This window comes from Arachis stenosperma, chromosome 4 (assembly GCF_014773155.1).
Source record: "Arachis stenosperma cultivar V10309 chromosome 4, arast.V10309.gnm1.PFL2, whole genome shotgun sequence".
Taxonomy (NCBI): Eukaryota; Viridiplantae; Streptophyta; class Magnoliopsida; order Fabales; family Fabaceae; genus Arachis; species Arachis stenosperma.
In genome coordinates, this window is record NC_080380.1 from 9,533,295 (window position 1) to 9,605,383 (window position 72,089).

The 72,089-nt window shown below is 33.3% G+C and overlaps 4 protein-coding genes across 7 annotated transcripts in view; 2 read left to right on the forward strand and 2 right to left on the reverse strand.

Moving 5' to 3' along the window:
• The first annotated feature begins 11,413 nt into the window (after positions 1-11,413).
• Positions 11,414-13,025, forward strand: LOC130973128 (E3 ubiquitin-protein ligase BOI-like). Its single transcript, XM_057897542.1, has 3 exons — positions 11,414-11,634; positions 11,722-12,115; positions 12,304-13,025. Exons 1-3 carry the CDS (start codon positions 11,576-11,578, stop codon positions 12,895-12,897), a joined length of 1,047 nt encoding a protein of 348 aa, XP_057753525.1. The 5' UTR covers positions 11,414-11,575; the 3' UTR covers positions 12,898-13,025.
• A 14,127-nt stretch (positions 13,026-27,152) lies between these two features.
• On the reverse strand, positions 27,153-29,711 carry LOC130973450 (O-fucosyltransferase 23-like). 4 transcript variants are annotated; one of them, XM_057897975.1, is made up of 2 exons: positions 29,578-29,711; positions 27,153-29,028 (listed from the first exon to the last, which is right to left on the reverse strand). In XM_057897975.1, exon 2 carries the CDS (start codon positions 28,861-28,863, stop codon positions 27,547-27,549), a length of 1,317 nt encoding a protein of 438 aa, XP_057753958.1. In that variant the 5' UTR covers positions 28,864-29,028; positions 29,578-29,711; the 3' UTR covers positions 27,153-27,546. The 4 variants fall into 4 exon arrangements, with proteins under 4 accessions (XP_057753958.1, XP_057753957.1, XP_057753960.1 ...); XM_057897974.1 differs by having other exon boundaries at positions 29,502-29,711; XM_057897977.1 differs by lacking the exon at positions 29,578-29,711 and adding an exon at positions 29,367-29,488.
• Positions 29,712-68,705: 38,994 nt separating this feature from the next.
• Positions 68,706-69,943, forward strand: LOC130972991 (60S ribosomal protein L9). Its single transcript, XM_057897353.1, has 3 exons — positions 68,706-69,150; positions 69,411-69,533; positions 69,641-69,943. Exons 1-3 carry the CDS (start codon positions 68,779-68,781, stop codon positions 69,722-69,724), a joined length of 579 nt encoding a protein of 192 aa, XP_057753336.1. The 5' UTR covers positions 68,706-68,778; the 3' UTR covers positions 69,725-69,943.
• Positions 69,944-70,897: 954 nt separating this feature from the next.
• The window catches only part of LOC130974564 (protein argonaute 2-like), a 7,422-nt gene continuing 6,230 nt past the window's right edge, over positions 70,898-72,089 (reverse strand). The window contains exon 6 of the mRNA XM_057899435.1: positions 70,898-71,898. The gene's annotated coding sequence lies outside the window, so the exon portion shown is untranslated. The remainder of the gene's footprint in view (positions 71,899-72,089) is intronic.

A 72,089-nucleotide genomic window follows, 5' to 3' on the forward strand; every position in this document is an offset into this window, starting at 1 on the left:
TAGCTCAGGCTCGGAGAAACGCAACAAGGATGACGTGAACAGGAATGAGGGTACCATTGATGCAGAGTAGTTGAGAAATGCTGAAGCTGTGTCGGCACAGTTGGCTATTGGTGACAGAATGAACGCAGGTAAAGCTGGTGTTGAGGATGTTGAGGGCTCGACAATGAGGGGCTATGGAGATGATGAAGAGGATGTCGATATGCTCGGGAGGATTGAGGAGGCGAGCGATGAAGGGGATGATGTTGGGAACACTAGTACTGAAAGTGAGAACGAGGCTGGTAGTGAAGCTGAAAATAGGACGAGGGCAGATGAGCATGTGGATCATGAAATTGATGTTGTTATTAAATGTAGAGGTTCGACGGTGGGCAGAGAGAGTTTAGTGCAGGGTGGGGATGAAATTAGGGAGACTATAATGGAGGGAGTAGGTGATGAAAATATGATGGCAGAACGGGTGACAATCAGAGTTTAAAAGTGGAGGAGCAAATGATAGAAAATAAAAGGATATAGAAATTAGCAGTGGAATGTGGTGCAATGTTATACAATTAAGAAGATGATATTATGGCGATCCTCCAAGCTCAGAATGAAGACAATGCAAAAAAAAAAAAAGATTGGCAAAACAAAAAGCGAAAGCAAGATTATACAAACCCAAGAATAAAAAAAAGGTGTGTAATAACCTTTTAAAGTGATTTTTAATTCATGGAATGTTAAGGAGTTGAAGGGGGATGAAAAGTTGAGAATGATAAAAGACTTAAAGATGAATAATAGACTGAATATGTTAGGTTTGATTGAGATTAAAATGCATGTTGTGACGAGATTTGATGTAGCAAGACTTTGGGGGTGCGATAGTGTGGGATGGAAATATGTTGCGTCTGATGTTGCATCGGGTGGGTAGTTGTTAATGTGAGATGAAATTATGTTTAAGATGAATAATTATTATGAAGGAGAGAGATGGTTATGTGTTGAAGGGGTTTTATTAAATAATAATTTCAAATGAACTTTCTTCTTAGTTTATGGCGCTTAAACTATAAATTAAAAACTTGTTGTGTGGGAAGAGTTAAGCTATATTGCTGGATTATTCTAGGTTCTTTGTTGTTTCATGGGGGACTTTAATGAGATTGTCCAGGTGGAGGAAAGAAAATGTACGGGTAGCTTAACAGTAGTTGCTGAAGAATTCAAGAATTGGATACAAGACATACACTGAGTGAATATGTCACTTAATGACCGTAAGTATACATGATTTAAAGGCTGTTCATGTAGTCGGATTAATAGAGTGATGGTTAATTTGAAATGGATTGAGGAGTTTTCAAAGTCTCGATTAAGAGGAGAATCAAGGAGTTTGTCAGATCACTGTCTGATGGTAGTGGAAGATACAAAGATGAGAGGAGGCCCAAGACCATTCAGAAGCCTTGACTCATAGTTTACTCATGAAGATTTTCTAATAATGGCTAAAGAGGAATGAAAGGATTTAGGAGAAGTAGATTTCACAAATAAATTAAAGGCTTTGACAGTTCCATTGGTAAGATGGCACAAAGAAAATTGTGGTGATATGGATAAAAAAAATATAAAGTTTGAGGAAGAGATAAAAAAGATAGATGACATGGTAAACAGTGGGGCGTATGATGAAATAGTGGAGGCAAAAAAGAAGGCGTTGGTGACTTGCTGTGACAGATGGCATGTTAGAAAAGAGATGCACTAGAAACAGATATCGCGATCTCGGCATGCGAAGGATATGGACCAAAACACTAAATACTTCCACCAAATAACTTCTTCAAGGAGGAGGAATAATAGGATTAATGATCTGGTAATTAATGGAAGATTAGTTAGAAATTCAACTAGAATAAAGATTGCTATTAGAAAATTTTATAAGCAATTGTATCATCCAGAGGAGTCTCCTAGGATTTCAGGGATGGAATGGTGGCTATGATATCTGAAGAGGATTCTATGGTGTTAGAGGTATTACCGTCCGTTGAAGAGATTAGAGAGGCAGTGTGGGACTGTGAATCATCTAAAGTACCAGGTAGTGATAGGTACAACATGGACTTTATTAAGAAATGTTGGGATGAGATTGGGACTGGCAGCTGTGACTGCTTTCTTTCAGACATCCAGGCTACTTAAAAACTCTAATATCACATGGGTTGCGTTGGCACCCAAGTTCATTGGGACCAAGAAAATAAAAAACTTTCACCCTATTAGTATGGTTGGATGTGTATATAAGGTGATTTTGAAGGTGCTAGTTAGGAGGATGAGAGCAGTGATGCTAGGACTGGTTGAGGAGACCCAAAGTGTATTCGTCAAGGATCGTAAAATATATGATGGGACATTTATAGCATGTGAAACTGTGTATTGGCTTAGATTAAGGAAAAAGAAACCAGCAATAATCAAGCTAGATTTTTAAAAGACATATGATAGAGTCAAGTGGAGTTTTGTGGACATTATTTTGCAGAAAATGAGGTTTTGACAAAGATGAAAAGAGTGGGTTATAGAGTGTGTTGGCACAACTTCTATGTCTGTATTGATAAATGGTTCACCAACAAAGCAGGTTATGATGAAAAGAGGTTTGAAACAAGGTGATCCACTATCTCCTTTTTTGTTTGTACTTGTTGTTGACGTCCTACATAGAATGGTCGGAGAGGCAGTTAGAAACATACGTATATCCCTTTTATTGATTAGGAGAGAAAATATAGAATTGTCGCACCTTCAATTCGCAGATGACACTATGTTGTTTTGTCTTCCAAAGGAGGAGTCTATTAAGAACTACAAGACACATCTATGTTGCTTTGAGTTGATGTCGTCGGGGCTAAGTATTAATTTTGACAAATTCAGTTTGATCCCAATCAATTGTGACCAACAGTGAGTGCGACGTATGTGCAACTTGTTGGAGTGGAAGAAAACTACTCTTCCAGTCAGATACCTTGAAATTCCTCTAGGAGCTAACCCAAAGTTGGTCAAGACTTGGAAGCCAATAATAGACAAAGTGAAAAAATTGGTGCTAATTAAAGCTGTTTTAAATAGTTTGCCGATATATTATTTAAGCTTATATAAGATGCGAAAGGCTGTTGCTGAGAAGTTGATTTCATTATAAAGAAATTTTTTTGTGGAGTAACAAGGATGGTAAGAATGGCATGGCTTTGGTTAGATAGAAAGTGGTTCAGGCTCTGAAAAAGCTAGGTGGTATAGGAGTCGGAGATGTGATGGTCCGTAATATAACACTTTTGTTTAAGTGGTGGTGGAGTTTTTCAAAAGAGGAATGTCCGTTGTGGAAAAAGGTGGTATGCTCTTATAATAATCTCAATCCTAACGAGCTATTATCCATCTAGGCATTACTTACTAGAGGAGGTCCATGAAAAGATGTATGTCAGATACATATTAAGGAGCAACATGTAAGAGACAAGATGATAAGTGGGTTATCCATAAAAGTCAGTGATGGTAGAAGAACTCAATCTTGGAAAGATGTCTGGCTATATTGTGGTCATCTAAAGAATAGGTTTTCAAGGTTGTTTTCGGTTTTAATCCAAAAAGAATCTGTCATAGAGGTCTGTGGGTTCTGCGATGGGTTAGAGTGGATTTGGAACTTCCAATCGAGGTGTGAGGTATTCCAATGGAAATTTGAACTTGTGAATCATTTACGTGACACGTTGAGGCTGGTCAAACTAACGGCTGACAGAGAAGATAGGCATGTGTAGAAATTTGATAGATATGATATTTTTTTTCACTAACTCATTTGTGCAGGTGTTGTAAGAGGAAACGCTCCCAGGGAACGTATCAAGTTATAGTTTCACCAAGACTATTTGAAAAAGCTTAGTTCCTTCAAAAGTGGAGCTGTTTGTTTAGTTTGACTTGATAGGTAGGGTGAATATAAAAGAAAGATTATGTCAACTTGGGATAGTTGATCATGAGGATAATATGTGTGCTCTATGTAATAAGGATGTTAAAATGTTCATCACTTATTTCTTGGATGTGAATTTACTTATCAGGTGTGGTGCGCATGGTTATCTCATTTTGACAAGAAATAGCCCTTTGCCGGTACTGTGAAAGAACATTTTTAAAGCTGGACAGGTACAACTATTAGGAAGGAGGAGCAAGAAATGGTTCATTTGGTTCTTTGTGATAGTTTAAAACGTTTGGATGGAAAAGAATAGGAAGCTATTTTAGAATAATAAAAAAAGGTGTAGAAGATATTATTAATATGTCTTTTCTTAGGTACTAGGAGGAAATTGTAAAAATTTTTTTTGTTATTGATGGCAATACTGAAAATGACAACAGGATATATTTTTGTTTTGTAAATTGTTAAGTGGTTATCATTAGTGTTGGTTTGTTTTTGTTTCATCACTCCAAATTTGTGTTGAACTCCTTTATTTAAAAAAATTAATTAATAAAAAAATAATATAATATACTTTTTTTTCTTTTGATATATAGGATTGGATCCAGATATGCAATACTAATATTATATATTTATTGTTATGTATAGGTGGATTGATTATGATAATTATAAGTCGGTGAATTCAATGGCGGGCTCAAAACATTTAGAAAAATATAATAAAATTTAGTATAGATATAATTTTTTTGTTTTTTACAATACTCAATAAGTTAAGAATTAATCTATCGTAAATTTAAATTCTATTTAAGAATATGTAATTGGCCAATAAATTATTATACATACAAAATAAAATTTAATATCCCAACACTTAATTAAACAAACGACTAAACTGATCAATCGATCAACCCAAATTAGTTTAGATATATTTAAAATTTTAAATAAAAATAATTATCTATATGTATTGACAAAAATTAAAAACATACACAAAATTACTTATTATAGTATTTATAATAATAAAAAGATAATTTCGCACATATGTTATAATATTTAAAATAATGAAAAATAATTTATAATATTTTTTTTTATTTTTAACATAACAAATATTATTTTTTATATATATTCTTAAATAATTATTATACTTTTTATTATCTCGTATTTAATTGTAAAGGTTATTTATTAATTATAATTTTTACAGTATAAATAAATTTTTTAACCAAAATAATTATTATAATTAAGATTATGTTAATGATGAATATTAATACATAGGTAATATATTTTTTATCTTAAATAACCCTTTTAAAAATCACTAATAATTTAAATTATATTTTATTAAAAAACTAAAGTTTAATTTAATTATCAACTAATTAACTAATATAATAAAATTAACTATTGCTATTTTTTAAGTTTATTTTTTATTTTTATACTAAATTAAATTTAGCAATATAATTATTATATATGCTAAGTTTAAGAAAATATTTTTTAATATAAAATATAAAAAAATTATTTATATTTTATTTTGAGGGCGAACAAAATATATAATAAAACATAAATATATATATACATCTATATATAAGTATTAATATTTTTTAATTTTGTGGGGTAGATGCCCCTTTTAATTTTATGTCTGTCTTTAGGCGAATTATAGATATTAATATCCGCAAAAAATTTAATTAAATACGATTCAAATATTCTGTCGTAAGTTGCGCAGATCGAATTTTTTTTATATATGTCTGTAAATTTTTAAATATTTTTAAAATTGTGAAGGAAAGAGCAACGAAATCTAAGAAATAAAATTTATAGAATAAAATATTTGGTGCAAAATAACAAATAACAATTTTAGATAAAAAAAAAAAGAATAAAAGAGTGTGGTCATGACAAATAATAATTTTAAGTGAAGTGAATGAGAAAGAACTAATATAAATGAATGGTGAATGAGGACTCTGATGAATGAGGTGAGACTAAAAAAATAAAATGATATATGTGGTTAATATGATAAAATTGTTTGGAAGCAAAATGAAGTTTGGCAAACATAATAATTAGAGTGCTCAATAATATATAAAAAACTTAATACATGTTTTTGTCATGTAATTTTAATTCTTATTTATATGAGGATCGGTTATTATATTTTGGTTGTTGGTTTTTTAAATAATTTTAGTGTGGTGTGTTTTTTGATTAATTTGTGATTTTTTTTATAATAATGCTGAAAAGTGATGATTCATAGGTCAAATCTTTTTTCTCCAGTTTTGGATTGAGTATTTACAAACGATTTAAAAAGAAAAACTGTGTTCTGATAAAGATTCATTCTTTTTTAATGGCTTAAAATGTCAAACTAATATTGTACACTTGTAAATTAATTTAGGTTGGTCGAAAAATTAGTTTACTTGTCTGCTTAAATAAGTATTGAGGTTTTGAATCCCGCATTATACATGCAGTAACCTTTTGACCAGCGATAAATCCTTAAATAGAGTTTAAATTCGCGACAAATTAGTTTTTAACCTTCTAACCTTTGAGAGAGTAAATCAAGTTTTATTTATTTGTCAGCAATTTAGTTTTGTAGCCCTAATTTTATTAATTTAATTCCCCAAGTTTAGGTTTTGATGATCTATGCCAAATATAATACCACTAAATGATAAAAAATTATAAATTTTATTGTTTAGCAGGTAGTAGTAGTAGCAGCAGCAGCTAATATAATTTTAGGCAATTGCTCAATAACCTTTATTATTTAGAGAGCAAATTATTTTTTTATAATGTGACATTGCATGAGACATCAAATTATATACACATTTAAGATATAAGATAATAATTAAGTAAAGAACAATTTTAGGTGATTCAATTCAAATAGAAAATAGTAGTTACTTTAAAATAAGTAATAATTACCTTAGTAATTGAAAATTACACACATTATATATATGACACATGAGAGGTAGCTAGCTAGTAGTTAGGGAGAAGATATTCCCACACTCTTTTATTTAATTTTTATGGTCTTTCCTTAAAAATACCATTTTTTTAAATGTAAACTCTACTAGATATAATTTTTTAATATATTTTCTATTTGCCGCTTTAATTTTTTTTTATATTATTGTGAAGTCATTGATTTACTATATTACTATACGAATATACATTTAATATTATTAGTAATAAAAATAATTTTGTAATGATTTAATTATTTCAACTTCTCAAGTAAAATATTAATTAATATTGTGTATTTATAAAACTAATTAAAGAATTTAATATATGCTACATGGTCAAATTATTTTGATAACTAAATTCAATTAAGTTGGGTCAATAACTTATTTGTAAAAAAATCAATTAGAAAAAAAAAGACGCATAAGAATAAAAAAATATTAATTAAATTTGATTACAAAAATCATTTGTTCAACTAAGAACATATTATGTAGAAAAATAATTTTTTTTGAAAACTAATAATAATTTGTTTTAAATATAATCTTTTGTATTAATTAGATTAAATATAAATTTAATTAGTATATTTTGTATTAATATTCAAACAATAATTTACAACATTATATATATTGTTTACTGTTTTTATAATAGTACAAACTACAAAATCCACCTTTTGGTCTATGAAAGATTTGTTACCAATTTAGTTGAGTCGACTAAATCTTAATGATCTTATTAAATTTAAGTTTTGAATAATCCAATCTTTCAATCTGCTAATGGAGTAATTGTTATATATATTCTTAAAGTATCAATGTTAAGAGATAATAACTAAATTCTAAAGTTTCACAATCATACATACTTATTTAGAAGTTATAAATTCGAATCTCATTCTTAACTTAATATATATATATATATATATATATATATATATATATATATAAATAATACAAGAAATAGATTTATTATTTAAAGAATTGCTTATGCAATTTTAGGTATAGGATTCTAAAATTAACTTAGATATTGCAAATAAAGATGATCAAGTTCTGCTTATCACATCTAATTTAAGTGTTTTAATTAGTGACCAACACAACAATAATCCAATTATGCAAAGCTCTAATGTTTGAATATATGAATCTTAAATTAAATTATTTGGTCAAAGATATGTAATATTCATTTAGTATGCTCTAGCTATACATTCTTTCTTTTTCTTTTGTCGCGAATAAAATTTATTTAAAAAATTATAAATGAATATATAAAGACTAAAGAGTAATTTAAATATAATTTTAAAATTTTAATATTACATATATACAGAAAATTAGCCACGTATTAATTTAGATATTTTTTAAAAGTTTAGTTAATATATATGTATTTTTAAAAAATATATTATTATTAGTAGAAATTTTATTTTTTATTAAATATAAAATAAATATATTAAAATTTTATATTTTTATATTTTCAATTAAAATTTTCTCAATTTATAGTTTTAATATGTATTTTTAGGATATATAATAGATAAATCTTTCTTTTAATACTTAGTCAACAAAAGTATTTCTATACTAAATTTTAAGAATTTTAATTTTGACGCACTAATAGTATAAAATTTTTTACATATTTAAATTATATTCATTTTTTTGGTTGATCATTTATATTGTCAATATAAAAATATTTTTTTTGTGGTATGATATTACACAATTAAATTTATGTATAAAACTATTTTACACTTTCAGTACATTAAAATTAAATTCAAATTTTAAACTCTACATTTTAAATATTAAATTTTAATAATATAAAAATAAAATATTAATTCAAAATATTGACTAATATTAATAAAAAATATTAATCTTTAATTTTTTAAAAAAAAATAGAATTAACAAATAAAAGTAAAAGTTGTTTATCCCAAAAAAGTTATTAACACTTATTTTAAAATTTAGACATATTAATTGCAAATTAAAGTAACGCAAGAGCACATTTAATTTGTCAAATTTAATTGACCGTATTACGAACGAGTAACTTCTTATTTATGTCTTAATTAAAAAAAAACATTTTCATTTATGTTTGACAACAGATCAAATTAATATATCACATATATTTTTTTTATTTTTTATCTGCGGGTTTGAATTGAAAATGTACACATATTTCGTTCCATTTTCAAATTTTATTTCACAATAACGTAACATTTGTGGTAAATATATTTAACTATTCAAGAACGTTGATTACAACATATATAAGAGCAGAATCTATTACTAATTTACATGATAACATGAAAAGAAAGATTTGTTGATGATAAAAATTTATAGAAATTACATCTTATTAATTTCTTAAATTATATCTTGTTGGATAGATACTGGAGATGGCAGTAGATATTCAAATTCACGATATTTATGTAAAAATAATTCATTAAATACAGAAATTTTTTTTTTATCCGTGGAGATGTGGTGATTGGATAAAAGTCTATCAGCGGATAAATATTAGATTGGGATAGTATTATGGTACCTAAATCGTGGAAACAACCGAGGCAAGAAATATTTAAGTTAATTTATATTTATTATAATAAAAATATTATTTATACACTAAAATGTCACTATTTAATATATTTATGTATATATATATATATAATTTAATTTATTTTTATTATGTATTTATATTTTAATATATATTTTATATTAATAACTGATTTTAATGATTAATTTTAATATACACGTAACATCATTATTACTATAATTGCTTAAAAACAAAATCTCAAAAGTGTGTAATTATATCTTATAATTTATTCTTATTTTCTACTATATTTATAAAACTTCTCCCAAAGACCAAAATTAATTGTGCTCGTAATATTAAGATACTTATTTTCATTTTCAAACTATAAAAAAATATAATCCAAATATTTCCTATTTTACTGCCTCACAAAATCACTACTCAAATCCTATTGCATAATAATAATAATAATAATAATAATAATAATAATAATAATAATTTTTTATTATTATTATTATTATTATTATTATTATTATTATTATTATTATTATTATTAGTTTTATTATATATTTAAATATTTTTGTTAATTAAATTCAATCAAATTAGCTTAAAGTCAACAAAAATTATTCATATAAATCTGTGTGAATCACATACTTAATTCTTCTTCTTTTTTCATATTTTTTTTTGCATTATTTTCGTTCGTCTTCCTTTTTCTATTGATATTGTTGTTACTGCATATTTTTTCTATTTCTTTTTTTCTTTCTTTTCCTCATATATTATTACAGTTTTTTTTTGTTTTTTTATTATTTTTGTTCTTTTTTTTGTTATTTTCATTTCTTTTTTTAAGGACGTTACTTCTTATATTAGACTTAAATAAACATATATGTATTATATTACAATCTTATTTAGTTAATAAATGTAGATTTATACTTATTAGGTTGAATTTTGTTAAAAACAAAAATAGTACACGAATTTATTTAAAGTGACACCAGAATTTAAATACAATAATATAAAATGTAAAAAGTAAATTACATACTAAAAGATCACATTGATTCTATAAAATAAAATAAGATAGGATTGAAATTACTTAAAATTGACACCAAAAATTCAGTAACACGACACAAAAAATATTAATTCTTTCTAAAAAAATTACACAATTCAATGAATTGAATACTTATCTCATATATAAAACAACACATAAAATTCTAAAAAATAATATCGAAATATTTTTACTCTAACATCGACATTTATAACTAAATGATGTGATAGAATTAAGAATTTATTTTATAAATATTTGAGTTGCAGATTTACAAATTTTAATTAAAAAAATAAGTAAAAAAATATGCAGATAATGTAACGAAATTTAGCAAAATAAATGCAAAAATTCAATAGATAATGAACAATAACATTTACGTATAAGAAAAAGACGATATACTTAACTAATATATAAAATAACATATAAATTTTTAAAAAATAATACCAAAATATTTTTATTTTAATACTAAAATTTCCAATTAAATGATACGATATTATTTCATTTACTTTTCATTATATTATTTTTTCCTTGTTAAGTATTTTGTGATGATAAATTAACGTGGAATAAAATTACTCTCTCTTCATGACGATAAGATTGTGCATCCAGATTTGCTCCTAATGCAAAAAGGCAATAAAAACACGAGATTAGTGTGAGGAAGCTGTCAAAACAAAAATGGGAAATAAATAAATGGTAATTTTTCTTACCCTTTTTCTTAGTTACGAATACCCGGAAGAATTATATATTATGCAATAGCATTCTTAATTTGGTGTCTATATGATGCACATTCATTGATCTGCTCCATTATAAAAAAGAACACAATAAAAAAAGTATAAAGTAAAAAGAAAAAGAATAAATGGCCGAGAGTCTCAAACGAGCAAAATTGGAAGAAACGTCATTGAGAATCCCATCTCATATGAAAACCAAAATCTGACAAAACCCATGTTTACTTTTCTCAAATTTGGGTAATTGAATTAAATTTTTTCAATAAAAATTGAATGCCTTGACAAAAGAATTGAATTAATATAAATATAGATTTGATTAAAATAAAAAAAGTCCATATTTTTGATATCCTATAATCCTCCATAAAATTATGCTGAAAACTTTCCTGTCTAGAAGAGTTGCGTTTGACTTTGTGCCTCTCTTTATAACGCCCACACATAAACACAAAAAGCCAAAAAAGAGCCAAAGATAAAACCTTGAAATCATCTCACCCACTCTCTCTATCTCTCATTCATTCATTCATTCATTCTTACATTTCTAAGCCCACATCTATTGCATGCTCTTTGCTTCATCCCCTTCTTATTCTTCTCCTTCAAACCACCACCACAACAACATCAATCACCATAACTATGGCTGTTGATGCCACTTACATGAATAATCTCTTGCCTTCTCAGTTACTTGTTAACAGGTAGATTCATTTTTTTTATTATTGATTTTTTTTCCCACTTATTTTAGACTGTGTTACAAATTATGCTGATATTTAAATTTTTTACAGGGAAATAATCAGACCTAATATTCAACAACAGCAGCAGAACCAGGTCTTGAATAATAATTCAGCTATGTACAATAATGCTCCTCAGATGAATTCAGCTTTGGTTCCAAGCAACAATCAACAACAATCTGTGATGCAATTCTTCTACCAATCCAACAACAATGTCTGCGATCCAAATAACAAAACAGATAGTGGCCTCACTTTCCATCAAAACAATAACAACATGGTTTCTCTCCAAAGGAAGCGTTCCAGAGACTTATTCATATCCGAATTATTCACAGAACAACAACACAAGAAACAACAACAACAACAACCACCACCCTTCATCAACCAAGATGTTCTCTTCCAATTTCAGAACCAAACTCAATCCGAAATCGACCGTGTACTCGCCCATCATGTATGTAATTAAATTCTCTTTTTTGAAACTTCCCATGAACACCCTTTTGGAAAAGGAAACTGTTGACGTCTCTAACTCTTTAAGGGGTCATAAATTTTCAAACTTTTCTTCAAAAAAATCACGGGTTTAATTTTCTCTCTTCTGGGTCGTCATTAATTAATGTTTTTTTTTTTTTTTTGGTTGTGCAGACAGAGAAGGTGAGAATGGAGATGGAAGAACAGAAGATTCGGCAATCTCGGCTTATCCTAAGCCTGTTACAAGAAACAATGGCGAAGAAGCTGAAAGAAAAAGACGAAGAGATTCAGAGAATGGAGAAACTGAACATGGCGCTTCAAGAGAGAGTTAAGAGCCTCTGCGTAGAGAACCAAGTATGGAAGGAACTCGCTCACACAAACGAGACAACAGCCAATTATCTCCGAACAAACCTCGAACAGATCCTCGCACATGTCGGCACCGGCGCCGGCACCGACGACCACCGTCACGGCGGCGCCGATGACGACGCAGAGTCATGCTGTGGGAGCAATGATGATATTCTTAACAAGAACGAAAAAAAGTGTGGTTCGGCGGAGGAGGAGACGGCGGCGACGGCGGCGGTTGGCGGCGGCGGAGGAGGAGGAGAAGGGGTTAGTAGGATGTGTAAGAGTTGTGGGGTTCGAGAATCAATAGTGCTGTTACTGCCATGTAGGCATTTGTGTCTTTGCACAATGTGTGGGTCCAGTGTTCGGAATTGCCCTGTTTGTGACTCTGGCATGGATGCTAGTGTTCATGTTAATCTCTCTTAGATTTTCTTAATCTTGTTTTTATTACATTCAAATTAGGATTAGATAGTTTAAAACTAGACATCAATAGTTTTTTTTTTTTTTTTTGTGGGGTTAATAGACAGTTTTAGAGAAGTAAATCAAGGAAAAATGAAAATATATAAAAAAAATAAATCTAAAATTCTTTTGTTTGTATATATATCTCCTCCCTCTCTTTTTTTTTTTTTAATATAATGTGGGGTGTTGAATGTTGATGCCATGCGCGGAAAAAACATTTGCTAAGGAGAGAAAAGGTAAGTTATAGTATTTTTCACAAAATATTATCTATGCTGAAATGAAATTAAATAGTAAATATTTAATATTCAGTTATAATTATGTGTATTCAACTTCAATTCTGCAAACATACTAGATGAATATTATTAGCGGTGAAGCTCTAGGTGATAGGGTAAATTTTGTTTTGTTGTGGTAATTTTTTTTTTGTAATTTAAAAGTTTAAGTAAATCCAATATTAACGTGTGTCTGTTAATTCTAAATTGTTTACTATAGTATTTATTGAATTTAATTATTCTGTGTTTTGATAACATATTTTAATAGTATATTATTTTAATAGTATAATAATAATTATTTTTAATTTTCATATTCAATATATTTTTAATGTAAACAATGAATAAAATATTTTTGTGGAATATGTCTTTAGAATATATGTTAGTAAGAATTTTTTTTTTGTGTTGGAATCACTATGATAATATTTGATAACTCTTAAGCAACATTTTAGGAGAAAAAATAGTGCTATTAATTGTTTTGTCTTTTGCAAAATTTTATGGAATTTTATAAAATTGATGTATTGAATTTAACAAAATTCTGAATTATAATTGTAATATATGTATATAGGAATGTGTGTTAAGATGAAGAAAAACAGGAGGAAAACAACTCTTAAACAGTGAATGGTGGTTGGAAAAATAAAAATAAGAAGAAAATTTCTAAGTATTTAGTATTGAAAATTTGAAATAAGAAACAAAGTGATTTAGTTGTTAACGATTGGCGGTGTTGGGAATCAAGATGCATGAATGAATGAAAAGAGTAAAGACATTGAACTTATTATTCAATGGCTGCTATATGCTGGATTTTTTATGTGAATATGGCCATCCATAATAATAAGTAGGAGTGGTCACCATGGATGGGTTTGATACTTAGATATTAGGGATTTAGGATTTTTGATTGGGTGAGTTTTTAATAAAATAATTTTTAATTATTTTTTTTAAAATATAAATTATAATTTTTAAAAATAAAAAAATATTTTTTATTTTTTATTAATTTAATAATATCCAAATCAACACTTAATTTGTGATGAGTTTATTAGACAATTACTTATCACTTTGTGAGTTACAAAAAACATAATATTTAAATATTAAAATGGAGTATGAATAAAAACGTATATGAAAACGCCTCTGATGACTACTTTCCTTTGAAATTTTGGAGTGACTCAAAAAAGTCTTAAAAGTTGAGACATACCTAAAATCCTGATTTATAAAGTGATGATATAATAAAGCCAACACAGTGAAAAAGATAAGTTCCTGTTGGTTGTGGAGGCTAGCGAGTATGCCATCATACCATAAGCAATTTCCCACAGGGATAAATTAAATTAAATTAAATTAAATTAAATATGATTTCACTTTTTTTATTTGGCCATGTCAAATCGGCATCATTGTTTCTTGTACCACAGACCCTGCACCATTCTAGGAATGCGATGCTTCCTGCCCTCTTGCTTAACCTTACTTTTTTGTTTGCTTTTATCTCTCAATTTTTTTTTGTTTTTATTCTTATTACCGACTACTCCTTTTAATTACCACTTCCTTTTTCCTTTCTATAATTCTCTTGTCTTGTCCCCACCCCAAAAGTTGTGCATTGCTTGCACCACCATGCCAATAATAACAATCTTTTATTTTATTCTCCCATTACATGTTTTTTCAATGCATAATTGGCCCTTATTGAGGGTTAAATTAATTGATTGTTTAATTACGCGGTATAATTACATTTTTATATATACTCTATAGCATATTAATTAGCATTCCTTTAATTCTTTTATGAGAAATTTTGTACGCTAATAATTTTTAATATTTTTAATTAATATAAATATTAAATTATTTTTAATAAATAAATTTTATTAATTTATGTGTGTAAATTATAAAAAATATAAATAAAAATTATATATTTTTTATTTTTTGTGTACAAAAAAATTATGAGAAAAATTTTTAAAAAGTTTCTGATAATTATCTCGAAAGAAAACGAGGTCTTTGACAAAAAAATATCCAACTCGGCTCCTAAACTTTACTTTTATGGGACTGATTACTTCCTGTGCCAAAAAAGTCAATATTATTTTTTTGCACAGGACTAATCAATCCCAAAAAAATGACCAAAAATCGGATTGAGTATTTTTTTTGTCAAGAATCTCCTAGTCCTTTCGAGATAATTTTCAGAGACCAAATTAAGTATTCACTCAATATTTATAACTATAAATACAAATTATTGCTGACTAATTAAATACTGATAAAAAAAATAATATTTGTTAATAATATAATATTATTTTTTTATAGGTTAAATGAATATATGTTGAATATAATTAATATAATATCTATTGGTTAATTATTATTGATTATGCTAATTTATTTTAAAATGAATAATAATTAAGAATAAAGTAAAGATTATTTTATTATATTTGAATTTTTTAAAAAGTCGTCAAACATAACCAATAATAATTTGGCAAAATCTTTATTGCAGATTTATATACTACTTTTGTGTGTTGGGCATTGATGATCGAATCTATTACTAGCTTATATAGAAAGATATATTGGTGGATAGATCCAAAAAACATTTTACTATATCAGGATTGAAATAGAAAAATATTTTAATTCAAAAAATAGTTCTCTTTTTGCGCAACGTGTTTGACATCTTAATTAGTCATACATGCAATATTTTCTAAAAATCTTGAACTGTTAATAAGTTTCTTTATTTGTAACAAAAATTTATTACCTTGTAATTAATACCAAGTTATTGACTAAAATAAATAAGACGAATTTATTGACTAGAAAATGACTTCATGATTAAAAAAATTCATTAATGAATTTTTTAAAAATTACTACTGCTTTATACAATCATATTAGTATTTATTAGGAAATAATTAAAAATACATGTTGAATTTTCTAAAATAATCATCTAGAATACACTATTATTATATTATTTATAAACTATATTGATTAATAATTTTTCTAAGTATAGTTATTAAAAAATTATGATAAGCCTAAGAGATTTGATACTATATATATGTAATAATACGTAGAGGAAAAGATATATAATTAAATGCGAAAACATATTGGGTCAAACAATAATGAAGATAAGAATGAAAATTCATATATATACAAATAAACTAATTAATTTTATGGATATATTTAATTTTTCAAAATATTAAATTAATCTTACTAAATATAAATTAAATTATAGCAAATTAGATGCGTACACACAACATAGACATACCAAATTAAATTTGTTTTGGCTTTTCATAAATTTCTTAACTAATACATATTATTTAACTAAAATGACTCTTGAAAATATTTTGTAAGTCAAATAGAAGTTTATTATTTGCCATTATTTTTAAATATTATTATTAATTTAGCTTTTATATATCAATGGTGTCATTTCAAACTATAAACAGCAATAAAATGCAAGCGCACTCCATTTTTGACAAGATATTTTTCCTTTTGTTTTTTATTTTATTTCCCTGAATAAGAATAAAATAGCCTTTGATACTGATACCATTCCCACTAGCTAGCTTATCTTTTATTTTGTCAAAACTTTTATTATTGCTGTTACTATTATTATTTAAAAATAATTTTATACGTATATTTAATTACATAATATTTATATCAATAAAAAAATTATTTTTTATATTAATTATGTAAATAATTCTCTTAAAAATAAAATAAAATAAAATAATTATATAAAATATTTTATATTATTAAAGTATTAAAATTAAATTATTATTCTTGTATGTGGGTTGAGTGACCCACATAAATAATTATTTGATAATCCAAAGAGGCACATAGAGAGACATCTTTTTCAGTCTTTTCCTAACTTTATCTTTTATCTTTTCCCAATAACACAAAATCTTGTCTTGTGACTTGTCTGTCACAAAAAAGAAAAAGGAAAGTATAATTTTAGCTGTACTTCTCTTCTTATTTTGGGATGGAATGATTGAAATCTTCACATATCCTCTCCTCATTCTAACCCTTTTCTTCTTTTCTGTTCAATTCAATTACTTTTAATTTTATTTTTTTTTTTCCTTTTCATCCCAAGTCCACCACCATCTTTATGCTTTTAGAATGAAACCTATTCTTGTGCAATAAATAAAGGACTGTTATTATTCATGAATAATCCTCCAATAATTCATTGAGATAGATTCCTATTCAATCTTCTCAATAAGTGCTAAATCTTAAGGATTCAATATTTTATTTAGCAGCCACAAAACATTGTTTATAGGTGTTAATAAGGAGAAGGATATATAGAAGTTAGGTGGGATTCAAATCAGGCTTTATTAAGGTGTAGATTGTGAAGTGCATGTGTCAATAAAAGGAGGGATTATTTTAATTTTATATATAAATTTTTATTATTAATTTAAATATTTTTAAAAAATTAATTTTATAACAAGGTGAATATATAATTGGAGTCAACACAAAGATAAAATTAATGATTAAATCATCATCTTAAATGCCTAATAAATAAGAAAATGAATATTGTTATTCTAGCATTGTCAATAAACTTTTAATTTAAAAAATATTTAATTGTAATATTGTATTTATTTATTATCACAATTAAATTAAAATAGTTAGGATTGAAATAATTAATATCACATTGATATTAAAATTAATAATTATTTTAAAATATTAACAACATCATGACATATAAAGTGCGGTTTAGAATTCAATAAATACTCACTACAATAGAAATGGTAATTTGCGACGATTTATTTAAAAATTTGCGACAGTTTTAAACCCATATATTATTACATATTTATGATATAATATAACATAAATTAAAAAAAAAGTCGAATAATTAGAACAAACAATGCAAGAATTTTATCAAAAAATTTCTCTCAACGGGTAAAAAATAAATAAATAAAATGAAAAAGTTTCTCCTAAACTGCAAAAAAAATTAACAATTTACAAGAAGTTTTAAACCCATATTTTTCACATTTCATTTACGGTACATTACACAAAAATTATATAAAACCATATAAAAATTAAATTAACTATATTTAATCCATTGATTCAGATTATTCCAATATATGAATAAATTTTAGGCTCCACTAGTTGTAAAGATACCGTAATAGTTATATAGAGGCTTAAAATTGACAATACAATAATAATTGGCGTTATAGTGAAAACTGAAAAGACGTTTTTTCCCAATAAAGAGATGGTATATTTGTCAACTTTGTATGCATTGCTAGATAGGATGCTTCCAATTAGGTGTTAGGGAAAATTATTGCTCATGCCACTATTGTTTAGTAGTGTGTGTCCAATCCAATAATATAATTTAAATTAAATGTAGTATAGTAGGGTAAAGAGGCACATTTATCTATCTATCTATAGATAGTGTTGTTGGGCATTAACGTCAGCATGTGCCATGTAGTTGAACACCACTGACACATCAGAATCACATTTCACACACTCTCACTAACACTGACAACAATTTCATCACTCCCACTATTATTTGATACCCTACTATTATTTATTTATTTATTTATTTATTATTACGTACTCCTCTTATTTTAAAACACCACACACACTCCAATTCTGCGACAAACTACGCTACAAAACAGCATCACATTCACATACATCATAATTGATCAGAGAGAAGAATTGTGTTAATCCAATAATTAATTAAATAATACTAGAAAATTAATAAAACAACGGAATCTGAATGCATGCCCGGATTCATAGAACAAGCTACATACAATGAATCTAAGAAGAAGCCTTATCATGATTCAATCTTGAGAAAATGTTAAAGAAAAAATTCACTACTTTACATAAAATTATTAACCATGAAAGGTGCTTTTCTACAATTTTGCATGCATGATTTGCATTCTAGTGGTAGCCATAAATTATTATAGGGTACTAATAATAATGTTTAGCATTATTATGATTTGATTTGATGTGTGCTTAGCATAATTTTGGGAGTTAGAGCGATTAGTTGAACATATACTACATGTGGCAACTGGCAAGGCCTCGTACGTAATAATAATAATAATAATAATAATAATAATAATAATAATAATAATAATAATAAGGTAGAGTCTATAACGATTATTATTATTATTATATAATTTTAAAAAGATATTAAATGAATAAATTATTTTTATAATTAAATTTAATAAATTTTTCTTCTTCTTATACAATTTGTTTTTTTCTTTCTCTATCTTTCTTCAACTAAAATTTTTTATGATTGTTCCTTAAACTATTAAACTAACTAAATTTAATTTGATTATCAAAATAATTTGATCGTATATTATTATTCTTTCATTAACATTTAAAAATATTATTTAAATTAAAGTAATATTTTATATATTTAAAATATTTTTTAAAATAAAAATAAAAATAAAAAGTATTATGAAAATATAAAATATAAAATTATTAATTTTAATAATATTTTTTAAGTGTTGTCAAAGTTATATGGAACCGTATTAATATCTTTCATGTCATATATCTTAATAATAATAATAATAATAATAATAATAATAATAATAATAATAATAATGCAGTTCTTTTGAGGATAGATAAGGATTGGGTTCAATTTACCATCTTAGGTATTAAAATCTTAGATGATTATTATATAAGTAATTAATAAGAGAGATATGCACGGCGCACATGTTGAACATTCACCTAAATATCATTTTCAAGTCAGAAAAAGCTCTTATTGTTATTAATTGAAATTTTGTTACTTTACACAATTGCAGACTCTATAAATAAACCTACATTAATTGCTAAGTATGCTCCCAACAAGAAAAGTGGATGCAAAATAAGTAATAGTATTAAATAACTATACTGCTATACACCAAAAATTAACTAATAAATCAATTATTTATATAAATTAAAATACATATAAAAATATAAAATAAATTAAATAATATATATTTAAATATAAATATATAGTGATTAATTTAGAGTTATTTTTAGTGTGTAAGTAACATCTTGTATTAAATAATTGAAGGCTAAAGCACACATTAATCAAGTACATAAAAATAAAAAGTGAGCACTAAAATCTTTGGGGTGGACCAATATATGCCATCCTATAATAAATAGCTTTGTCCTTAATTGGTGACACTCTGCTAAACATGGTATAGTGTCATCTAACCACCGCTGACCAAATGAAGAGGTGGGACCCATTTTGGAGAAAAGCAAAAAAAAAAAAAAAGGATCTGAGAGGGTTTAATGAAGTAGTTGGGCTTTGTGATACGAGGTCGGGCCCAAAATCTATCTGATGTATCCATTGTTTCAAAAGTGTCGTTATCGACCATGACCCAAAAACAATATATGCCATATTGCCATTTATGACTACAATTTCGTTACATTATCAACGAGAGTCTAATTAAATTAACAGCAAATTAATAAATATTTTTAAATTTTATATTAATTAATTATTATTAATTAGTAATTATTTAATTTTTTAAAATTGATTCGTCTTGAATTGTTTACTTATATTTTTTTCATTATTAACAATAATAATAATAAAAGGTAATTATAGGCGCTTTTTTTCTATATATGAAAGTAAAAGTAGTAGTATATTTTAACATTGTAATTTTTGATATTTTTTAAAAGTGTGAAAGATACATAAATAGGAGGGTTCAATTTTTATATTTTAAATTTTTCATTTTTTTAACAAAAATTTCTCGGTCCGATTTCTATACTCTCACAAATCTTTCGGTCCGATTTCTGTATCTTCACAAATCGAACGGTCCGATTTCTATACTTCTCATAAATCGAATAGTCCAATTTTTGTTTATCTAATTAAACGATTCTACGTTTAAAAATAATATCCTATCAACCCACATTTTAAAAAAATACCGTTGCTACTCCAATATCAAAAACAAAATCTGGTAATTATACTACTGGTGAGTGTTGACCAGAAGAAACTGTTATTCATAGCAGTGTAGTACACTGTTGACCGAAAAGTAAAATTATTTCAGAAAAAAATATATATTATACTGCTGATTAAAATGCAAATGAATTCACTTGGTCGTCCTTTTTTGTTTCAAAAACAAATGTCAAATATTGTCATTATTTAAGTTCCTTAATTAAGAAGTATTATTTATTTGATGAATACTGAGGCATATACAATATAATTATTCATGTGTTTTTTGTTAAAATTTTTATTTATTGTAATTAATGACTTTAAACGTAAATTGGATACTCATTCAACTACTATCAACCTCTTTTCTCTATGTATCGATATGATTTCAATTTTAATTTTATGTATGAAAAAAAGGAGCAATTTTTTATAATTTTTTTGCTTTATCATTAACATGAGATGAATTTAAATTTGGTTCATCATAAATATTTATTTACGGGAAATTTCGCACTGTGAATTGAATTGAATATGTAGCAACAAGTTAATTAATGATTTAAAAAAGAAAATGCAGAAATTATATTCGGGCATGATTGAAAAATAACGTGATTGAATAATTGAGCATAGTGGGTGGAATGGAGCCAGTAGTCCTATTTTTTTGGTTTACTATTCACACGTGCCCTATTCAATGTTTATGTGTGTGTACTAGTAACTGCAAACTTTTCAAGTAACTTACAATTTCTCGAAAACATTATTGGAAACAAAGAATTAAATATACACCAGTGCATTATTAATTAAATAAAACGAAAATAATAGCATGGTGGGGTGTTATTGAATTGAATGCACCAACTCATGATGCTTATTATGAAAAAAAAGAGGGTGGGAATTGAATAGTGAGAAAGTAACGTGAAATGGCAACATCTGAGGACCACGCATGGCATTGGAAGTTGGAACAGTGCATGCATGGACCAGAAAGGCAGAAACAACCAACAAAAAAAAACAAAAACAAAAATAATAATAATAATAAAAGGAAAGTGAAGATTATTGATTATATATAGCCCTAGCACAAAGGGTACCTTGGTATAGTAGATTGTGTCAGTGGGTTATCAAAGTAGTTAAGTTCGGGTAATTTAAAAAAAAAAAAAAATTCACATCGCTAAAGTCTATGCCATGTGCAAGTGTCACACCCTCATATATTATATTGTTGCACAAATAAAAAATTGAGTAAAATATATTTTTTAATTTTTAAAAATATTTTTAATATTTAATTTTTTATTTTAAATATATTTTAATTATACCTCTTAATTAAAATTAATATTATCAACAAACATATTATTGATGTAATAACTATGGTATAATAATCTTTAACCGAAATATTAGTGACACATTAATAATAGAATTATCACATTTTATGTTACTAACTCGAGGTTATAATTAAATTTAGAAGTATGATTATTCTTCAAATAATATTTTATGAAAATGTTATAAAATAATACATATTGATCTGTACGTTATAACTCTTCCAGCTCAACAAAAAATCGTACTGAAGATTTGTAAGAGATGAGATATATTTTGGAGTTATTGCCGTACAAGAACACATATTATAACTAAATGTGTATACAGATAAAAAAAACCTATAATAATATTATATGAAAACTAAACTGTGAATAATAATATGTTACTAATTATAACATAAAAGTTTGGAATGTGGACAAAAAAAATTGTAGGGCCAAGGTTACCTAGAGGGAGAAGAAGGTTATTAAATATTGATTGTGTTTTGGAATTTATAAAGAGAAAGGGAGGTAGGGGAAAGACAGGAGCATATGATGATGAGTTATGAGTAGTGTATATATATATATACATTGTTATTGTTTTGAAATGTGTAGCATAGTATATAGTAGTGGGGTTGGTTTCTGTGACCCTTCTCATAAAAACACTGTCCCTCCCTAATTCCACATAACAACACTTTTTTCCTTTGTCCCCACTCTCCACCACCCTCTCAATTTCCACAATGCCCCACCAACTGATGAAATTGCTTCTCCTCTTCTTTCCCTTTCCTTCATGATTATTCATTAATGCCACTCCCATGTGTTTACAATTATTTTTTCTAAAAATATATTACTACTACAAGTTTATATATATTTCTATGTGGTGATGATGAGAGGTAGAAAGTCTAAGCAAACTTTATTTAGTCTTCTATAATAATGTTTTGGTATTTAGTATTATTCTTTCTAATCTCTATGCATTTCCACCCTCTCTTTTGTTTATTAAAAAGTTAATTTTTTGAGAATTTTAAACCAATTTTTTTATAAACTTGTCTTTGGAGATGAACTTGTTTCCATGTAATATATAGAAGTGTGTTCTTTATTATATGTCTCAAATTTATCAAAGATAAGCTTTTGAGAACTTTGTGAGCTAATTTTTAGGGTAGAATTAGAGTAATTCAATTTGAATTCTATATGATATCTGTTCTGGAACTTATTTAGAATCGGATAGTTGGATTCGAAAGAAAGGCCCAAATGAATAAGGAAGGAGGTCTCCGACTTGGTTTACGCCGCGGGCCGTTCCTCCGAGTTGATTTGTATGTGTGTTGGTGAATGGGAGAGTAGTACCTGTAATGACACTCCGATGTCTAAGTCAGCAAGGGGTTAAGCAGGTTTAGAATATATTGGAACTTAGGTTTACTTGAGTGTGTCAGTGTATTAATAGGTGATGATTTAATAATCACCGTTGGTGTAGTTCCACTTCTAAAGGTGGATAACCGTTCCTTTATCTTAAAGTTGTTGAGATATCTCTTCTAAAAATGGGTAAAAAATTTTAGGAGGCAGTTACTTATTTGAATAAATGTTATCTGCCAGTATATGTCGAATCTAACCTCTTTCAAGAAGTCGGATAAATAGTAAAAGCCATTTTTTGGATTGAGCCTTTTTCACTGACTTGGGCTTAGACTATAATATTGGGCCAGAGCATTAATAATATCAAAGTCAATTCTTTAGAGTTTATATAATCATTCTTAAGCATGAAGAGGTGTATTACAATAATTTACAAGTTTTCAGTGGTTCACATCTATATATCCCAAGTCACGTTTGTTACTGTGACACAATCTAATAAATAAATAGTTTGAATTTGTTGAAAGATTATTAGGGTGATGGATTTCACGTGTAAGTTAAGGGAGAAAATGTTACAATAAAAAAAGGAGTGATTGAATAGTTGACCTTGTCAAACACTCATGATGAAAATTTTCAAAGCGTGGAGTATGTAGCAATCTATCTTGATTGCAAAAGCTACAAAGTTGGGTCATATTCTATATCTCTATTGTTTAGATCCACTTCCTTTTACCATTGTTATTATTATTAATTAAGACGCGGCTTCAACGTTACGAACACTTTAGTTTGTTCCAAGATTAACCATGCACATGCATGTCACCATGTGCCATTAATTTGCCCCTTTCTTTTTATGTTACTACTTCTATCTATAGTGTGAATCCACTTACTTTAAACAACTCCACAATTTGAATTCTTTTGGATCACACGAACAATTTTTTTTTCTATTATTTTTTAAAAAGGATATAGCAGCCCTCGTACTAGAGTTTTCAGTGGATTAGGTATAGTTGACACTTGACCCATCACCTATAATACTCCTAATTATAATTAATATTCCTAAAAGGTCATTAATTTATCAAAAGAAATATATCATGAATAAAAATTAAGTGGAATCAGACGTATAAGATTACAATATTTTCTTCTTCTTTTTTCTTTTAATTCCAAATATTTTTCAAGATTTATTTTTGGTAAAGGGCCAGTCTTTCTTTTTATTGGGCCATTAAGTATTAACACGGTCAGATTTATATCCGCAAGTTTTGGTCATCAACGCAGCCAGGCTTAGATAATAGTGTAAGGCCCAAATTGTTATAAGCCCATTCATAAGGCCCATAATATTCTGGGTAATCAGGCGTACTGTTTTGGGACTTATGAAGGAGAAAAAATATCCCAGCCCATGACCCAAAAAAAATCCTAGGCGTGAAATTTAGTCAAAGGCTGCGGAGGCGGCGGCAGGTGGCGTGGCCATGGGGGATGGCGGCGAGTAATGTTGTGATGAAGCGTGGTGGTCTGAGCGTGAGTAGTGATAGTAATAAAATTGGTTTGAATTTGAAAGAGATAAGTGGAGTGGATGAATAGAGGTTCCATGACACACGCATCCTTGTCTTGTGTTTAAAAAAAGGCATAAATTTTGGGCATAGAGTATTATTACCGAAAAAGTCATAGCGTGTTTTAAGGGCAATGGAAGCAATCATGCTGCCTCGCGCATGCAATTGTATGATCTAACTTCCAAAAATATCACTTTCATTCAAGACACTCATAGCTTCTTAGTTACCGTTCCTTCACCAAAATATAAAAATAACTGAATATACATAAGGATGCATTATACCAAACAACCCTAGAGATCTCAACAATCATCCAAATGCTTTAATCAGACACATTCATAATTGTACATCTAGAAATTCGAGGTTATTTTTTGTACATATTTATAGAGAAGGTAACAATTATGCAGAATAGTTTAAAACTAGAATCTGGTCTCTATTTTTGGATACTCCTCTTAAAAACATAGTTAGCATCTTAGCTGATGAACAAGGAGTTACCTTGCCCTAGACTAGTTCGAATTTAAGTTTTATCTTTTCGGGATTTAGCCCCGTTTTAATACCAAAATAAAAAAGAGTATGCATACGGAGACTCTACTGTCTAAAGAAAAAGAAAAAATTTTAAGTGTACCAAAAACATCAGAAACATTATTTTAATCGTTGATTTTAATTAATATATTTTGATTACATGAGCAAGGAGAAATGAATGCCAAAATGTTAGGTAAACAATTACAAATCTAAGAGAAATCTCTTTTTTGATATAATTATCACATTCACATGTCATTGTCTAGTATTTTCCAATCTAATAAGTTAAAGATTAATATGCTTGCAGATCTGAACTTAACTGCCAAATTATCTCTAGTTAATTCTATGATATCTTTTATTTGGTGTCCAACTTAATTTTTATAATAAATTTATTAACTATTGTATTTTTAAATTAAATATTAATTATTTAACATTTTTTAACAATTAGACACGTAACTTTTAGATAATATAACAAACACCTATCTCTCATACATGATTGTACTTAGTTGAAACTTTTTAAAGGTGTGGTAGGTTCAGGTAAAAAGAAATGAAAATTTTCATCCATATCCTAAGTGTAGATATGCTTTCATAGTCTCACTTTAGTAGCACAATAACTCAAGAATATAATATTATTTATAGTGACACGAATGTTCCAACACCAACCCTAGTTAAGTCTAAGATGATAAGCATGAGTTGTAATGTAATGTATATAAATAATTCAAATTTGGAGATTATCACTATGAGAAGGGCATATATATGACAAGTGTAGGCCAATTTTTTTATATGAAAAAAAATATATGTATTTTGTTAAAAATGAGATTATTAGGAGTAATTACTAAATACAGGTGGATAGATTTTACAGGTAAAGAGTCAACATGTAGGGTTCGTGTTGATACATGTCAAGCTACAACAACACATCCCCTACGTGTTGTATCGGCGTTTTCTGCGCATCCACAATATTGTAATAACTTCAAATATCAATATTCAATCAAAACACTATCTTCATCTCTATATTAAAAATAATTATGACAAGTGTATGTGTATGAGGAAATTTTTAGGAAATAAAAATATGATGAGTGATGCATTAATTCATGATTGCATGTATCCAGAAAATAGTTTCCAAAGAAGGAATTGGCAGAGGAGTGTCCCTCACAGCATTATGGAAGTGAACTTCTATTGTAATGCAAGGAGAACAAAAGAGGGCCCCACTTCTTTTGTGCCCTCAAATGTACAACAAATAGACAAGACCAAGACCTGCAGACAGGTGCAGGTGTCTTCTCTCCGCCTTTTCATATTCTCACATGTGAACCCAACCAAACAACAACTATATAACAAGAAAAATGTCACAAGTACATATAGCATGCACATATTACATACATTCAATATGAAAAAAAAGCATCTTAATACAAAAACAAGTTACTAAATCAACTATTATCTAACAGTAAATAGAGTATAAATTGGCACAATATGTATGTTTTTATATAAACAAATATGACAATTCTAAAAATTATAAAAATAAACAAAATTGCCCTCTTCAAGAGACTTTGATTGTTATCAATGAGTTGATATATGCAAAAATAAATTGTGTTACTTACCTAACTTAATCTAAATATTGAGGCCAAATCAAAATCTAATATGATGATATGGGTGTGTACAAAAGTCACAAAACTAGATGTTCAAAAAACATTCCTCAATGGACATTAAAAGTATGATGATTTACATAAAGAGAAACCATACCTCAATGTAAACAACTATATCCCATTGTTGTAAGTTGTAACCTCTTAACCATTCTTTCTTTCTTCTTGATGTGAGCTAATCAAACTCCACAAGAACAAGGGCCTCTAATCTACTCTAAGAATTCTGAACATTTGCAACAGAAATTGTACACAACACTATCAACAAGAAATGTGGTTGGTGCCATAGCTGATTGCTTGAAGACTTGAATCAGACATATTTGTATTCCATTTCATAGGTCCATTTGATTCTTCTCCGGATGGTATATTGTAAGCATAAGAAGGCCATCTTGCATCATTTCCACACATGCTTGTGGCTCCAATTTTCATCATCTTCTGTGTTCTTTCAAGAACTATAAGGCTTGAAAATGTGGAGAAACTGTTTCCAACAAAGATATCAGCCCTCAAACACACTTCATAGTCGATTGCAGATTGAATTAGATATGGATACTTCTTATAAATTCCATCAACACCAAGCTTCTTCTTCTCAAAGGGAAGAATGCCTTCTCCCCAATGTTCTAATATGGAAGAATCATTAAGGAGCTTATCGGCTACCGCGAGATAAACAACGACCGGAGCCTTCAAATCGGCAATGTTCCTAACTCTTTCCATTATCTCTTCCCTGCTACTGCATATTTGGTTTGTGTTCAATCTCTGCTCTAATTTCTTGCAATGAATCATCCAATCAATTTCTATCCTCATGTGGACGGCAACATATGGCATGGGCCGAAATGAAGAACTCTCAGAAGCATTAATGCCTTCCCTTGCCTCTCTTCCAACTTCTCTAATCCTAGACACAACTCTATCTGCTTCTTCAGAAATCTCATCTACCAAATGCAAGCATTCGAAAACCTTTGCATAATCCTTCACAGGCCAATGATCATGCCACAAAAAGGGATTCTTCCCAACAATCCGAATTACCTCGTGGTCATCGATCGAGCCCTGGCTATGCTCCCTCAATTGTGATAAATCTCTTTCCAATGTCCACTTCCTTCCACTTCCTTTCTGCATTTCAAGGACTTTTGTTACATTTAACACATCCGAGTACTGGCCTAATTGAACAAAACCGCTACAAATTGTGTTAAACGCATCGAATTGGAACACTTTGTCAAAGGAAATCGGCTTTAAGAGGTCAATTTCTTTGTAAAACAAAGAGGCACTAAGGCTAGGCATCAAAAGAGTTCTATTCAGCATTCTAGCAGTAAGACAAGCCCTTGCAAATGCAATCTTCTGGTTGTTCAATCCCCACACAATCTGAGGAACTTCCAAGAACTTGTTTTTCCTAATTCCAAACTCAGAACCCAACAATGGCGGATGGTTGTTGCGGATATACACAATGTTGGTCCATTCAATCCCATCAAAACTAGGGAAGGAAGGAAAGAGAAGTAATCTAAGAATCAAAACAGTAACAAACAAAACCATGCATTTGCAAGTAACTGAATTTGCAGTACCACCAAAGAACTTCAACAACACTTCCATGTAAGACTCAACTTTCTCCCATGCAAAAGCACCAACAACTTTGTCTTGAAAATTCAGAACTCAGTACAATAGCATCACTAACAAAAGGAACAAACGTCAATGCAGAAAATCCATGCATGCACATAATAAGCAGAGCAAGATCCAATTTTGAAAATCTCCCACAACCTGAAAGAGTGATGCAGAAGGAGTAATGAGAAAAGAAAGTGACAAAACAAATTATACAAAAATTCATCAGAATCAGCTCACAAACTATGTAATTGTAATGTAAAAGATTAGATTTTTATATTCATGGCGATACCTTCAATGTTCAAAACCTTGTGTCACTGTAATTACTTTCAAAAAAAGAAAAAGGGAGAAAGAAAAGTAGAACAATTCAGAATACAGCGAAGTAATGTGACACATGTGAATCTATATATCTATGACAAAAACACCATCATGTCATATCCCTATCAGAACCCAGAATTCTAAGCAGTTAGTGGAAGAAACAAACAAGATATACTAACAATAAGAACGTGTCCAATGGCTAACGCTATGAACACGACGATAGAAACAACAAAGAAGATTTATTGAGGATTCTGTTTTGTAGCAGAGTCATAATAGCGTTTGCATGTTGACTTTTTCTTTTCTTTCCATTCTACCTTATTAAAAGGATTATGAGAGAAACCCAGAAAAGGAAGAGGGAGAATGAGTTATGATCGTTGAAAAAGGAAGCACCTTGTTACAAAGAAGAGGAAGAGTGAAGATGGGGTTAGAGAAAAAGAATGGATAATAGGGAACAGAGGAGAGGGACCAAAAAAAGGGTATCACAGAAGAAGGAATTGAAAGAGATGAATAAAGCTTTCGGCGTTTCATGGAATATACGAAAATATTATATTATTAAAATGAGTATAAACTCTTTTTGGGGTTTTGAAAGAATAAAAAACAAAACTTTAACAAATAAATAAATAAATAAATAAAAGAATGAGAATAAGAACAAAATGACAAGAGAGATTTGCGCAGCAGGTTCGGAGAGAAATGGCTTTGTTGCACTCTAAATATTAAATAATATTGGAAAAAAAATTCTCAAAACCTAAAATACCAGTCAAATAATGTTATACATACAAGTTTTTTTGGCTTACAAGTTGGTCCAAATCCAACAAAAAGCACGCACACTACACTCCTTTACAATCGAGCGTACACACACGCGCCTTACTCAACCGTTTCGTTTTTCCAAAGCGCGCTCATTATGACAGACTTTTCCTCTTCTTCCTCAATCAATACCCAAACCGTCGAGATTCAAGCCACATTTGAAACCAACTACAATTCTGAAGAAACCTTCCAACTCCTCGCGAAAAATAGAAGAAATCAAGAAGAAAACATACAAATTTTCATAAAAAAAACCCAAAAAGAACGAACAAACATTATTCAAGGTACTGTTTTACTGTTTTTTTAGGTTTTCACATTTCTGTTTTTAATTTCGTAATCGAAGCCTTATATCGTCCGTATTTCTCTCTCTGTTTCACTGTTCTTGGTTTAGATCTCGTATTACTGTTCTGATGAAACTGTTCTTCGTTTACGCTATTTTACGTACTTCTAGTGAATGCTTTAATGTGTGTTTTGATCTGTTTTAGTATATGTTTTATGCATGTTTACATGTTTTTTAAGTAGGTCTGTATACATATAAACTGTGTATACAATTTCAGGTTAAATGATTTTTGGGTGTATATGACGGATTTTTGGGTGTATATGTCGGAATTGGAATGCAACTGGTGCTTCTAGTGGCATTTTGAACTTAAATATCTTTCTGAACTCATATAATGTCATGTAATCCAAAAAAAATGTAGAGGTGTATGGGACTGATATATATATTAGGAGTATTGAAATCTAATTGGTACTGTTCTAATTGTGCTTTGACATTGTAGTGTCATTTTATGCATGTTTGGTTGAGTTGAATATGATTTTGAACTCATTTAATTTTGTTTAATTGAAAAAACAAAATGTGTATAGGACTGGATTTGAGTGTATGTGGCTGATATTTAGGTATATATGACTGATATTTGGGTGTATTTGACTGATATTTGGGTGTATGTCTCTGATACTTGGGTGTATTTTTTATCTATTGACAGTATCTCTTTTTCATTGCAGTAAAAATGGCAACCAAGAACCAAGGTGAAAAAAATACAATGTAAGCACATATATATGTCTTAAAACAAGTCAATTTTTTCTAATACAAATATGTTATTTAAATGACTCTAATTTTGCTTTTTTTTTTTTTTTACAGCAAACCAAAGATTTGAAGTATGCCGCCAGATTATTGAGTGAAAAATTTAAAAATATGAGCGAGGCAAAGAAATCAATTGTTCGGAAATTAGGTTTTGGTGGACTCATGCACATCCCACCAATGAGGGTGCCTCACAAACTATTAAAGGAGTTGGCTAACTTCTTTAAATTGGGCAAAAACATACTCGAAACAAGCTATGGTTCCTTTAAAATTAAACCCAGCACTAGGGACTGTCTTTGGCCTCAATGCATCAGGTAACTGATTACAGAAAATCTTTATACTTCCATTCTTTGTAATATCTTATTCTGATATCATGTAATCAAGAAATAAATTTAGGTGTATATGGATGATATTTGGGTGTATATGAGTGATATTTGGGTGTATTTCAAGTGATTTGGAGTGTAAATTTTTTTTTAGGAGATATATTTCCTGATAAAGTGAGCTATAAGAAACTTTCTGAAGATAACAAACTGATTTTCAGAAGGTTCCAGGGGAAGACTCTAAAGAATCTGGCTGATAACATGATGAGTATTGGTGTTGAAAACGAACAAGATCGCCTGATGTTCAAGAAGATTTTCATCCTCTATATTCAGATGGCGTTCTTGTTACCAACAACAATAAACAAAATCTTTCCTGTGCACCTAGCTCCAATTTTTAAGATGGACAAAATAACCGAGGATAACTGGAGAGCCCATGTGCTGAATTTCATCATCAAAGGCATAACTGATTACCGTCTGAAAAAGAAAAAATTAATGACGGCTGCCTCTTTGCCTTGATGATAATTTATTTCCATCTGACAAAAAATAAAGACAAGAAAGGAGAAGAAAATCCTGGACTGCCCTGGTTTAGCAACTGGAATAGAGAGTAGTTGGTTGCAAGGATGAGAGCAGAAATAGATGGACATATGGTAAGTGAACATAATACCTTCTCTAATTTAGGTGTATTTTATTTATGTAGATGCTATAAATTAATATTTCTACTGTTTCAAGGCACCGTAAAAAAGGCAAAAAAAATTTGAAACAAATGAAAGAAAAAGAAAAGAAAAAAAAACAAAAAAAGGCAAGTTTATCATCTGAAAGTGATACATCTGAAACTGAAGTTGATTCCTCCTCTGAGTTTGAGTCTGAAGAAGACTCAGAGGAACCAAAAAGGAAACAACCCACCACAACGACCAAAAAGTAAGTAATATTTTTGGGTGTATTTTGTCACTCTTAGGATGTTTTTTACTAATGATTGTTTGCCTTCCAGAATAGAATTCAGAAAAAGGAAGCAGATTCTGGAGGATTCCAATTCAGAAACTAAATCGAATGATGAGTAAGATTCTGAAATTATTGTCGCTTTCTTTTTCGTTTATTTTCAAAATTTGATGTATTAACAGAGTGTTTCTCATCAACTTTTAGAAGTGAAAAATCATCACCAATAAAAAAACGAAAAAGAAAGAAAAAAATTCAACCTACACCCAAAAAGTAAGCACTGCTTTGTATAGTATTTTATCATCAATTTTATTTTATTTTTTTGATTCATACTTTTTTTTATTTCCAGGGCGCAATCCAAAAAGAGAAAGTACATTGTTGAGGATTCGTCTCCTGAACAAATTCAATCCTATGATGGGTAAGATATTTTGTAAAGCTATATTACCATTTATCATCAAAATTATATTTAGTAACATGTTCTTTTATGTATGTACTGTTAGATCTGAACTTGGAACTAAAGTATTAAAAGAATTCTTAAGAGAATCAAAAAAGAAGAAAACCAATAAAAAAAGCTGATGCATAGGGGTTTGTTATATTTGGGTGTATATTACCGATTTTAAGGTGTTTTGGTTGCTGATAATTGTTTTTAGTTTCCCAGGAAGAAGGGAGCTCCGCTGCGATCGACAGAAGGTCACTATGACTCATCCGAAACGTAAGAACCTTTATTTGATAAAATCTTATTATCCTGATTTAACTGTATGGTATTTTTACTGAATGATGTTTATTCTATGCTTAGAATGTCAAAAGTGAACTTAGGAAGTGAGAATGATCCTTTGTCTCAAGAACAAACAGATCAAAGCAGCATAAAAAAAATGGCTGATAGCATGTAATTTCTGTTTTTAATACCGATTGCTTTTATCTTTTTTTACATTCTACTTCTAATTCTGTATATATTTTTTTTAGAAAAAAAAGCCCTTTAATGTTTTATTCAAGAAAAAAAAGGCAGGAAAAAAAAGCAAAAATTGCAACTATGTAAGTTCTAAAAAAAAAGCCTATGTTTCTTTGTAATGCTTCAGGTGTATTTTGACTTTATTTGGGTGTATTTCAGGTTGAGTCTGGTAGAAGAATCAGCCAATGACCTAGCTCAACAGAACATAATGGTTGTGTGGATGGAGACATATTCACAATCTGAAGCGCTTTCAATGTGAGTTTTACAACTAAATTTCAACCTTATAATCATGAATTTTAACGGGCTTTCTTAGCTTTTTATTTTTGTCTTGTTTAGATTTCTAATTCAAGTTTATGTCCCTATGTCCAAGACAACCCCTGTGCCAGCAATTGAACCATCCCCCGCAAAGTCTCCGAGAGAGAAAATTAGTGAAGAAAGAACAAAAAGGTAAGGAATAATATTCGGGTGTATTTGGTTATTATTTGGGTGTATATTATCCTTATTTGGGTGTATATTTTCCTTATTTGGGGGTTTGGGTGTATTTGATTATTATTTAGGTGTATATTTTCTTTATTTAGGTATCTTCAAAATTGATCTGTAACTGATTTTTTATAATATGATTCGTTTTATCTAACCCTGCAACACTCCACAAACCCTGAAACCTGATGAAAGCACACCCACGGTTCCACCAGCTCCTTCTAAAACGTAAATTTAGCACAATACAATTTGGTTTTCAATATCATTCGTCTATTCTTATTCTTATAGTACGTTATATGTCAACACGCAGTAATCCATCCCCATAAGACACTGTTGCATTGATGATGATGGCCCGGACAGCATCTTACATACCTAAACAAGGTCCGATGCCATCATTCAGCCTTGGCTTGACTGATTCAAGCCAAGAAGAAGCACTGACGCAAGAGGGAAAGGGGCAACCAGGAGCTCAGAAGGCAAAAAGTCCTGAAACACCAAAACTAATTGAACAATTAGAGGAACTGGTGGGAAAAATTGTAAATAGTGGGGTGAAGACAGCATTAGATTATGCAGAGGGTAAAAGTCTATCGATTGAAAAGCAGTGTGCCGAAGAAATTTTTGAAAAGTTTGAAACTCCTGTAAAGAGCAAGGAGATATCGACTAAAATAAAAGAGAAATGCTACGTCTGGGCCACACGTGTGAAGACATATGGAGATAGAAGCACTAATGAATATGATCCAGTGTGCACCCTCAATGTCCAAGATCGATTCATTTTTTTCAAAAGTCCACTTTGCATCTCTGGAAGCTGCTACACATATAGAAGCTGAGGTAATATTAGAATAACATTAATGATTTTATCATGAAATGTAACTGCAATATTGATCATGTAAATTAATTTGTATTTTTTTTCTAGATTGTCACTGCCATGTGCCTGATCCTAAACCAATAAAACATTAAAAAATTTCAAGAAGAAATATACTCTTTCCCTCCTGATATTGTGGCAAGGTGTACTTCAATGAAATTTTAGTGTATTTCTGTAATCTTTTGGGTGTATTATATATTTCATTTGGTGTTTTACGAATGTTGCAGAACATGGCCATTGGAAATCATCCAGATGGCGAATTCTTACAGCCTAAAACCAAAAAGCCATTTAAGGTCGGAGACTACCCAATGTTTATACCATTTTTGGACCTCAATAAATTAGCATCACATCGATGTGTAAGTTTTCGTTTTTAAAACGTCTTATCACAATTCTTTGATTATTTGCCAATTAAACTAAAACACTGCTCAATGTGGACATGCTTCATATTTTTGCACCTGTATGCTATTCAAGCATTGGTGGATATGGGTAGCTGACGTAAGAAAGAAAAAATTTTATATACTTGATCCGTATCACAAGGAGTGTCCCTCCAAAGCCAGAATGAAGCTAAATATATTTGTTGTAAGTTGTTTCTGTTTTTTGTATTTTAATATTTAGGTGTATTTCTGTTCAAAATAAGGTGTAGTTTGTGATCCTTTGGGTGTATTCCTTTATTAAATTTGTTCTTATATTTTTCTTTGTTTTTTGTTTTTAGGGATATGTAATTTTGAGAATGAGGGTATATGCTGGGGCACCTCTCAGAAAAATGGATCAGGATATTAAACCACCATACATTAACATCTCAGGCCAAAAAACAAGGTATAAATCTTCACTCTAAAAATTAATCTTTCTTATATTAATTTGCTAATTTATTTTATGTTTTTCAGCTATGATTGTGCTATTTATGTAATGAAATGCCTTGAAATAATTCAACCTGAAAACATTAAAAAGAGAAAATATGAATGGGACAATTAGACTTGGGCAATTGTGTTTAAAACTATATAACTCTCTATTACTTTACTAAATTAACATAGTTGATTAAAAAGAATATTCTTTTAAACTGTAGGAGGAGGTGGACCACTTTAGAGTTGAAGTTGCTTCCCGGATTCTATTTCATGAAATGAATCAAGACAGAGATGAAGCCATTAGAGGAAGTGAAGCAGTAAGATTGTCCAAGCCATCCTCACTGTTGTTGAGTCCATATTGTTAGATAGATTCATATGATATTGACGATGATTAATCTAAGTGTTATATATTCTTGGAATAGTTTGAACACTTGTTGTAAAATTTTGCGAATGTAATCCAGTTTTATTATAAATTTTTAATTCCATAATTAAACTGTCTCTGCTGTATTCAAAAGGTCAAAATTATAAGTTCTAACAAAATGAAGGAAAACAACACCAAACTTACTATACACTCAAAAAATTGAATTTTATACCCAAAAAATTTCACTATACACCTAAAATTCTATTCCCTGATGCTGGATCCCTAAACCGTAAACCCTAAAACCTAAACCCTAAACCATAAAATCCTAAACCCTAAACCTCTAACCAGTAAACCCTTAAACCCTAAAATCCTAAACCCCTGAACCCTAAACCCTAAACCTCTAACCACTAAACCCCCTAAACTCCAAAATCCTAAATCCTAAACCCCTAAACCATAAAACCCTAAACCTTCAACCCCTAAATCCTAAACTCCTAAATCCTAAAACTCTAAACCCTAGACCTTAAACCATAAAAACCAAACAAAACTCTAATTTCTAACATAAACAGCAGCATCTGAAAAATTTAAAAAATTTGATTTTTACACCCAAAAAATTGAATTTTACACCAAATATTTTCATTATACACCCAAAATCCTATACTCTGATGCTGGATCCCTAAAACCCTAAACCCTAAACCCTAAAACCCTAAACCCAAAATCTTAAATCTCTAAACCCTAAAATTCTAAACCATAAATCCTAAACCCTAAACTATAAACCCTAAACCCTAAACCTCTAACTACTAAACCCTAAAACCCGAAACCCTAAACCTTAAACCATAAAAACTAAACAAAACACTAATTTCTAACATACATAGCAACATCTGAAAAATATAAAAAAAAATTGATTTTTACACCCAAAAAATTGAATTTTATACCCAAATATTTTCATTATACTCCTAAAATTCTATCCCCCTACTGCTGGATCCCTAAAACCTTAAAATCCTAAACCCTAAACCCCTACATCCTAAACCCTAAACCCTAAAACCTTACACCCTAAACCCTAAACACTAAAACCCTAAACCATAAATCCTAAACCTCTAAACCCTAAAACCCTAAACCCCTAAACCCTAAACCCTAAACCCTAAACCTTAAACCATAAAAACTAAATAAAACAATAATTTCTAACATAAACAGTAGCATCTGAAAAATATAAATGTAAAATGTCAAACACAAGAAAATTTAAAAATACACCCAAAAAACTTAGCGTTACACCAATATCCTGTAACTATACACCCAAAAAACTATCCCCTGCTATTGGTTTCTTGAACTGATAATTCATAACATGTCCGTGATATTGGCTGGAATTTGGTTGCACCACTAATGCAGCATAAAAAAGGTTTAACTGAAAATAATAAACTCACATATTAGCAAAAACTATTAACAAGAAAATTAAACTCAATCATCACCTATTTAAAGAACATCATTTTTTTACCTCGTTTAGGGCTTTCGTTTTCTTCTTCTTTGAGGTATTTGCAATCTGTTTGTCCAACTTTGAATCTAGCCTATTTTTTAGACATCCTCTTATTCGAACCCTTGGAGGACTTTAAAGCTCGTTAATGGATTTCAAGTTGGCATCTTTGTGAGATAACGAACATGTCCTCTTCCTTTTGGCTTTCAGTTCTTCTATCTTAACCATGACGTTATCGTAGGCACGGTGTAGAATAGCAGTCAGCTCCTCAGATTCTGATGCAAATTTGCATATATTTTGCAAACGAAACACCAATTCGTCAAACCTCTTGCTTCTTGGCTCCAACAGTGGCTCGTCGTGGCTGCTCTTGATGTGTGTGTGTGTCGTTTCTTTACCTTCATGCTCCATCGTTCCAAAATATATCTCGGTGACACTTGGGTTACTCGTTCAAAGCTTAACACACTTAGGACATGACTACACAATATCCCTCTTGACTCGAATAATAAGTACTGGCATTTCACTTGTGCTGCTATTGAGTCATAAGTAACCGCAAACTTGTTGAATATTGAGCTAGACACTTATTCTCCAACTTCGTATACTGAATAGCCTAGAGCGGAGTTCGTTAATCTTGTGATGCAATTCGTCTTCCCTCTGAATTGTGCTTGGACTTCCCTAAACTTTTGGTGAGTGTACACATGTTGAAACTGAGCTTCTATGGAAGATTTTATTGCACACGGTATGACGGTGTGAAAATCTGCAGCATCGGATTCTCTCTCTCTTTGCTCCCTGCTTCCGAGGTAATTATCGTATTGTTTGACAAATTGTATAAGTGAGCTGTTTCGGGTAATGAACTTGTAAAAAAATGAATGCATGCTCTTGTTCCTTTGTGTGCTTCTCATCCCGGGCCAGAAGTAGTGATCTAGATAAATTGAAACCCATATATGACGGTCTTCGTAAAGATCTGCAAAATACACCCAAATTAGACTATATTACACCAAAAAACATGCAATTTACACCTCTGTGGCAGATTTTAAACATCATTACCTGAAAGCCACTTGTTGTCCACAAGACCATACTTCAGCAGAAAATCATTCCAATTCCTATCAAATGAGTCTTTGGTATGAGAGTTCCAAACAACTTGGCTCCTTTCTTGTTCAATTTCTGTGTGTCCCTTGTAGCCATTTAATTTGCTTGGAATCTTCTTCGTGATGTGCCAAATACACCAACAGTGAATTATTGTATGCATACAAGCCTCTATAGCCCTTTTCATTGACGCACATTGATCGGTGAGAATCCCTTTCGGAGCATTTTCTCCCATGCAATGAAGCCAACATTGAAATAACCATTTGAATGATTCAATATCTTCGTTTTTCATCAAAGCGTATCCAAGAAATGTTGACTAACTGTGGTGATTCACCCCGACAAAAGAACCATAAACCAAATTATACTTGAAACAAATTGCAAAAAATAGAATTAAAATCATTACATACACCCAAATAATGATTTTATACATACAAAAACATCCAATATACACCTCTGCAGCAGATTCATAAAACAACATTAATTTAGCATCATAAACAAGAACAGCATATTACCTATTTGTATTGTAGGTGGTGTCGAATGAAATAACATCTTCGAAATACTCAAAGGCAGCTCTGCTCCTTGCATTGACCCAACAAGCCAGTTTAATCGACTGATCGTCCTCGAGTTCGAGCTCAAAAAAGAAATTCTGATTCTTCTCTTTCATTCTTAATAAGTATTTCCCAAATTCTTTTGCATCTTCTTGTTCCGAAACATTTCGCACTTCTCTCGTGATGTAATTCGTCATGTCTTTTTCGATAAAATTTAACTCGCAGTGACCACCGGCTGCCGCAACGAATGATTGGTAAGTTTTGCTTGGTCTGATACCGGCTTCTTTGTTATCCTCTATTGTATGACGAACGGATATGCTTAGTTCCCTGTGCTGTTTGAGCATCTCTGCTTTAGTTGGAAAGCAAGGATGTGAATGATGCACCAACATCCTTCAATGTGTGTATATAAATTCTTGCAGGACAATTTAAACCAGCTATGGGATTTGTCTTCTCGGTCGGAGATATTTTAGATTTTTATTTTCCCTCTCTGCTACATGTAATCAATTGATTCTTAATTTCGTTTCCCTTCTTATTTATGCTTTGAACTCTTGTAGAAAAACCTACAGCCTTCGCATAGTCCTTGTAAAATTTTGCAGCATCTTTAAGGGTGTTAAAAGTCATTCCAAACTTGGGAACAAATTGGTCATCAACAACACAGAGGGGCTGCAAAATACACTATGTTAAAAATAAGGATATACTATAGAGTTTCTGCACGTCATAAAAAAATAACAATTCAACTAAAATACATCCAAATATTTCTGATCTACACCCGAACGAAACAACTCAACTAAAATAATAAGAAAAGTCATAAACTATAAATACACCCAAACTTTTCTAAAATACACCCAAATAATTCTGATCTACACCTGAACGTCTGGTATATAATGCACAAAATTACTCAAAACTACTACATTAGATTCAATTCACAGTCAATGTTCACGCATTAATTTCTCAGTAAATGTTCACGCATTATTCAACTAGAAAATCATAAACGACTAACAGCATCAAATTCAGATTCAATAATTAACTGAAACTAAATCACACCTCAGGAACTTCATTCGATTCAAATTTAAAATCCACTTTGCCCTGGTTCAGCTGACAATCTGAAGTTGAATCATCCATTATCTTCAAAACGATTTCAAAGCTTGATTTCAGAAACATGAAAATTGAGGAAAAAAAAGCAAAGAAACGGAGAGAGAAACGCACGTAAATGACAAAGGAGAAACCAATGAGAAACGCACATAAACAATGAATGAAAAGGCAAAGAGAAACGCATGAACGAGATCGAACAAAGAAGGCAAGAAATTCAAAAAAGAAAATGAAATTCTTTGAAAAAAGAAAGTTATATATTTGCGCGTTAATTGATTTAAAAGTCTATTAAGGAGGCGCGTGAAACACACATGCCACAAGAGGCGTGTTTGAGGGTAGAGGACTTATAACACTTGTAAGTGTTAATCGCTTGTATGCTAAAAGTATTCCTATTTATTATATTTAAATCTTATTTTATTAATTTAAAATAAATAAAATATCACCTTTTTTTTATTTGAATAATATTGTCTCTCTACATTGTGTCCACTTTATGGCTAATCACCAATTCATCCTAAATATAATAAACAAAGGAATCAATTTTATTCTTATCTATTCTTTTTTTGGTGTAAAAGGAGGGTCAGGGACCCAACAACAGGAAAAAACACTCAAATGGTACCTCTTAGCCAAAGGCAACCATGAAAATCAGAAAACAGAAAGTGAAGAGAATAAGGTGGTGGTGCATAAAAAATGTGCAGTCCGTTGGGGAGATCTTGGCCCTTCTTGGCTAGGCAATCAGCAACAGTGTTTGCTTCTCTAAAAATGTGATTCCACTTAATAGAGGGGATACGTCCTGCAAGGATATTGATATCTTTGATCAAGGTCGCGCAAGGATGAGAATCAAGACATCTGTTTCTGACAAAATTAAGAGCCATCTTAGAGTCTGATTCGATGATGACATGACGAATATCATTTGCCATTGCTATTTGAAGGCCTTTGATGACGGCCCATAATTCTGCATGCATTATGGAGCAGTTACCAAGGTTACATGAAAAACCTTTTAAGAATCTACCCCACTGGTCTCTAAAAACTCCGCCACAAGCGGCGTTATTATTGTGCGAGTAAAATGAGCCATCAACATTGATTTTTATAATACTCTTCGACGGTGGTATCCACCGGATGAGGTGATCTGACCTATTAGCCTGCTCCTTGATAAGATTCTTTCTCAAGCAATTTAATACTTCAGTTGTCCGTTTGTGAATAGAAATAGCAACCGCACATGGAGCAGAAATTTTTCCTTCGAAAACCAGCTTATTTCTATCATACCATAGGGCTGAAATTCCCATTCCAAAAGTGCATGGCCAGTTCCCTCTTTGAATCAGATTAAGCAAAATCCACTTCCGCAAATCTGTGTTGAAAAACTCACCCAAACGATTTTGAGGAACTAGGGAAAACCATACATTTCTAGCAAATTGGCAGTCCCGAAGGACGTGAATGGTAGATTCCTTCTCAGCATTACATCTCGGATAGTTAGCAATGTTTGTCATGTGTCTTCTGGCTCTTGTAGCATTAGTACGAATAGCCTTGTTAGTTACTAACCAGGGAAGGTACCGAATCCTTTAAGGACCATTCCACTTCCAAACCTTCTTAAAGACCTGAACCGGCATTGAAGGATTACGGTCCAGGGAGTTATAGGATGATCTGAGGTTGAAGGTTCCATCACTTGAGAGGTTCCAAGCCAATTGGTCATCATCTTTCCATGGTGAGAGAGGTGCCATTGCGATGATTTTCTCACTAACTCCTCTGGCAGCCAAGTCCTTAGCTTATTTACATCCCAGTCCCCTGAAACCAACAAGAAGTCATTTAGTGATATATTAGAATTATTTGTTTCACTTATCTGCAGAGCATACTGATTGATACAGCCAGCTAGTGGCACCCAATTGTGTTCCCAAAAATTTATTTTAGAATTGTTTCCAACTCTCCAAATAGAGTTCCACTCCACATCTTACCAGGCCGACTGGATTCCTCTCCAAATATTGGAGTCAATATTTTTTCTTCCCAACAACGGGAATAATATCATTCCCACATTACTTAGACCGTAGAACTCTAGCCCATAAATAGTCTTTCTTTGTTGTTAGACCCCATCCCATCTTCATCATAAAAGCATGGTTGAGGTCCTTAGCATGCCGGATACCTAAACCTCCAGAGTTTTTTGGTTTATTGACCTTCCTTCAACTCAAGAGATGAGTCTTTTTCACTTCACCTGTTTCGCCCCAAAGGAATTTCTTACAGTTTAAATCAATTAAGTTACAAGTAGATGAAGGAAGCAAAGCAGTTTGCATAGTATAACTAGGTAAAGAAGTTAGAACAGATTTCACCAGAGTATCTCTGCCGGCGAGGGAAAGAGTTCTGGCTTTCCAACCATTTAGCCTAGCCTCCAGATTATTAATGATCAATTTGTATGTGCTATCGGTCACCTTTGAGTGTAGCAAAGGAACCCCAAGATATTTACCCAAGTCATTTGTTCTACTAAACTGTAGTACCTCACTAACACCTTCCCTTATATTATGGTTGATATTGTTGGAAAATAAAAAACACGAGTCTTCTCATTATTGACTCTTTGACCTGAACTGTTGCAAAAGACTTCCAGAACTTTCTTAATATATAACGTCTGCTTGTTCCATGCTTGCTTCTGCAAAAAGAATCATGTCGTCGGCAAAGCACAAATGGAATAATTTAAGCCCATCTCTACTGAGATTAATCGGATTCTACACTTCCATATCAACAGCCACACTAATGAGTTGGGAAAGCCTCTCAATGCACAACATGAAGATGTACGGAGATAACGGATCTCCTTGGCGAATACCTTTAGAAGGTGAAAATTCATCAAGGGCTTCTCCATTTCAAAACATTCTCATACGAGCAGTGGAGATGCATGCATAAACCAAGCTAATAAAATGATCAGGCATACCAATATCCTTGAGAGTATCTTCAATGAAGCTCCATTTTAGTCTACTGTAAGCTTTCTCCAAGTCAATTTTGATCGCCATCCATCCCTTTTTACCTTGTTTTTCATGGAATGGATAACCTCCTATGTGATAACAATGTTATCGAAGCTTTGTCTTCCAGGGACGAAACTGCATTGAGTAAGTTGCGTCAACTTACCCATGATGCCTCTGAGTCTTCTGGCTAGGATCTTGGTAATAACTTTGTAAGAGACATTGCACAAGCTGATGGGACGCATATGCTTTAGGTTCGTTACAGGTTCCACTTTAGGTATGAGGGTAATAAGTGTTTCATTAATATCTTTTACCTCTTGTGGATTCTGAAAGATTTTATGAACAAGCTGACACAAATCTGTACCAATGAAATCCCACTTATTCTGGTAGAAAATTTTTTGCATCCCATCTTTTTTCGGTGTTTAAGGGCCCCAATACTAAAGAGAGAATCTTTAATTTCATCAGTAGAGATGTTCCTATCAAAATTCTCTAGCTCTTCATTGCTCAACATAGGAAAGGCTTTTTGCTCAGAACAAAGGGAATGTCAGCCATATCATCAGTGTATAAGTTTTTAAAAAAAGAGGTAGCCATGTCTTTTAAAGCTGAGCTTTTCGTAATCCAAATCCCGTTATCATCTTGTAGAAACTTAATCCCGTTTTTTCTTTTACGTGCCATAGTAGTGCTGTGAAAAAACTTGGTGTTCCGATCTTCGAATTCTAAAAATTACAAATTTTTCCTTTAAAAAATATGATTTTTATTAACCCTGTTTAAACTTTTTTTTTTCATATTTATTATCATAAAACTTTTTAGTTTTAGTACACTTACAACATAACAATATTTTACATAGTCGATGAATTTTAAAATGCCTAGTATAACAGAAATATTTAAAAAGACAAAGTTTGAGTTAATAGTCAAATTCGTTTCTGAAAGATTACTCATTTTTTAAATTAGTTATCAAATGATTTTTTTAGTTATATTAATCCTTGAAAGATAAAACGTAAGTCAAATTAGTCATTTTATTAGTTAGATGATGACGTGTCATAAGATGATTGGTTGACGTATCAGGTCAGTGACACCTAACACGCTATGTGTCACTTAACATATAAAAAAGTTGTTTATAATCAAAATAGTCTTTGAAAATCCAAACGTAAGTCATTTTCATCCCTAAAATTTTAAAAATTAATCAAATTAGTCCTTATGTAAATTTCTTTTATTTTTTCTTCATAATATTAAATTTAAAATATTTTTTCACAGTATTAATTTTAATATTATTTTTTTGACCTTAATAAACAAAATTCTTTTTATACAAAATAATAAATTTTAATAATAATTTTTTTATAGTATTAATTTTAATATTATTTTTAGACCTTAATAAATTGTGTATAAAGAGAATTTTGTTTAATAAGATCTAAAAAATAATGTTAAAATTAGTACTATAAAAAAAATTTAAATTAATATTATGAAAAAAATAAAAAAAATATAAAGACTAATTTGATTAATTTTTAAAATTTTAGAGATGAAAATGATTTATATTTAGACTTTCAAGGATTATTTTAATTATAAATAAATTTTTTATCACTTAACATGCTAGGTGTCACTGACCTAATACGTCAATTAATTATCTTGTGACACATGATATTAACCTATTACGTCATTATCTAACTAATAAAAGAATCAATTTAATTTATGTTTTATTTTTAGAAGATTAATATATTTAAAAAAATTATTTAAGAACTAATTTAAACAAAATCAATTGCCTATTACCTCCTGATTTCGTGCGGAACTTGGGTTTTGGAAATTGAACTATGACGAAAATATTTTTAAGAAAGAAGAACAGAGTGGATTTTGGTTGTGTTTTCGCAGTGAAAATAGCAATTAGATTCATGGCAAGTCTAGTAAAGTGTCTGGCATGAGTGTCGTTGGTACCGAAATTTAGATAATTTAATATGGGCTATTGATGAATTCAAAAGTTAGTGTCCTAGAAAATGGATCGTCTAATTTCTTTTATAATTAAAAGGAGTAAAAATATAATTTTTTATCATTAATTTTATAAATAAAATTAAAAATAAATATAAAAAAATAATGAACTGAATGAATAATTAAAGATCACACTTTATGTTTTTAATTTTTTTTAATAATTAAAAAGATCTATTTCTATGTCAACCATATTATGAAAATGAATTTTTTTAATTTTTTTAATAATTAAAAAAATAAAATATAATTTCTTATTATTAATTTATAAATAAAAAAAAATATAAAAAAATAATAAAAAATTAAAAATCGCATTTATTTTTTCAATTTTTTTAACAACAGACAGAATCTATTCTCCATATTATCCCTGAAATGGACTTTATGAATACGTTTCTTTTTTAGTCACCAAAATTTTTCTATTTACCATGAAAAAAAATCTACTTTAAAAGATTTTTGTTATCCCTATCTACTAAGGCGGCTCCGCCATTGTTTAAAAAGTCTTGCTTTTTTTTTTAGCCTTTTTTTTTTCTTAAATACAAACGTGATTCTATGCTTTAAATTTTTATTTATTTAAAATAAGAAATTATAACTTTTACGGTTATTAGTAATGTTAAAAAAGTGATTCAAAATTTTTTTTTTTGTCAATTTTATTCTTTAATTTTATGCGATGTATATTGTTCTCTTTGTTTTTAATGAAATTTTTGGTACTTTATATTTATACAAATTTTTAATCATTTTTACTAATACATTTTTTTTGTGAAACTTTTTTTTGTTATTTTTTATTTGATTTTTGTATAATTTTATCGTGAATTCTTGAATTAAAATGTATTTTGTTTAAAAATATATAATTAAAAACATAATTAATTTTTCGATCACATTTTTTTACGATAAATATTTTGTTAATTTTAACATTTTTTACATAAAAAATCTAATTATAAAATTAAAAACAACATATAAATTTAATTAAAAAATAAAGACTTAATTAAAAATTTAGAATAACTATAAAAAAATATCATTTACTTAACTAAATTATATGAACACAAAAACTATTAAATTATCCTAAAAGCAAATTATCTGTCATTTTATCCTCTCACCTTTAATATAAATCGTGAAATCTATAAATGTTTTAAACGAAAACATAAAACCAGCAAAGAACCATAAATTTACTGGCTTTTAAACAAATATAAAATCATTTTAAATGGCACTATTTACGAGACATGATATAAATCCAAAACTCACCGTTTAGAAACGTAAGGAATCAAAACATTTAATGGTATAAATTGGCTGGAGTGAAAAGATGACTGATAGTTTCATAGCAATTATTCATTGTAAGGGAGAAATTAAAGAAATTAGATAATCTATCGATTCATTATTAATTAAAGAAAAATTCTTGGGCTAGAAATTTTTAGTGTTTTTTATTATTATTTAATTAATATAAATATTAAATTATTATTTTATTAATTTATGTATATAAATTTAAAAAATGAGTGTAAATTATATTAATTTATAACTGTAAATAAAAATGTTCTCAATGCTTTTTTGGAGTGCTAATAGAGATAATATTAATATTACAATCATACATTAAATTAATATATTAAAAATTATAATTTATAATAATAAAATATAGTAAGTTAATTTTAGTTAAAATATTTTTTATGTATTATTTTAAGTAATAACTGAAATATTAGTTTTAGTTAAAAATTTGGATGAAGTATTAACAAATTTGGATGGAATATTAACAAGTAAATTATTCTGTTAATATTGTTGCCTTTCATCGAGTTTCGATTTCTTACGTTTCTAAATCGTGGATATTATCTTGAAGGAAATATCATATTCTCATAAATGCTGACAATTAAAATGATTTTATACTGCGGTATTTTTAACTCACTAAATCGTAATAATTTAACTCACTAAATCGATTTTTAAAGATCTTAAAACTCAATAAAAATCAACGATTTATGCTACAATCATTGTTTTACTTTTTTTTTTTGTTTAAAATTAAAGCCAATAAATCGTGAGTTCTTTGCTAGTTTTATTTTTGTTTAAAATATTTATAAATCCCATGATTTATATTAGAGATGAGAGGACAGAATAACAGAAAATGTATGTTTAATTTAGAACAATTTGATAATTTTAGTGTTTATATAATTTTGATAAGTATTATTCATATAAAAATCAACAGAATAATTATATCTTTGTATAAGGTGGTATTCCATATTTGTATCCGTGCTTCACACGACAAAGTATAATTACCAGACTTTTGGATTAAATAACTTTTGATATTTTTTAGTTTTATTTATATTAAAATAAAATAATATTATCCTTGTTTTTAATTAAATATGAACGAAGGATATATATCTTTTACGTCCTAAAATTTTTAATATAATTTAGTATAGAAAAATGATGTTATGTATAAATATAAGAACACGATAATGATAAACAAACCATAATAATATTATCATTGTGAATAAATAAATAATTTAAATTCAATAAAATTAAATAGAAAAATAAAAAATTATGATATTGTAAATTTTTTTTAAAGGAAGTGTATCTTGCTTCACTTCCAAAAGAGCTTCTTCCAGAAATACGAAGAACAATGGCCATCTACCAGAAGGATATTCCAACAATAACCTTCGGAGAGATTTATCAATTGGCCCTAGCAGCTCTTGACAAGCTCTGCAACCAGCAAGACTTGTTCAAACAGCTAGCCAAGAATTCCCTCAAATTAAAGGGAGCATGCAACAAGTCTTATCTGCAGATCAAATGCAAGGATAAAGACTCATGTGATTGCCACACAAAAAAGAAGCATCACTTCAGAAGGACCAGACGGTCAGATTTTGATCAAAGCCATTTCAGCAGAAGAAGAAAGTTCAAAGGAAAGAACGGTTCTTCAGAAAAAAGACTTTCAAGGACAAGCGAACCAACAAATGTTTCTTTGTGGACAAGCTGGGCACTTTGCCAAGAAATGTCCCAACAAGAAGCAGACGAGCAAAAGAGAAATCAAGATGCTTCAATCTTTACAAGACGCTGTCTTAACCCGAGATGATGAAGATCTTGAATCAATCCTTGAAGAACAGTCAGAAGCAGATGAGTACACGAAGTACATGCTTCATGATCCTGAAGATAGTTCTTCTGATGATGACTACAGACCAATCCACTGTATGACACCTGCTCCGCCTCAACAGTGGATGTCAGAAAAAGGATGTCTAGGAAGCTTAGGTTCCAAAAGAATTGACGGAATCCAACGACCCCACTTCAAACTCAAACTTTTGGCGTCCAAATATGATGTGCCAAAAAAGGTCGTAGCACTGCTTGATACAGGATCTTCTGCAACTGTTGTCCGGCCCAATCTGTTACCTGATGAGCTTTGGGCTCCTCATGACAAAACTTACATAACAGCCAGCCAAGGAAGATTTATTATTGATCATATTTCTAGAGGAAATATTGGGCTACAAATATTTCCTGAAATGGTGATTTGGCTGAAGGTTCTGGGAAGCTACCTCCCTGAGAAGGATGTACTGTTTGGTTTTGATGCATATTACCAAACGCAGGGAATGTCAATATGGCCTGAAGGACTGAAATTCAAAAAGAAGTTCTTGCCATTTCTTGAAAACAGAGGCATCTATGAAATTAGCAAGGCTCCTTCAGACTATGAAGCTATTCAGAACAGGTTACTAAAAGCTTGTTGTGACAGCCATGACAAGTTTGACCACCCTCTTCCTTTATGGAAGAATCAAGATTTCTTCATTCAATTGCCCTTCAAGAAGAATGAAGACATCAACCCTACCAAGGCAACCATTCAGGAATGAATCCTGAAGATCTGAAGTTAGCAAAGGAAGAATGTGCTTCGTTACTGAAGCAAGGTTTAATTGAACCAACAACTTCCAACTGGGCATGCCAAGCATTCTATGTGGAAAAAAAGGTCTGAACAGGTTAGAGGAAAGAAGAGATTGGTGATTGATTACAAACCCTTAAACCTCTTCTTGCAAGATGATAAGTTTCCATACCACGGATTGACGCCATAACTCCTCGGCTTAGTCAAGCTAAACTTTTCAGTAAGTTTGATCTCAAAGCAGGATTTTGGCAATTGGGTATCCACCCCAAAGAAAGATACAAAACGGGCTTTTGCATACCTGATGCACAGTACCAATGGACTGTCATGCCATTTGGACTGAAGGTAGCCCCATCATTATTCCAAAAAACTATGATCAGAATCTTTGAGCCCATACTCCACTCAGCTCATCTACATAGATGACATCCTACTGTTCTCAAAGGACGGCCCAACTCATCAGGCCCTTCTGATCCAGTTTACTGAAATCGTGGAAAAATATGGAATAATGCTATCTGAAAAGAAAAGCCTTATTGGTCAGGCCCAAATTAATTTTTGGGAATGACTTTCAATAATGGTTTCTTCCAACCTGGAGAGCATATCTCAAAAGAACTGTTAAGCTTTCCTGATGACACCTGACAGCAAAGCAGGTTCAACAGTTCTTAGGCATCATCAATTACATCCGTGACTTTCTTCCGGATGTGACGAGACACACAAGCCAGTTGTCAAAGCTACTAAAAAGCAACCCCCACTTGGTGCCTGAACAGACAACAGCTGTCAAGCACCTGAAAGAAGTAGCACAGAAACCCCCACCATTGAAGATTCCTAGCAATGGACAACGCATCCTGCAAACTGATGCTAGTGATAACTACTGGGGAGCTGTTCTCCTTGAAGAGATTGATGGAACAAGACACTACTGTGCGCATGCTAGCGGACAGTTCAAGGAGTCAGAAAAACACTACCATGCTACATACAAGGAGATCCTCGCAGTCAAAAGAGGAATCGAAAAGTTCAGCTTTCACTTGAGTGCATATCATTTCATTGTGGAAATGGACAATACGTCCTTTCCATCCATGCTGGATACCAAGGAAGATACTACCAACTCACAACTTCTGAGATGGAAAGATTGGTTTCACGCTATAAATTCACAGTAAAACACATCAAGGGAAACCACAACACCATAGCTGATTACCTTTCCAGACCAACCAAAGAACTTCCGCCCAAAGTTCTTCACATCCTAGCCATGAATAGAGCTTCACCACCAACCTTCCCTCTTCCAGACTGCCCTCAAGACCACAAGTTCTACAGAAGAGAACCTGGACCATTTCCTTTTTCCCTTCGACCTAGGACTGCTGCTGAGGTCAAGACCCTAGCTGAAGAATGCCTGTTTTACTGGTTACACAGGCTCCTTCTTGTTACTCAAATCACAGCAAAACCTCAACACTTTCACCCGAAAACACCTTATCATATCATACCCATCATCAAGGTGAAATTCCTGAAGAAATGCTGTGGTTCATGTGGGCGCTCACTGTTCAGTATGATTGCGCCATCATAGTTCCTGGAATTGCTATGTACAGACTTCTCTGTGACAAAAGCTTCTCAGGAACAAATCTTGAGAAATTTCTCAAGATGTTTGCACCTATTCCATTCTGGAGAGGAAAACTCTTCAGTGCACTAACAGACCATGACGTTTGGAACCTCCTGATAAGCTGAGATACAGGTTTTATTATGCCTTTGTCTTAAGAAGGCTATTTGCTTATCGCAATGAGATCCTATACACCAGAAACAACTTCAACATTGTTGGTTATTCAAAGATATGGCCAACAGATGAGAAACACTGTCTCAACAATCTGGCCAAACATCTCACCTTCCACAACAATCCTAACGTTGAAGTACTCACAGAAGCCATTGAAGGACTCTCACTTTCAACAGAAGAAGAAGCTTCTTCCTCCAGGACTGTACAGGAAGAATTAAGAGAATTTCAAGTTAATTTTCTTGCTTCATCTGTGATCTATCCTACACCACCACTCAACCAGGATGAACACCCATGGGATTCCTCTTGGAGATCAAGTCACCTATGGCTATGGAAGTATTGAAGATGATACTGAAGATCAATACACAGAAGGACCACATAACCTTGTGGATGACATTGATGAACATGAGCCCATATGAAATACAGTCCGTGAAGAATGGGACCCAACAACAATCATAATGTCCAAAAGCAATTATGGTATTTTGTCTTTTATAATCATGTAAATATGGTGTGACATAAAGTAAGTTTGTCCTTTTGTAATCATCAAAGGGAGTGATGTGAGATAAAGTTGTCATATTGTAACCAGAGATAGGATTCCTTCTTATCTCTTAGTAGTGCGGTCCACGTGTCTGTATCTTAGTAGCTTGCTTAAAGTTGTTTGTCTCTTTGTAATGATGGATAAGATTCTTTCTTATCCTCCACTACCCAAGAGCCTCTATATATAGAGGGCTCTGCCATTGTAAAACGCAGAACTTAATCTTTCAATATAACCATTGTAAGATATTCACCATGAATACTCTCTAAATCTCTCTCTCTCTGAAATCTTGAGTCTCCAATATGCTTATCTTTGCTTACTAGTTTCACGTATGCTCTAGGCTTACCTCAGTCTTGAGGATCCTGCCTATCAGAAATGAAACTGATCCGATCCATGAGAAGTTCCAGTATTGGAAAGAAAGAACATATCGGCATCCATGACGATCTTGTCATAAGGTCCCTTGAATCCCCAATTGAGATGAGTTTAGTGGAAAATCGGGATAGAGATGACAGGATGTACTGGTCCCTTGGTATGTTCTTTCAGAAGTACGTCTGGATGCACCCCTTGGTATCAGAGCCAAAAGAACTAAAGCAAAGAGAAGGTATATTGGAGATGATAGGGAGTAAGAGAGATTTGAAATATTCATGTCAAACCCTGAATCTAGCCAACCTATCTTCCATAATACAGAGCTTTCTCTTAATCACTTACCACCATCTGTTCATAAAACTCTATCCAACAAAATAGAAAACCTTGTTGAAATCACCCATGTACCAGAAGGACGACCATCTTTTTCTAGACAGTCATCTTCCAGAAAGATCTATGATGATCTCTCTCACTGTTCAACATACCAGTGATCAAGATGACCCCCCAATTCATTACTATGAAGAAGGAAAGCCAGTCTATGTCTCACACGTCAATGGCCATTTCATATGGGATGTTGATCACAGCATGTGTGACTCAGATTGTGACTGCGATGCTTGGGGAGAATCAGAAGATGAGGACTACTACAAGAAGAAGAAGTCCAAGAAGAACAGGAAGCAGAGCTGTACTGCTCCTCCAAAGTTCTATCCACCAGATGAACCTGAAGAACCACCAAAGTTTTATCTAAGGAAGAAGAAAAAGAAGATCCTTAGGCCTCAATTCTCAGATCCTATTGCTGTACCATGTATAGCAACCCTCAAGCCTTATGAGCAGGAGTTTTCTCCTCTACAGATTTCCACTGACAGTCAAAGGATTACTCGACGGCCATACATAGCCCCAAAAGGAGTAACTCCACAGGGAGTTCAGTCAACTTCACCTCAAGATGAGGTACTGAATTGGCAAACGGAGAATGCTGTTAGCCAAAACAAAGTCCTGTTGAGAATTGATCACACTTTGGAAACACTCGTTGAAAAGACAGACCACCTGTCCTCACAAGAGTACTCAGTTCAAACTCAAGTTGATGAGCTAAAAAATAGACTGACCATACAAGCCCAAAAACTTGACCAAGACCTAAGAGCTTACATTCAAACCCATTACTTTGGCCCAGATTTCCAAAGGAAGGACCAGGAACTTACCCGCATCAAAGCCCAGATCAAACAAATTGAACAAGACCAAGCTAGACAACCCAAGCCACAAGTCTTGGCCACAGATCCACTAGCCTTATATCCACCACAGTATCCCATGTACACACCCGCTTACATTCCTCCACAGCAGCCAACCATAAATGAACCTGACTATGACAACATCTTCAAGACCCATTATCACCTTGCCCGAAGATTACACACAAAGCCTAAGCCACACCCGGTTCAACCTACAGGCCCTTCACAAAAAAGGATGCATAATCCACCATGGTCAGAAAGAGAATTTCTCAGAGGAGAAATCTCTGGAGAAAAAACTGAGGCAATTTCCAAAGAAGAACAGGCACCAGAAAAAAGGACAATCGGAATGATTGATGCAGACATCACGTCAAGTGATTCGTTTGAAGAAGTAACGTCTGACTCATCAGACTTTTCGGTTGAAGAATCATCTGAGGAAGATCAAATTGCAGATCTTTCTGCAATAGCCATGGTTGATCAGGCCAACCCAACCTCAGAAGAAGAAGGAGAAGGGATAGTCGTAGAAGAAGATGATGATGAATCCCATCCCTCACAGACTAAGACCACTCAGACAAAGGCAGGCAACCATTATTTCACTTTTGATAACCTTCCTCCTCACAAGTACAGAGAAAGGTTGAATGATTTTGGAGCCTGGATTGATACTAAGATGACCAGCCCTAATGCAGATATCCAGCAAGTACTCTCTGAGTTTGTCACCAGAATGACCGGCAATCTTAGAGAATGGATAAACACTAAGTGAGTATGAGCGAATGCAGCTCACTAGTGGAAATGCTACTCAGTTTCTAGGAAGATTGCACAGAGAATTCCTAGGAGACATTGGGATTATTCAGCAGAGAAATTCCCAAGAATATTATGAGATGAAATGCTGTTCACTCAATAAGAAAGATCTGGAAAAGTATTTCAAAAGAATGCAGGCCAAATACTATCCTCTTGGAGGACAGAGCAACTCAACACTTAAGGAAGTGTATCTTGCTTCACTTCCAAAAGAGCTTCTTCCAGAAATACGAAGAACAATGGCCATCTACCAGAAGGATATTCCAACAATAACCTTCGGAGAGATTTATCAATTGGCCCTAGCAGCTCTTGACAAGCTCTGCAACCAGCAAGACTTGTTCAAACAGCTAGCCAAGAATTCCCTCAAACTAAAGGGAGCATGCAACAAGTCTTATCTGCAGATCAAATGCAAGGATAAAGACTCATGTGATTGCCACACAAAAAAGAAGCATCACTTCAGAAGGACCAGACGGTCAGATTTTGATCAAAGCCATTTCAGCAGAAGAAGAAAGTTCAAAGGAAAGAAACGGTTCTTCAGAAAAAGACTTTCAAGGACAAGCGAACAACAAATGTTTTCTTTGTGGACAAGCTGGGCACTTTGCCAAGAAATGTCCCAACAAGAAGCAGACGAGCAAAAGAGAAATCAAGATGCTTCAATCTTTACAAGACGCTGTCTTAACCTGAGATGATGAAGATCTTGAATCAATCCTTGAAGAACAGTCAGAAGCAGATGAGTACACGAAGTACATGCTTCATGATCCTGAAGATAGTTCTTCTGATGATAACTATAGACCAATCCACTGTATGACACCTGCTCCGCCTCAACTGTGGATGTCAGAAAAAGGATGTCTAGGAAGCTTAGGTTCCAAAAGAATTGACGGAATCCAACGACCCCACTTCAAACTCAAACTTTTGGCGTCCAAATATGATGTGCCAAAAAGGGTCGTAGCACTACTTGATACTAGATCTTGTGCAACTGTTGTCAGGCCCAATCTGTTACCTGATGAGATTTGGGCTCCCCATGACAAGATCTATACAACAGCCAGCCAAGGAAGATTTATTATTGATCATATTTCTAGAGGAAATATTGGGCTACAAATATTTCCTGAAATGGTGATTTGGCTGAAGGTTCTGGGAAGCTACCTCCCTGAGAAGGATGTACTGTTTGGTTTTGATGCATATTACCAAACGCAGGGAATGTCAATATGGCCTGAAGGACTGAAATTCAAAAAGAAGTTCTTGCCATTTCTTGAAAACAGAGGCATCTATGAAATTAGCAAGGCTCCTTCAGACTATGAAGCTATTCAGAACAGGTTACTAAAAGCTTGTTGTGACAGCCATGACAAGTTTGACCACCCTCTTCCTTTATGGAAGAATCAAGAGTTCTTCATTCAATTGCCCTTCAAGAAGAATGAAGACGTCAACCCTACCAAGGCAACCCATTCAGGAATGAATCCTGAAGATCTGAAGTTAGCAAAGGAAGAATGTGCTTCGTTACTGAAGCAAGGTTTAATTGAACCAACAACTTCCAACTGGGCATGCCAAGCATTCTATGTGGAAAAAAGGTCTGAACAGGTTAGAGGAAAGAAGAGATTGGTGATTGATTACAAACCCTTAAACCTTTTCTTGCAAGATGATAAGTTTCCACTACCACGGATTGACGCCATAACTCCTCGGCTTAGTCAAGCTAAACTTTTCAGTAAGTTTGATCTCAAAGCAGGATTTTGGCAATTGGGTATCCACCCCAAAGAAAGATACAAAACGGGCTTTTGCATACCTGATGCACAGTACCAATGGACTGTCATGCCATTTGGACTGAAGGTAGCCCCATCATTATTCCAAAAACTATGATCAGAATCTTTGAGCCCATACTCCACTCAGCTCTCATCTACATAGATGACATCCTACTGTTCTCAAAGGACGGCCCAACTCATCAGGCCCTTCTGATCCAGTTTACTGAAATCGTGGAAAAATATGGAATAATGCTATCTGAAAAGAAAAGCCTTATTGGTCAGGCCCAAATTGATTTTTTGGGAATGACTTTCAATAATGGTTTCTTCCAACCTGGAGAGCATATCTCAAAAGAACTGTTAAACTTTCCTGATGACACCTGACAGCAAAGCAGGTTCAACAGTTCTTAGGCATCATCAATTACATCCGTGACTTTCTTCCGGATGTGACGAGACACACAAGCCAGTTGTCAAAGCTACTAAAAAAGCAACCCCCACCTTGGTGCCCTGAACAGACAACAGCTGTCAAGCACCTGAAAGAAGTAGCACAGAAACCCCCACCATTGAAGATTCCTAGCAATGGACAACGCATCCTGCAAACTGATGCTAGTGATAACTACTGGGGAGCTGTTCTCCTTGAAGAGATTGATGGAACAAGACACTACTGTGCGCATGCTAGCGGACAGTTCAAGGAGTCAGAAAAACACTACCATGCTACATACAAGGAGATCCTCGCAGTCAAAAGAGGAATCGAGAAGTTCAGCTTTCACTTGAGTGCATATCATTTCATTGTGGAAATGGACAATACGTCCTTTCCATCCATGCTGGATACCAAAGGGAAGATACTACCAAACTCACAACTTCTGAGATGGAAAGATTGGTTTTCACGCTATAAATTCACAGTAAAACACATCAAGGGAAACCACAACACCATAGCTGATTACCTTTCCAGACCAACCAAAGAACTTCCGCCCAAAGTTCTTCACATCCTAGCCATGAATAGAGCTTCACCACCAACCTTCCCTCTTCCAGACTGCCCTCAAGACCACAAGTTCTACAGAAGAGAACCTGGACCATTTCCTTTTTCCCTTCGACCTAGGACTGCTGCTGAGGTCAAGACCCTAGCTGAAGAATGCCTGTTTTACTGGTTACACAGGCTCCTCCTTGTTACTCAAATCACAGCAAAACCTCAACACTTTCACCCGAAAACACCTTATCATATCATACCCATCATCAAAGGTGAAATTCCTGAAGAAATGCTGTGGTTCATGTGGGCGCTCACTGTTCAGTATGATTGCGCCATCATAGTTCCTGGAATTGCTATGTACAGACTTCTCTGTGACAAAAGCTTCTCAGGAACAAATCTTGAGAAATTTCTCAAGATGTTTGCACCTATTCCATTCTGGAGAGGAAAACTCTTCAGTGCACTAACAGACCATGACGTTTGGAACCTCCCTGATAAGCTGAGACACAGGTTTTATTATGCCTTTGTCTTAAGAAGGCTATTTGCTTATCGCAATGAGATCCTATACACCAGAAACAACTTCAACATTGTTGGTTATTCAAAGATATGGCCAACAGATGAGAAACACTGTCTCAACAATCTGGCCAAACATCTCACCTTCCACAACAATCCTAACGTTGAAGTACTCACAGAAGCCATTGAAGGACTCTCACTTTCAACAGAAGAAGAAGCTTCTTCCTCCAGGACTGTACAGGAAGAATTAAGAGAATTTCAAGTTAATTTTCTGCTTCATCTGTGATCTATCCTACACCACCACTCAACCAGGATGAACACCCATGGGATTCTCCTCTTGGAGATCAAGTCACCTATGGCTATGGAAGTATTGAAGATGATACTGAAGATCAATACACAGAAGGACCACATAACCTTGTGGATGACATTGATGAACATGAGCCCATTATGAAATACAGTCCGTGAAGAATGGGACCCAACAACAATCATAATGTCCAAAAGCAATTATGGTATTTTGTCTTTTATAATCATGTAAAATATGGTGTGACATAAAGTAAGTTTGTCCTTTTGTAATCATCAAAGGGAGTGATGTGAGATAAAGTTGTCATATTGTAACCAGAGATAAGATTCCTTCTTATCTCTTAGTAGTGCGGTCCACGTGTCTGTATCTTAGTAGCTTGCTTAAAGTTGTTTGTCTCTTTGTAATGATGGATAAGATTCTTTCTTATCCTCCACTACCCAAGAGCCTCTATATATAGAGGGCTCTGCCATTGTAAAACGCAGAACTTAATCTTTCAATATAACCATTGTAAGATATTCACCATGAATACTCTCTAAATCTCTCTCTCTCTGAAATCTTGAGTCTCCAATATGCTTATCTTTGCTTACTAGTTTCACGTATGCTCTAGGCTTGCCTCAGTCTTGAGGATCCTGCCTATCAGAAATGAAACTGATCCGATCCATGAGAAGTTCCAGTATTGGAAAGAAAGAACATATCGGCATCCATGACGATCTTGTCATAAGGTCCCTTGAATCCCCAATTGAGATGAGTTTAGTGGGAAATCGGGATAGAGATGACAGGATGTACTGGTCCCTTGGTATGTTCTTTCAGAAGTACGTCTGGATGCACCCCTTGGTATCAGAGCCAAAAGAACTAAAGCAAAGAGAAGGTATATTGGAGATGATAGAGAGTAAGAGAGATTTGAAATATTCATGTCAAACCCTGAATCTAGCCAACCTATCTTCCATAATACAGAGCTTTCTCTTAATCACTTACCACCATCTGTTCATAAAACTCTATCCAACAAAATAGAAAACCTTGTTGAAATCACCCATGTACCAGAAGGACGACCATCTTTTTCTAGACAGTCATCTTCCAGAAAGATCTATATGATCTCTCCTCTCACTGTTCAACATACCAGTGATCAAGATGACCCCCCAATTCATTACTATGAAGAAGGAAAGCCAGTCTATGTCTCACACGTCAATGGCCATTTCATATGGATGTTGATCACAGCATGTGTGACTCAGATTGTGACTGCGATGCTTGGGGAGAATCAGAAGATGAGGACTACTACAAGAAGAAGAAGTCCAAGAAGAACAGGAAGCAGAGCTGTACTGCTCCTCCAAAGTTCTATCCACCAGATGAACCTGAAGAACCACCAAAGTTTTATCTAAGGAAGAAGAAAAAGAAGATCCTTAGGCCTCAATTCTCAGATCCTATTGATGTACCATGTATAGCAACCCTCAAGCCTTATGAGCAGGAGTTTCCTCCTCTACAGGTTTCCACTGACAGTCAAAGGATTACTCGACGGCCATACATAGCCCCAAAAGGAGTAACTCCACAGGGAGTTCAGTCAACTTCACCTCAAGATGAGGTACTGAATTGGCAAACGGAGAATGCTGTTAGCCAAAACAAAGTCCTGTTGAGAATTGATCACACTTTGGAAACACTCGTTGAAAAGACAGACCACCTGTCCTCACAAGAGTACTCAGTTCAAACTCAAGTTGATGAGCTAAAAAATAGACTGACCATACAAGCCCAAAAACTTGACCAAGACCTAAGAGCTTACATTCAAACCCATTACTTTGGCCCAGATTTCCAAAGGAAGGACCAGGAACTTACCCGCATCAAAGCCCAGATCAAACAAATTGAACAAGACCAAGCTAGACAACCCAAGCCACAAGTCTTGGCCACAGATCCACTAGCCTTATATCCACCACAGTATCCCATGTACACACCCGCTTACATTCCTCCACAGCAGCCAACCATAAATGAACCTGACTATGACAACATCTTCAAGACCCATTATCACCTTGCCCGAAGATTACACACAAAGCCTAAGCCACACCCGGTTCAACCTACAGGCCCTTCACAAAAAAGGATGCATAATCCACCATGGTCAGAAAGAGAATTTCTCAGAGGAGAAATCTCTGGAGAAAAAACTGAGGCAATTTCCAAAGAAGAACAGGCACCAGAAAAAAGGACAATCGGAATGATTGATGCAGACATCACGTCAAGTGATTCGTTTGAAGAAGTAACGTCTGACTCATCAGACTTTTCGGTTGAAGAATCATCTGAGGAAGATCAAATTGCAGATCTTTCTGCAATAGCCATGGTTGATCAGGCCAACCCAACCTCAGAAGAAGAAGGAGAAGGGATAGTCGTAGAAGAAGATGATGATGAATCCCATCCCTCACAGACTAAGACCACTCAGACAAAGGCAGGCAACCATTATTTCACTTTTGATAACCTTCCTCCTCACAAGTACAGAGAAAGGTTGAATGATTTTGGAGCCTGGATTGATACTAAGATGACCAGCCCTAATGCAGATATCCAGCAAGTACTCTCTGAGTTTGTCACCAGAATGACCGGCAATCTTAGAGAATGGATAAACACACTAAGTGAGTATGAGCGAATGCAGCTCACTAGTGGAAATGCTACTCAGTTTCTAGGAAGATTGCACAGAGAATTCCTAGGAGACATTGGGATTATTCAGCAGAGAAATTCCCAAGAATATTATGAGATGAAATGATGTTCACTCAATAAGAAAGATCTGGAAAAGCATTTCAAAAGAATGCAGGCCAAATACTATCCTCTTGGAGGACAGAGCAACTCAACACTTAAGGAAGTGTATCTTGCTTCACTTCCAAAAGAGCTTCTTCCAGAAATACGAAGAACAATGGCCATCTACCAGAAGGATATTCCAACAATAACCTTCGGAGAGATTTATCAATTGGCCCTAGCAGCTCTTGACAAGCTCTGCAACCAGCAAGACTTGTTCAAACAGCTAGCCAAGAATTCCCTCAAACTAAAGGGAGCATGCAACAAGTCTTATCTGCAGATCAAATGCAAGGATAAAGACTCATGTGATTGCCACACAAAAAAGAAGCATCACTTCAGAAGGACCAGACGGTCAGATTTTGATCAAAGCCATTTCAGCAGAAGAAGAAAGTTCAAAGGAAAGAAACGGTTCTTCAGAAAAAAGACTTTCAAGGACAAGCGAACCAACAAATGTTTTCTTTGTGGACAAGCTGGGCACTTTGCCAAGAAATGTCCCAACAAGAAGCAGACGAGCAAAAGAGAAATCAAGATGCTTCAATCTTTACAAGACGCTGTCTTAACCCGAGATGATGAAGATCTTGAATCAATCCTTGAAGAACAGTCAGAAGCAGATGAGTACACGAAGTACATGCTTCATGATCCTGAAGATAGTTCTTCTGATGATGACTACAGACCAATCCACTGTATGACACCTGCTCCGCCTCAACAGTGGATGTCAGAAAAAGGATGTCTAGGAAGCTTAGGTTCCAAAAGAATTGACGGAATCCAACGACCCCACTTCAAACTCAAACTTTTGGCGTCCAAATATGATGTGCCAAAAAAGGTCGTAGCACTGCTTGATACAGGATCTTCTGCAATTGTTGTCCGGCCCAATCTGTTACCTGATGAGCTTTGGGCTCCTCATGACAAAACTTACATAACAGCCAGCCATGGAAGATTTACTATTGACCATATTTCTAGAGGAAATGTTGGGCTACAAATATTTCCTGAAATGGTGATTTGGCTGAAGGTTCTGGGAAGCTACCTCCCTGAGAAGGATGTACTGTTTGGTTTTGATGCATATTACCAAACGCAGGGAATGTTAATATGGCCTGAAGGACTGAAATTCAAAAAGAAGTTCTTGCCATTTCTTGAAAACAGAGGCATCTATGAAATTAGCAAGGCTCCTTCAGACTATGAAGCTATTCAGAACAGGTTACTAAAAGCTTGTTGTGACAGCCATGACAAGTTTGACCACCCTCTTCCTTTATGGAAGAATCAAGAGTTCTTCATTCAATTGCCCTTCAAGAAGAATGAAGACGTCAACCCTACCAAGGCAACCCATTCAGGAATGAATCCTGAAGATCTGAAGTTAGCAAAGGAAGAATGTGCTTCGTTACTGAAGCAAGGTTTAATTGAACCAACAACTTCCAACTGGGCATGCCAAGCATTCTATGTGGAAAAAAGGTCTGAACAGGTTAGAGGAAAGAAGAGATTGGTGATTGATTACAAACCCTTAAACCTCTTCTTGCAAGATGATAAGTTTCCACTACCACGGATTGATGCCATAACTCCTCGGCTTAGTCAAGCTAAACTTTTCAGTAAGTTTGATCTCAAAGCAGGATTTTGGCAATTGGGTATCCACCCCAAAGAAAGATACAAAACGGGCTTTTGCATACCTGATGCACAGTACCAATGGACTGTCATGCCATTTGGACTGAAGGTAGCCCCATCATTATTCCAAAAAACTATGATCAGAATCTTTGAGCCCATACTCCACTCAGCTCTCATCTACATAGATGACATCCTACTGTTCTCAAAGGACGGCCCAACTCATCAGGCCCTTCTGATCCAGTTTACTGAAATCGTGGAAAAATATGGAATAATGCTATCTGAAAAGAAAAGCCTTATTGGTCAGGCCCAAATTGATTTTTTGGGAATGACTTTCAATAATGGTTTCTTCCAACCTGGAGAGCATATCTCAAAAGAACTGTTAAACTTTCCTGATGACCACCTGACAGCAAAGCAGGTTCAACAGTTCTTAGGCATCATCAATTACATCCGTGACTTTCTTCCGGATGTGACGAGACACACAAGCCAGTTGTCAAAGCTACTAAAAAAGCAACCCCCACCTTGGTGCCCTGAACAGACAACAGCTGTCAAGCACCTGAAAGAAGTAGCACAGAAACCCCCACCATTGAAGATTCCTAGCAATGGACAACGCATCCTGCAAACTGATGCTAGTGATAACTACTGGGGAGCTGTTCTCCTTGAAGAGATTGATGGAACAAGACACTACTGTGCGCATGCTAGCGGACAGTTCAAGGAGTCAGAAAAACACTACCATGCTACATACAAGGAGATCCTCGCAGTCAAAAGAGGAATCGAGAAGTTCAGCTTTCACTTGAGTGCATATCATTTCATTGTGAAAATGGACAATACGTCCTTTCCATCCATGCTGGATACCAAAGGGAAGATACTACCAAACTCACAACTTCTGAGATGGAAAGATTGGTTTTCACGCTATAAATTCACAGTAAAACACATCAAGGGAAACCACAACACCATAGCTGATTACCTTTCCAGACCAACCAAAGAACTTCCGCCCAAAGTTCTTCACATCCTAGCCATGAATAGAGCTTCACCACCAATCTTCCCTCTTCCAGACTGCCCTCAAGACCACAAGTTCTACAGAAGAGAACCTGGACCATTTCCTTTTTCTGGAAGAAGCTCTTTTGGAAGTGAAGCAAGATACACTTCCTTAAGTGTTGAGTTGCTCTGTCCTCCAAGAGGATAGTATTTGGCCTGCATTCTTTTGAAATGCTTTTCCAGATCTTTCTTATTGAGTGAACAGCATTTCATCTCATAATATTCTTGGGAATTTCTCTGCTGAATAATCCCAATGTCTCCTAGGAATTCTCTGTGCAATCTTCCTAGAAACTGAGTAGCATTTCCACTAGTGAGCTGCATTCGCTCATACTCACTTAGTGTGTTTATCCATTCTCTAAGATTGCCGGTCATTCTGGTGACAAACTCAGAGAGTACTTGCTGGATATCTGCATTAGGGCTGGTCATCTTAGTATCAATCCAGGCTCCAAAATCATTCAACCTTTCTCTGTACTTGTGAGGAGGAAGGTTATCAAAAGTGAAATAATGGTTGCCTGCCTTTGTCTGAGTGGTCTTAGTCTGTGAGGGATGGGATTCATCATCATCTTCTTCTACGACTATCCCTTCTCCTTCTTCTTCTGAGGTTGGGTTGGCCTGATCAACCATGGCTATTGCAGAAAGATCTGCAATTTGATCTTCCTCAGATGATTCTTCAATCGAAAAGTCTGATGAGTCAGACGTTACTTCTTCAAACGAATCACTTGACGTGATGTCTGCATCAATCATTCCGATTGTCCTTTTTTCTGGTGCCTGTTCTTCTTTGGAAATTGCCTCAGTTTTTCTCCAGAGATTTCTCCTCTGAGAAATTCTCTTTCTGACCATGGTGGATTATGCATCCTTTTTTGTGAAGGGCCTGTAGGTTGAACCGGGTGTGGCTTAGGCTTTGTGTGTAATCTTCGGGCAAGGTGATAATGGGTCTTGAAGATGTTGTCATAGTCAGGTTCATTTATGGTTGGCTGCTGTGGAGGAATGTAAGCGGGTGTGTACATGGGATACTGTGGTGGATATAAGGCTAGTGGATCTGTGGCCAAGACTTGTGGCTTGGGTTGTCTAGCTTGGTCTTGTTCAATTTGTTTGATCTGGGCTTTGATGCGGGTAAGTTCCTGGTCCTTCCTTTGGAAATCTGGGCCAAAGTAATGGGTTTGAATGTAAGCTCTTAGGTCTTGGTCAAGTTTTTGGGCTTGTATGGTCAGTCTATTTTTTAGCTCATCAACTTGAGTTTGAACTGAGTACACTTGTGAGGATAGGTTGTCTGTCTTTTCAACGAGTGTTTCCAAAGTGTGATCAATTCTCAACAGGACTTTGTTTTGGCTAACAGCATTCTCCGTTTGCCAATTCAGTACCTCATCTTGAGGTGAAGTTGACTGAACTCCCTGTGGAGTTACTCCTTTTGGGGCTATGTATGGCCGTCGAGTAATCCTTTGACTGTCAGTGGAAACCTGTAGAGGAGGAAACTCCTGCTCATAAGGCTTGAGGGTTGCTATACATGGTACAGCAATAGGATCTGAGAATTGAGGCCTAAGGATCTTCTTTTTCTTCTTCCTTAGATAAAACTTTGGTGGTTCTTCAGGTTCATCTGGTGGATAGAACTTTGGAGGAGCAGTACAGCTCTGCTTCCTGTTCTTCTTGGACTTCTTCTTCTTGTAGTAGTCCTCATCTTCTGATTCTCCCCAAGCATCGCAGTCACAATCTGAGTCACACATGCTGTGATCAACATCCCATATGAAATGGCCATTGACGTGTGAGACATAGACTGGCTTTCCTTCTTCATAGTAATGAATTGGGGGGTCATCTTGATCACTGGTATGTTGAACAGTGAGAGGAGAGATCATATAGATCTTTCTGGAAGATGACTGTCTAGAAAAAGATGGTCGTCCTTCTGGTACATGGGTGATTTCAACAAGGTTTTCTATTTTGTTGGATAGAGTTTTATGAACAGATGGTGGTAAGTGATTAAGAGAAAGCTCTGTATTATGGAAGATAGGTTGGCTAGATTCAGAGTTTGACATGAATATTTCAAATCTCTCTTACTCTCTATCATCTCCAATATACCTTCTCTTTGCTTTAGTTCTTTAGGCTCTGATACCAAGGGGTGCATCCAGACGTACTTCTGAAAGAACATACCAAGGGACCAGTACATCCTGTCATCTCTATCCCGATTTCCCACTAAACTCATCTCAATTGGGGATTCAAGGGACCTTATGACAAGATCGTCATGGATGCCGATATGTTCTTTCTTTCCAATACTGGAACTTCTCATGGATCGGATCAGTTTCATTTCTGATAGGCAGGATCCTCAAGACTGAGGCAAGCCTAGAGCATACGTGAAACTAGTAAGCAAAGATAAGCATATTGGAGACTCAAGATTTCAGAGAGAGAGAGATTTAGAGAGTATTCATGGTGAATATCTTACAATGGTTATATTGAAAGATTAAGTTCTGCGTTTTACAATGGCAGAGCCCTCTATATATAGAGGCTCTTGGGTAGTGGAGGATAAGAAAGAATCTTATCCATCATTACAAAGAGACAAACAACTTTAAGCAAGCTACTAAGATACAGACACGTGGACCGCACTACTAAGAGATAAGAAGGAATCTTATCTCTGGTTACAATATGACAACTTTATCTCACATCACTCCCTTTGATGATTACAAAAGGACAAACTTACTTTATGTCACACCATATTTTACATGATTATAAAAGACAAAATACCATAATTGCTTTTGGACATTATGATTGTTGTTGGGTCCCATTCTTCACGGACTGTATTTCATAATGGGCTCATGTTCATCAATGTCATCCACAAGGTTATGTGGTCCTTCTGTGTATTGATCTTCAGTATCATCTTCAATACTTCCATAGCCATAGGTGACTTGATCTCCAAGAGGAGAATCCCATGGGTGTTCATCCTGGTTGAGTGGTGGTGTAGGATAGATCACAGATGAAGCAAGAAAATTAACTTGAAATTCTCTTAATTCTTCCTGTACAGTCCTGGAGGAAGAAGCTTCTTCTTCTGTTGAAAGTGAGAGTCCTTCAATGGCTTCTGTGAGTACTTCAACGTTAGGATTGTTGTGGAAGGTGAGATGTTTGGCCATATTGTTGAGACAGTGTTTCTCATCTGTTGGCCATATCTTTGAATAACCAACAATGTTGAAGTTGTTTCTGGTGTATAGGATCTCATTGCGATAAGCAAATAGCCTTCTTAAGACAAAGGCATAATAAAACCTGTGTCTCAGCTTATCAGGGAGGTTCCAAACGTCATGGTCTGTTAGTGCACTGAAGAGTTTTCCTCTCCAGAATGGAATAGGTGCAAACATCTTGAGAAATTTCTCAAGATTTGTTCCTGAGAAGCTTTTGTCACAGAGAAGTCTGTACATAGCAATTCCAGGAACTATGATGGCGCAATCATACTGAACAGTGAGCGCCCACATGAACCACAGCATTTCTTCAGGAATTTCACCTTTGATGATGGGTATGATATGATAAGGTGTTTTCGGGTGAAAGTGTTGAGGTTTTGCTGTGATTTGAGTAACAAGGAGGAGCCTGTGTAACCAGTAAAACAGGCATTCTTCAGCTAGGGTCTTGACCTCAGCAGCAGTCCTAGGTCGAAGGGAAAAAGGAAATGGTCCAGGTTCTCTTCTGTAGAACTTGTGGTCTTGAGGGCAGTCTGGAAGAGGGAAGGTTGGTGGTGAAGCTCTATTCATGGCTAGGATGTGAAGAACTTTGGGCGGAAGTTCTTTGGTTGGTCTGGAAAGGTAATCAGCTATGGTGTTGTGGTTTCCCTTGATGTGTTTTACTGTGAATTTATAGCGTGAAAACCAATCTTTCCATCTCAGAAGTTGTGAGTTTGGTAGTATCTTCCCTTTGGTATCCAGCATGGATGGAAAGGACGTATTGTCCATTTCCACAATGAAATGATATGCACTCAAGTGAAAGCTGAACTTCTCGATTCCTCTTTTGACTGCGAGGATCTCCTTGTATGTAGCATGGTAGTGTTTTTCTGACTCCTTGAACTGTCCGCTAGCATGCGCACAGTAGTGTCTTGTTCCATCAATCTCTTCAAGGAGAACAGCTCCCCAGTAGTTATCACTAGCATCAGTTTGCAGGATGCGTTGTCCATTGCTAGGAATCTTCAATGGTGGGGGTTTCTGTGCTACTTCTTTCAGGTGCTTGACAGCTGTTGTCTGTTCAGGGCACCAAGGTGGGGGTTGCTTTTTTAGTAGCTTTGACAACTGGCTTGTGTGTCTCGTCACATCCGGAAGAAAGTCACGGATGTAATTGATGATGCCTAAGAACTGTTGAACCTGCTTTGCTGTCAGGTGGTCATCAGGAAAGTTTAACAGTTCTTTTGAGATATGCTCTCCAGGTTGGAAGAAACCATTATTGAAAGTCATTCCCAAAAAATCAATTTGGGCCTGACCAATAAGGCTTTTCTTTTCAGATAGCATTATTCCATATTTTTCCACGATTTCAGTAAACTGGATCAGAAGGGCCTGATGAGTTGGGCCGTCCTTTGAGAACAGTAGGATGTCATCTATGTAGATGAGAGCTGAGTGGAGTATGGGCTCAAAGATTCTGATCATAGTTTTTTGGAATAATGATGGGGCTACCTTCAGTCCAAATGGCATGACAGTCCATTGGTACTGTGCATCAGGTATGCAAAAGCCCGTTTTGTATCTTTCTTTGGGGTGGATACCCAATTGCCAAAATCCTGCTTTGAGATCAAACTTACTGAAAAGTTTAGCTTGACTAAGCCGAGGAGTTATGGCGTCAATCCGTGGTAGTGGAAACTTATCATCTTGCAAGAAGAGGTTTAAGGGTTTGTAATCAATCACCAATCTCTTCTTTCCTCTAACCTGTTCAGACCTTTTTTCCACATAGAATGCTTGGCATGCCCAGTTGGAAGTTGTTGGTTCAATTAAACCTTGCTTCAGTAACGAAGCACATTCTTCCTTTGCTAACTTCAGATCTTCAGGATTCATTCCTGAATGGGTTGCCTTGGTAGGGTTGATGTCTTCATTCTTCTTGAAGGGCAATTGAATGAAGAAATCTTGATTCTTCCATAAAGGAAGAGGGTGGTCAAACTTGTCATGGCTGTCACAACAAGCTTTTAGTAACCTGTTCTGAATAGCTTCATAGTCTGAAGGAGCCTTGCTAATTTCATAGATGCCTCTGTTTTCAAGAAATGGCAAGAACTTCTTTTTGAATTTCAGTCCTTCAGGCCATATTGACATTCCCTGCGTTTGGTAATATGCATCAAAACCAAACAGTACATCCTTCTCAGGGAGGTAGCTTCCCAGAACCTTCAGCCAAATCACCATTTCAGGAAATATTTGTAGCCCAACATTTCCTCTAGAAATATGGTCAATAGTAAATCTTCCTTGGCTGGCTGTTATGTAAGTTTTGTCATGAGGAGCCCAAATCTCATCAGGTAACAGATTGGGCCTGACAACAGTTGCACAAGATCCAGTATCAAGTAGTGCTACGACCCTTTTTGGCACATCATATTTGGACGCCAAAAGTTTGAGTTTGAAGTGGGGTCGTTGGATTCCGTCAATTCTTTTGGAACCTAAGCTTCCTAGACATCCTTTTTCTGACATCCACTGTTGAGGCGGAGCAGGTGTCATACAGTGGATTGGTCTGTAGTCATCATCAGAAGAACTATCTTCAGGATCATGAAGCATGTACTTCGTGTACTCATCTGCTTCTGACTGTTCTTCAAGGATTGATTCAAGATCTTCATCATCTCGGGTTAAGACAGCGTCTTGTAAAGATTGAAGCATCTTGATTTCTCTTTTGCTCGTCTGCTTCTTGTTGGGACATTTCTTGGCAAAGTGCCCAGCTTGTCCACAAAGAAAACATTTGTTGGTTCGCTTGTCCTTGAAAGTCTTTTTTCTGAAGAACCGTTTCTTTCCTTTGAACTTTCTTCTTCTGCTGAAATGGCTTTGATCAAAATCTGACCGTCTGGTCCTTCTGAAGTGATGCTTCTTTTTTGTGTGGCAATCACATGAGTCTTTATCCTTGCATTTGATCTGCAGATAAGACTTGTCGCATGCTCCCTTTAGTTTGAGGGAATTCTTGGCTAGCTGTTTGAACAAGTCTTGCTGGTTGCAGAGCTTGTCAAGAGCTGCTAGGGCCAATTGATAAATCTCTCCGAAGGTTATAGTCAATTTGATATTTCAATTTTGAAATTAAAATTTTTTGTCTAAATTATATATAAGCCTTATTAAGATTTTTTGTCTAAATTTTATCCAACCCAATAGTATGAAAAAGGAAAGAAAGAGAGAAAAAAGTTTCTGAACTCTGATGGGCCTAAGCCCAATAAAATTTTATTGGAAGGGGTAGCCCATAATGTGGCGAAGAAAACCTGTACACAGAGATATATAGAAGCTCTAGGGTTTTGCGTTTTGCATTGTGGGGGAAGAAAGAAATCACATACAGAGCCGCAAGGGAGAGAGAAAACCCTAGTAGCAAAAATGAAGACTATTCTCTCGTCTGAGACCATGAACATCCCCGAAGGCGTGAGCATCAAGGTTCACGCTAAGGTCATTGAAGTGGAAGGTCCCAGGGGGAAGCTTGTTCGTGATTTCAAGCATCTCAACCTTGATTTCCAGCTCATCAAGGACGAAAATGGCCAGAAGAAGCTCAAGATCGACGCCTGGTTTGGCTCTCGCAAGACCTCCGCCGCCATCCGTACTGCCCTCAGCCATGTCGAGAACCTCATCACCGGCGTCACTAAGGGATACCGTTACAAGATGAGGTTCGTCTATGCTCACTTTCCGATTAACGCAAGCATTTCCAACAACAACTCCTCCATCGAGATCCGCAACTTCCTTGGCGAGAAGAAGGTTAGTGTTTCCTTTCCTCTTTCTATTTGATCTTTTTATAATCTCAGATCATAGTAGGAAAATGAATTAGGTTTTCTAATTTTGCAGGATGATGTAAACTGTGATGTTAGTTATTTTCTTAGTTATTGAACTGTTCATAAGGTTTACCAGCTTGCTTTGTAATGTGTTGATAGATTTTTTTCGACTTTGCTTTGTTGATTGTGTGTATTGTTAGTTATTTTAATTTCTGAGATATTGAACTGTTTATAATGTATTGATAGGTGAGGAAAGTGGACATGCTTGAGGGAGTGTCTGTGGTTAGATCTGAGAAGGTTAAGGATGAGCTCGTTTTGGATGGAAATGACATTGAGCTTGTATCAAGGTCATGTGCCCTCATTAACCAGGTTCGTTCTTTCTCCTTTTATTATTCACTTGCAAACTGTCAAACAGTTTACATTTCGCTCTTGCCTGGATTCTAATTGTAAATTTTCTTTATCTGTTGATTTAACAGAAATGCCATGTGAAAAACAAGGATATTAGGAAGTTCCTTGACGGTATCTATGTCAGCGAGAAGGGAACAATAGTTGAAGAGTAGATGGTGAAAGACTAGCCTTTTTTTTTTTTTAATTTTATTTTCAATGATGCTTCTGTTGTTCATGGATTGCTTCCTGTTTAGTGGTTTGGAGATTATTGAGATTTTGGGTTTTACAATTTTGTGTTTTATCAAAGTTATATCATTTTGGAACATCTTATTTAATGTTAGTGCCTCTATATGCATTGGGTCGCTCTACTACTTAAAGAAGAGGATTTTATACTTTTCATCATGATTGAATATTAGTTGTTAGCATAGTAAGAATGGGAGAGCTGTAGCAGATTGTAATTCGGGAAGCCGCTGCTTCTTGAACCTCTGCTTTGTTCTGTTCGGCCACTTTTTCCTTGTTTCTATTCTTTTAGACACCAAAAAACTTAGCACAGTAAGGAATTAACAAACGTTTTGCTAGTTGAATTGATACCACCGTGAAGAACAATAAATTCAGCACACCTAGTTGTTATGTTGTTTTTAAGATGGAAAGAAATGATAATTAACAACGGAAGATATTCACCATATTTTATACTGTGGTGTCATAATCATGTTATTTTTTCTTTGAATTAATATTTTACTGATCGAAAAATAAAACCGTTTTGAAAAGGAAAAGGAAAGCTATAGTAAGGTTATCACCTATCAGTTATTATGGAGTAATAGAAAATTTTTTGGTGTTAAATGGTAATAGTCATAGAGAATGATGTAAAATCTGTGTGGTCTGTGGTGGTGACAGTAGTGGATGATCGAACTATTTTTCTTTTATTTTTTTTGAACAATAATGCTGAGATGATATAATTTTTTAAAAATTGTTTCTTGGCTTTATCTAATATAATACACATTTTGCCATTTATGCCTTTAGTCTGTATTGTGAAAAATAAATGTCTACATTAATATTTATTTTGATATCTTGAAAGTAATTTTATAATTCAATAAACAAATTTATTAAAATAGAAAAATTATGTATCGAATAAAAAAAAATTTTGATGTGAGAAGTTTTAGACTTTTTAAGTAAACTTTTATAGACAACTAAAACTTACACAAGTTTACTTGACATATTTGTCGTTTACAGCTGTGCCTCCCGACGTGTTTTTAGTCGTTGGTGTGAGATACTCATACTTGTCATTCATTTCACACACGTGTTGGATTTACATGTGTTGGATTGCATTTTGCGAGTCCAAATCAGAATCTTCAATTTTCATTTCGAATTTTCTAACATATATGGCACGTCATATGTAAAAACCGTGCTGAAGATCAAAATTGAGAGAGGGATATGTGATAGAAGTACAGATAGAATTGGTGAGAAAATGAACTTCTCATTGTGCAGAAAATAGAAGGGAAAAAATCACTAAACAATATGCCTAACTACTTCTATATATAGTTCTCACTAATAGCTAATTAACTTAGCTCAACTACAAATAACACAACTAACTATTAGTTACAACTTGCCAAAGCAGAATATACTAAAACAACAAAGCTAACTAATTAACATCTTCATCATCCTCTCTCAAACGGGGAATGCAAATCAAGCATTCCCAACTTGTTGAGTAGCAAGCCAAATGGTCGTAGGACAAGTGCTTTTGTGAGCAAATCAGCTGTCTGGTTAGCTGATGTTACTGGCAGCAAGTTAAGGACACCACACTGCCAATGGAATCTGCGGCTGTGTGGTTTTCTTGAGCAGAACGGTTTCCTCAAATCCAGTCATGATCATTTTTCTTTTACCAAGCGCACCAGCAGTGGACTAGCGGTGATCCTTGTGAATGCGGATGATTTAGTGTTATTCGGAGACAATGCAGTTGAGATTAATGCTATTAAGAAAGCCTTGGATGATGAATTCAGCATCAAGGATTTGGAAAGACTGAAGTTCTTCCTCGGAATGGAGGTAGCACGCAGTTCTCAGGGTATTGCTTTGTACCAAAGGAAGTATACCTTGGATCTACTTGATGAATTTGGGATGGTGATGGCAAAACCAGCAAGTGTGCCTAATTCCTTGGAAGAGAATTTATTCCTCCCCTTTTGATTGAAGCAATGTTCTTGGATCTGTAGTTGCTGTTTTCCAATCCTTCTGTAGGTATGTTCCTGCAAGAAAAGCACTGGAAATAGTCCAATCTCTGGAACTCGGGCCATAATTGACCATGATTCTTGTCATCTTGGATTGATGATCTTCCCATATATACATCTCTTTCTCTCTGACAATAGCAAGAAAATAGAATCATGCATCAAGACATCAATTCTACAGTATACTCCTTTTTCACATTATCGTTCACTTTAGAAATTTGATACATTCATAAATCAATCATATCTGGTCACAACTGATTATGGATAAACAGATTTCTACAAGTGACAGATATTGTGGAATGAAGGGATAAAATAAGAAAAT

Excerpts from the sequence above, each read along its gene's own strand:
- LOC130973128 (XM_057897542.1), top strand. The coding sequence starts at position 11,576 with ATGGCTGTTGATGCCACTTACATGAATAATCTCTTGCCTTCTCAGTTA. Across the intron at positions 11,635-11,721 it reads TCTCAGTTACTTGTTAACAG|GGAAATAATCAGACCTAATA; the intron begins GTAGATTCATTT and ends AATTTTTTACAG. Across the intron at positions 12,116-12,303 it reads ACCGTGTACTCGCCCATCAT|ACAGAGAAGGTGAGAATGGA; the intron begins GTATGTAATTAA and ends TTGGTTGTGCAG.
- LOC130973450 (XM_057897975.1), bottom strand. The coding sequence starts at position 28,863 with ATGGAAGTGTTGTTGAAGTTCTTTGGTGGTACTGCAAATTCAGTTACT.
- LOC130972991 (XM_057897353.1), top strand. The coding sequence starts at position 68,779 with ATGAAGACTATTCTCTCGTCTGAGACCATGAACATCCCCGAAGGCGTG. Across the intron at positions 69,151-69,410 it reads ACTTCCTTGGCGAGAAGAAG|GTGAGGAAAGTGGACATGCT; the intron begins GTTAGTGTTTCC and ends ATGTATTGATAG. Across the intron at positions 69,534-69,640 it reads CATGTGCCCTCATTAACCAG|AAATGCCATGTGAAAAACAA; the intron begins GTTCGTTCTTTC and ends TTGATTTAACAG.